Raw genomic sequence first — 72,089 nt, 5'->3', positions numbered from 1 at the left:
AGGCACTCAGCCATACGTTCGGGGGGACCGAGTGGTCGCCCCTTTCCATATGGCCGAGATACCCGCCACCCCCTCTCAACACAATCCCCAAAAGGAGGGAAACCGGAAACAGTTCTTAAAGTTTTTGGATGTGGGATGGAGTGACCATCCCGGCCGTATTTATTAAAACAAAAAATTAAAACATTAAACGTTTCATATTATGTACAATTTCATTATCACATTACGATGTTTGGCTAACCTTAACATAATCTCTAATACAGAGGTTCTCCTAGCCGAACTAGCATCCTACAAACATTCTCTAAGAACACTGAAATTGTACATCCTAACGTTTAAGGGCCAACGGCAAGGTCATAACCGGTGTCAAGATCCCTAACCAGACTTACCCCTCCCACTTGGGAAGGGCGACAGCACAGAGGCTTACCTCAAGTGCAACTACTAACAATTTCCCTTGTCTTGACGGGGGCACTTAAGACTCGACGCCATTTAAAGGTCGTTCGAACACTTGTGTGGGGTATCTAGAAGGTATCGTTGACCTCTCCCCACCCCACACAACTTACCGCATCTGCCGTCGCAGATGACACTGGCCCCGGGAAATTCCCCAGGAGGGGGCTGTAACCCCTCCTACAAAGGAAGGGGCCTTGACCGCCTTTCCTTTACTTCCGGCGACCCGCCCTTAGACGGGACCGCCTCCCCACCGAGGGGCCAATGGCCACCTCTCCCGAGCGCTCCCATCCGTGTTGGGTGACGCCCACTCATAGGGATCTACCAATTAGTGCTCACCGATCATGACCTTACCGCCACAGGTCCGGATAGTTGACCGGCTATCCGGACCCCCCACAAAACTCCTACCTAAAGGTCATGTTTTAAAGATTTTAACCAGGCTAAGAAGTCTCCTATGAGTAACTCATTCCCCGCCCTCGACAAATGCACACCATCCCCCAAATACATACTGTCATCATTAATACAATTATGCGAGATCGAATGCAATGTCTTGGAACGGAACAACCTACTCACTTTGTTATTCAATTTTTTAACAGAATGATTCAAAGCAGGGATCGAGATAGCCCCCCGCCACACTTTTCGTGGGATCATATGAGACCACGCAATTAGGCACCCCGGAACTCTCCTCGCTAACCAACTTACCGTGGAAAGCATAGCCTCCAGGAGAAGTCGTCTACCGGTGGTGACCATATCATTGCCCCCCAAATGCACTATGACTATGGACGGCGGTGACCTCATCCGCTCTAACAGACCCTCAAAAAATTCCTGAAACTGGTCAATACAGAGACCGCCCCTTCCGTAGAAGGACACTCTGTACCCGTATTCCCCAGGTACGTGAATCATGTCACCTGCTTTGAATACGTCTGCGGCCCGTCTCACGTATGAGTGGCCCACGACCCACACCTCCTTCCTCACAGCCGGTGACGTGCGACCGCTGGCCTGGTGTTGGGTCGACTGCACAGTCTGCCCTGCCGCGTAGGCTCGCGCAACTGCAAACAAACAAAAGACAAGAGGCGTGAGTACATGGTTACAGCTTCACAACATATGCAATCGCACGTACCTCTTATAACAATTGGAGGACCAGCGCCCCACACGTTTTACTTGCTCTACATTAAGACCCCTGGCTGTAGCTTCAGTGGCAGCCCCTATCCGAAAGGAGTGGGTCCCAAATTCGCCCGGGTCCAAGCCCGCTGCGGCAACGGCCATTGCAAGCACCCGTTGAAACTGAAACCTCGTCAGCGGGGTGGCGTCGGCATGCCTCAACAATGTCCCCCCCCATGATGCCGCTCTTTGTGCTAGGTAATCTTCTAAGCACTGTACCGGACACATGGATGACTCGGGGTTCCTGCGAATGATCGTGCAGTCCCCTCTCCCATCTTGGTCAGTCTTAGACCTGAGAAAGGAGACAATCATCGCATCCCCCCTGATCTGGACATGTTCCCTGCACAAGCCCCCCGTCACATCCTGTTTGTTCCTTGCAACCAGCTCACTAACTCTCATAGCCCCGTGAAACGCCAGCGTAAATGCAGTCCGGAACAAACAGGACTCAAAAGGGGACGAGCATGTGTTAGGGAGTGTGGCCAGTAACTGGGACAACCTGTCTAGACCTATCGGTCGTCTTACGTCTACTCTGCGACCCTCTAGGCGTTGCCACCCACGCAGCGCTTTCTGTACTGTGAAAGACGCTGTTGGGTCCAGGATGCCATGGGCCCTGGCAACAAAGGAAATGGCGGCACGATGCCTTTGGGCCGTAGCCACCGATTTCCCAGCCCTACGTAAAGACATCAGAAAAAGTACTACCCACTCTTCCTGACCCCAAAGACCCCCTCTCTCTGCCCCCAAAAAGGCTAAATAGGCCTGGAACGCCCCTTCATATGCCTTCCTTGTCCTGGGTGCTAGACTCTCTCCCACGAGGTGACGAAGTTCGGGGCACCGAGAGACCAGAGAGCTTCGGGGAAGGGTGCCGGCTCCGGGTCCGCTGAGGGAAGGAAACCCGAGAAAGCCTGCATGTGAAAACGAGACAGTGCGTCAGCAGCCTGATTCATCACCCCTGGGACATGTTTTGCTCTGAATACCACGTTCAGTTGCATACATAGTAGGACAATTTCTTTGAGCAGCCTCAAAATCATTTTACAATGGGCTGACTGACTATTGATGCATTCTACCACGGTCATATTGTCGGACCAAAAAACGACAGAATGATCTCTGAAACCTTCTGGCCAGGTTCTCAGGGCCACGAGAATGGGAAATAATTCAAGGAAAGCAATATTACTCGTTAGCCCCTTCTCGTGCCACCATAGGGGCCATCTTTGAGCAGACCAGTTCGTGCCGAAGATGGCGCCAAAACCTATGCTACCTGCTGAATCTGTCCATAGCCCAAGCTCTTCCGAGGATACGGCTGGCTTGTTCCAGACGACTCGGCCATTGAAGTCCGCCAAGAATGCTAACCATATCCGCATGTCCTGGCGGACCTCAGCCGATAACCTCGTGTGATGATGACCCTCCTTCAGGCCAACCATCGCTTGGGCAATTGAGCGGGAAAAGGGGCGAGCCATTGGGATGACCCTCAAGGCAAAGTTCAACTTTCCCACTAATTGTTGCAACTGATGCAGTGTAACCTTAGGTGTATTCAAACATACTTGGAGGGCTGTTCTGAATTTCAACACTTTGCCAGCTGGTAAACGGAAACACCCCTCCCTTGAGTCCAACTCGATCCCCAAAAACTCGAGGCAAGTCGTGGGACCCATAGTTTTACCCGGTGCCAACGGCACGCCAAAATGACCCATCAACACACAGAATTCAGCTAAGGCCTGAGCACAATCAGGATTTCCGGCGGGACCAAGGAACAAAAAAAATCGTCAAGGTAGTGCATTACATTTCGAAAACCCGATTTCTTAGTGAATACCCATTGCAGGAAAGTACTGAATTGCTCAAAATAAGCACATGATATAGAGCATCCCATTGGCATACACCTATCCATGTAAAATGACCCCTGGAACCCGAATCCCAAAAGACGCTGATCGTCTGGGTGTACCGGGAGCAACCGGAACGCTGATTCGATATCCGATTTCGCCATCAACGTCCCGGGCCCCAGGCGATTCAAGATGGCTACTGCCTCATCAAACGATGCGTATCGCACCGAACAAACTTCTGGATCAATTGCGTCATTCACCGAAAGGCCGTGTGGAGCAGACAGATTATGGATCAAACGAAACTCACCTGGGTCCTTCTTGGGAACCACCCCTAACGGAGAACAAACAAAATCCGGTACCGGGGGTACACTAAACGGGCCGGCGACCCGTCCCCGGCTAACCTCTTTCTGAATTTTCTCTTGCACCACAGATGTATGTTGCAAAACGGAAAGTTGGTTCTTGCAAATCCCTACACCCTGAAAGTCCCCCACCGGGATGCGGAAACCATGTGTAAAACCGTTCCGCAGCACCCCGGCAGAAGTACGATCCGGGTATTCGCTGAGCCAGGGGATCATTGCCAAGGTATCAATCGGGGTTGGTAAAGGCGCCCCTCGGACTAGATTAGACCTGTTTGGCGCCTCCCTTACCCCCATTCTCACCCGTTTTGGCTCTGCACGATGACTCAGGATGGGACGACCCACACGTACTACACTCATGTTTGAACTTACATAATCCCGGAGGCCTGGTACATTTCCCTTTGTTGAAGTTAAAACAGAAACCCTTTCTCCCTGTATTGCCTGCGGGCCTCGACTGATCGTCAGTGCTCGTACTTGGTCGAAAGGGCGTCCCCCCATTTTGGCGGGAGTAATCAACAACAGTGCTCCCAACCAATGGCATTCTTAACATCCCCGATTCTTTCATTTTATCCCATGTTACCGAATCGTAACAATCCCAAGTCAAACTCTTGTTATGCTCCTTTTCTTTCCTGAACAGATTATCATAACAAAACCAATGGTTACCTTGATATGCTGTCGAGTAACCCATTATACGTGATTGATAAATGGGAAACTCTGGAAGCAACTCGGGCCTACGTTCCCCCAAAATCGATGTAAAAATTCCCCACGCATTGCCCCAGTTACCAATATTCTCATTTATCTTAAAGGCGGCCATTTTAGCGCGCCAAACACTCGGATGCATTAGGTCTTTCTGACTTTTAACATGCTCCACCTCATAATGATCAACAAGCAAGGAGAAAATATTCACGTATTCCCCCGCCCAGATCTTTTCCTTTATAGCTAAAGGCACATGTTGTCCCAATCTCTCTCTACGAGAGGGTGCTGATTCGTCCCTTGCAATCGGCAATAGCCGCTTACCTGAACCGGACGCAGCATCTGCCGCTTGCGGCTTGTCTACTCCCGCCAACGGCGCGGTCACTTTAGCTGCATCTCTCTTCTCACGCAGTCCTTTTATCAGTGCCTGTGCCTCGGCAGCCGTGGCACCATCACTACTATCCCCCAACCATGCCGCTAGCTGTGCTGCCAGCTCGGGGGGCATGTCTTCCTTAGAAGTCGGGGTGACGACAACGGGGATTGGATTCCCCTCTATCGGCACTGGGGTCGGCGCCTCGAGCGGGGCGGAGGGAACCGGGACGTCTCCACCGGCTGGAACCTTTCTCGGCCTCTTAGGTCTCCCTTCAGCCGGCGCAGGGCCCGAACCCTCCTCCCCATCTCGCTCCGCCAACCGTTTCTTTATCTCGGACATCTCCTTGCAGAGGATCCGCACCATCTGGTCGGTCGTCATCTTCTTTGCGCCTTTCTTAGGCATATCTCCGAGGAAGTATCTAAAAGACAAAGAAAAAGATCAAAACGCTCAAAATTGGCTCTTCGTTCCGTCCCGAGCTCACGTGTAGCGAGGAGGTGCAGCTTCGGAGCACAAGAACAAGAGGACGTCTTCCGGTCTTGCGCCTTCTTTTATCCGTCTTCAGGGCGGGCGAAAACCCGCCCCTGCCCGCCCCGAGGGCGTGGCTGGCTGCGTCGGTGTCTAGGCCAGCCCACTCTAGGGCGGGAAAAGGCGCGCCCCGGCTACGCCGCTTCGGGCATACCAGCCGTGACGCGCCTCCCGCCCAAAAATGGCTTCCCGGGGGGATCGAGGCACTCAGCCATACGTTCGGGGGGACCGAGTGGTCGCCCCTTTCCATTAGACGCATTACGCGATAACGTGATATGTCGCGCTTCCGCGACGCGTCACTGTTCCGCTAACGTAACGTTGACCGGTTCGCGGACTAGATCGCGGCATCAAGATGAGCTAACGGAAAGCTTCCCGGTTCGCGAACTAGAAGCGAAGAAAAAAATATTTTAAAAAAATTATCAATAAATATCTATATATATTTTGGGATTTAAAGAATAATACATTTTACAGCTACAGATGTTAGCTTTTAAAAAACCAATGAAATTCACTGAAAAAACCATAGGTTATAGACCATATATAGTTAGAAATTTACATTTAAAAAACCATTGAAATTCAATGAAAAAACCATAGGTTATAGACCATATATAGTTAGGAATTCGCATTTACAAAACCTTATTTTACTCGCACAAAACCATTGAAATTCCATATATAGTTAGTTGCACTAACTATATATCGCGCACCCGCAATCCACTGCTGATGATGTCACATATTACATCATTCATGACATGGTCAGTGACATCACTGATGACATCACTGATGACATCTCAAATGACATGACTGATGACAACATCCAGTGACTGTATGTTTCTGTAAAGTTAAAATATCTCTTACATATTGAAGAATGAGTGGATGTATAAGTGTCTGGATGAAGGATTTAGTAGGTGCATGTCTGACTGTATGAGTGAGCTATTAAATGTGTCTCACTGAGTGCATGGGTTAGTGACTAAACTGTCTTAATTTGTGCATCATTATGTCTGTTGTTCTGTAAACTGTTGCATGTGTTGATAAGTAGCTAAATGAGTAACTATATGGGTTATTGATTGGTTGCCCAAGTATTTGTATGGGAGACTGTGTGTGTTTGTGGGTGGCTGGGAGGTGTATGACTCTGTGCATAGATGTGTGAGCAGTTGATTCACTAGATGTATGGTTTCAAAAGTGCATGTGGAAACAACTGTATGGGCGGTTGACTGTGTGCATGAGTGTATTGGTGAGTGAATGGATATCTCAGTGCTACATGTCAAAGTAAGTACATATGTAAAGCACAGTACATGTGAGAGTTGACATATATAAATAACTGTGCATAAGAGCCAGTGAATGTGTGAGTGGCTGTATGGATTATTGTGAACTTGTATCAGGGATTGTATAAGAGAGTAAATATGTGTTAGTATATGTTTGAATAAGTAAAGTTTGTCTAACTGTATAGTTCAGGAAATGGAGGTGTGATTGATTCTTTGCATGACTGACTAGGTGTGTGAGTAACTCCATGGATGAGTGACAGTCTATGAGTGTCTGTTTACACTGATTGTATCTAAGGTTATATTAGAGTCTGAAGAGGTTCATCGTATTATCACATGAATGATATCATCAGTGATATGATCAGTAATGTTAAATGAGATGTCATCAGTGATGTTATCAGTGATGTCATTTGAGATGTCATCAGTGATGTCATCAGTGATGTCACTGACCATGTCATGAATGATGTAATATGTGACATCATCAGCAGTGGATTGCGGGTGCGCGATATATAGTTAGTGCAACTAACTATATATGGAATTTCAATGGTTTTGTGCGAGTAAAATAAGGTTTTGTAAATGCGAATTCCTAACTATATATGGTCTATAACCTATGGTTTTTTCATTGAATATATATATATATATATATATATGTATGTATATATATATATATATATATATATATATATATATATATATATATATATATATATATATATGTATGTATATATATATATATATATGTATATATATATATATATATATATATATATATATATATATATATATATATATATATATATATGTAAAAGCTAAATTAGGTGCAAGTAGGTACCATCTAGGAATATGTAATCTACCTAAGGGTCATACAAGAGCTTCATAGATATGTTGTTGCCTGCTGTTTGTTGTGCCTTGTTAAATGGACCCTGCAAATTAAGAAATTTATAATTGGCAATGATAAAGTACAAATGGCAGCTATTTGTAATGCACTTTTGTGAACCACTGTTGAGTACTAAAATGCAGCAATAATCAGGGTTCAGTGGGCTCCCAGTTCTCTGGGTTTGGTGTCATTGATCCTGCTGAACCATTGATAACTTAATCTTTGATTGTTACACATAAGCAGATGGCTGGCTGAAATTTATAGCTATGTTTGAGTGAAATAGGATGTGATATTTCATAAGACGGTGGGAAATTGACATAAGTGATAGTTGGGGAGGGCAGGCAGTCTTCTTTTTTTAGAGAGAAGTTGGGGCAGCTGAGGGGTGCATGGGTTGCCATGCTAAGTGTCTTCATGATAGCCTCAATTGACCTGTTTAAACTTGTAGAAATAAACAGGAAGGCTTGGTGCTGCTGTGTAGCGTTGTTCTGCCCACTCTCTATCTATAGATGTAGATTGAGTACAATGTTTCATGGAGAAAATAGAGGCAGTGGTCCAAGCTGTGCGTTCCTCATCAGGAGTGCAGGCCAAAACAATCTGCTTGTGCTGTAGAGTTGCAGTCTCTCAACAAGGTGGCTGACCTCTGCAGGGAATGGTCTCCATTTTGTTTTGGTCATCTCACCGGATGAGGATAAACAAAGCAAGAATAACCTGGGGAATCAATCCCTTCAAGAATTGGGGGAGAAATGAGGGACAGAAAAAGAAGGTAGAAGGATAACACAATGGGAGGAAAAAGGTATCAGGAGGTGGATAATGAATGGGGAAAGGCACAGAGCATGGATAGCAAAAAGTGAGAAAAAAGGAGGAGGGATAACCAAGTGGCGCAAGTATAGGAGAGGGAAAAGCGTGAGAGAAAATGGGTGGGGACAGTGGGTACAAGACACAAAAAAGGCCACAGGTCCAAAGGAGCGGTTTGTAATGCAACAATGTTTGTTCAACGATATAAGTGAGAGGATCCCTTTAAGGACGGTTTCCCTCACACACCAGAGGTGTCATGCTTCATCATAGGGGTGCCTCCTCACGTAAAATACCTAGGCTCTATGCAGGCTACAACCCCCGCGCTGCGAGGGAGGAGCACAGGGATATTTTAGTTATAGATGAAGTGGGTCAGACTAAAACCCAATGTGAGCATGGTGTGCTTGGTGAGAAGTGCAGTGCCAAAGTGAACATGGTTAAAACTGGCTACAAGGTTAGCTATGTAAAAACTTTAATCGGCTACCTTGTGACAGAATAAAAAACAAATAGCTTATAACACAGCTACCATCATAAGAGGCTTCTATATTAGTGAGTGACCAATATGTTTCGGCTTAAGTGTTGCAAAATATATATGTATATCCATATAAAATCATGTGTGTGCACTTCAAAAGATATCATGCTTAGATATATCACAGTAACATGAGGCCTTATGCTCTAAAGGGCTTCCTATCTGACCTTGCCTGGACAAGCTTTAACTATATTTTCACAGAACAAGGGAAAACCCAAAAGGAATAACACTAGGGTCCTTGGGCAGTAGTATATTTTACAGAACAGGGGACCCTAGTAATTTAGGGATCAACGGAATGATAGACATATACTAGATAGTATATATGACTACTGTCCAGCCGGACAGAGTTTTTTATTTTTCAATTCTTCAGTTTAAGAGTGTAAATATAATATTTATACAAAAGTGGGCACAGCCTGTGACCCACAAAGGACAAGACAAAACATATGACAAAACACTTATGTAAAAGCGCACAAAAGCGGTCTGTACTGTTAATCTGTTTTACAGACTAAGATTAAATCGTAGCAACCCATTGTTTTACACAGTTGGTGAATTCCAGCAAACATATGGTGCAATAAGGTCGACGGCGTTTCGATGCAATTACCAAATACATGCATCATCATCAGGACAAAAACTTTTGTGTCAAGTTTGTCTTGAGAGTTTTCAATATCATTACCCCTTAAGAAGGCATAATAGCCATCCTGGGGGGTACTGTAATAGCGGAGAGCCGGGGGCTGTCTGTCAGTTTATGCCGAGGTGTGAGAGATTATGGTAATGTCTGCTCACATCGACTTCGCCGGTAATGTTATTAAAAATTGGGGAATTGGAGCGGTGCTCGTATTCTCGGCGAGTCTTTAATCCATAATAGGATTTGGTTCAGGCTAAGCTTGATAGCAGGACAGATGGATTCTGGCGGGGATCTCTTCCTCATGTCATGAGTGATGTCACTGACCATGTCATGAGTGATGTAATATGTGACGTCATCAGCAGTGCATTGCAGGCGCGCAAGTTATAGTGAGTCCAACTAACTATAACGTGGGAATTTCAATGGTTTTATATCAGTAAAATTTCCAGCTAACTATAACTGGTGTGAAACCTATGGTTTTTTCAGTGAATTTAATAGGTTTTTTAAATGCTAATTCCTAACTATAACTGGTGTGAAACCTATGGTTTTTTCAGTGAATTTCATAGGTTTTTTAAATGCTAATTCCTAACTATTACTGGTGTGAAACCTATGGTTTTTTCAGTGAATTTCATAGTTTTTTAAATGCTAATTCCTTTGTATATCGAGTTTCTAACCTTTTTTTTTTTTTCAATTTGCTGTTTTTTTTTAAGTATTCATTTTTTTTATATTTTTTTTCTTTTGCGCTCTGGGTGCGCGCTCCGGGAAGCTTTCAGCTAAGCTCTCCTGTAAGCTTCTCCGAGAGCTCATCTGAAAGCGCACCCAGAGCGCAACTGTCGTTCGTGAAAAAAAAATATGAATGAAAAGTTAATAATAATGCAAAACATTTCGTACCATACAAATAAAATTTGTTTTTTTTAATATGGAAAATGATTATGCATTTCTATAAAAGATTGATGACGTCACTTTGGCGCGCAACGTAAGTGCCCTCGGAAGCGCATATGTGCGCGGCGCATAAACGCACGGAAAAGCGCCTACGATCGCGCCACGTTTGCGACCCGGAAGCGCCTACGATCGCGCTGCGTAAACGCACCCGGAAGTGCTCCGGAGCGCGCAGCGTAAACGCGTCGGGTCATGTGACCCTAAAATAACACTTTTCATTGGTTGCTAACAGTTTTTTTTTACAATGAATGAAATCCCCACCCATTTCCTTCACTTCTTCTTTCACTTTTGTGACTGAAAGACCTGCCTTTTTTGCTGCTCCATATTCCTGGATTCATCATGGCTGCCAGACCATCCAGCAGTGAAGATGATTTCATTGATGAAGAGCCTCCTACCCCAAAGGTGAAGGAACATTTCATCTGGAAATTTTTTAAGTTTCCAGAAGGCCAGAAGAAGGTGAATGCACCAAAAGTAGAGTGCAGGATCTGCAAACAGGTCCTGTCACGGGGTAACCCCCCAAAAAAATACTCTTTTGGCAACTTCACCATGATTCGCCATGTGGAGAGGAGGCACCCCCAGAATTTTGCCCGGGAAAGTGTCAGGGCTCTGGCACAGGAGGTTCCCAGAGATGGGGCCTCTACATCAACAGGAGGAGCAACTTCTTCTGGAAGAGAACAATCTCAGGGGCAGGTAGCAAACATTCAACCTGCATTCAACCATGGGGTCGTCAGATGCAGATACTGCAATCAACTCCTCACCTATGGGGAGCAAAGTGTCCTGCTCATGGTTCGGGCATTGGAGAACCATCACTGCCCTTCCCACCCCTAATTTTTTTCTTTTCTTTTTGCTCCTGTTGAGCAGTTTCTATTCCCTGTTTTTGTTCCTCTTCAGTTAAAAGAAGAAAACCAAAAGTTCTTTTCAGAACTACCTCCAATTCTCATCAAAGAGCTATAATCTTAAAAAATGAAGAGTAAGTGAAATATAGTGCATTGATAATTGAAAGGAGAATGAGTAAGAAAGAACAGAAAGGTATGAGAGGTGAAAGGAAGTGAAGTAGGAGGACTGAAAGAAGGTGAGTGTTAGAAAAGAAAGTTATGACACAGTGAATAAACTGGAGGCCTCATTTCTGAAAAGTGACGCATCGCTACGTGAAAATAGCGATGCGTCACTTTTCTGGACGCACTCCTTATGACATTCCAGATATGTCATATTTAATATATGACTAATCAATTCGCAAGGAGTTACAGATATGTCAGTATTTCTGACATATCTGTAAACACAAAAGTAACGCATTGCAGGAGTGCGTCACAAAAGTGACGCAACTCCAATAATGTGTCCTTTCACATGGAAAAAGCACCATGTGAAAGGTTTGCTGTGAAGCAGGCGCAAGATTTTGGCGCAACTGCATCCTAAAAGTGACGCACTGCGTCATTATTACCAAGCTTTTTGCAAGGAACACCCCCTCTGCATGCATTATACCTGACACTATTTTTTAAAAAGTGACGCATCTAGGTACATGGGTCACTTTTTAAAACTCTGCGCCATATTGTATCTGCATCAGGTATAATGTATGCAGAGGGGGCAATCCCTCGCAAAAAGCTTGGTAATAACAACGTACTGAAATCTATGAGATTTCCCTGCGTCACTTTTAGGATGCTATTGCGTCAAAATTTTGCGCCGGCCTCGCATCACTTTTATGTTTACACATATGTCAGAAATACTGACGTATCTGTAACTCCTTGCAACATGATTCGTCATACATTAAATATGACACATCTGGAATGTCATAAGGACTGTGGACAGAAAAGTGACGCATCACACCAGCAGTGTAATAAAATGTGCCTCGTTGCACTATATTTAAAGGATGCAACAGCATCCTAAAAGTGACGCAGTGAAATCTCAAACATTTCACTGCGTCGCTATTACAAAGCTTTTAGTGGGAGAACACCCCCTCTGCATGCATTATACCTCACGCAGATATAATGTGGCGCTTGATTTTAAAAAGTGACCCATCTACCTAGATACCTCACTTTTTAAATATAACGCAACGCAACACATTTTTTTACACTACTGGTGCAATGCGTCACTTTTCTGTGCGCACTCCTTATGACATTCCAAGTAACGCATTGCTGGAGTGCGTCACAAAAGTGACGCAACTCCAGTAATGTGTCCTTTCAAATGGGGAAAGCAGCATATGAAAGGTCTTGCCTCAGTCTAACACCTGCTGTAAAGCAGGCACAAGATTTTGACGCAACAGCATCCTAAAACTGACGCAGTGAAATCTCAAAGATTTCACTGCGTCGCTATTACAAAGCTTTTTGCGGGAGAACACCCCCTCTGCATGCATTATACCTGACGCTATTTTTAAAAAGTGACGCATCTAGGTACATGGGTCACTTTTTAAAACTCTGCGCCATATTGTATCTGCAACATGATTCGTCATACATTAAATATGACACATCTGGAATGTCATAAGGAGTGCGCACAGAAAAGTGACGCATAACACCAGCAGTGTAATAAAATGTACCTCGTTGCACTATATTTAAAAAGTGACGCATCTAGATAGATGCGTCACTTTTTAAATATTGCATAACAATGCGCATTTTTTTACACCGCTGGTGCGTCACAAAAATTGACGCACAGGAAGCGCAAAACTAACAGCGCAAGGCCTTCATAAATATGGTCCTGGATTTTCCCCGTGCTTCGCCGGTGCGCGTACCATGCGCTTCCCCCGCGCAAAACGAAAAAAAATTTTTAATGCCCTGCAGGACCCTATTTTAGTCCCTACATCAAACCTAGGGGGTCAGAGGGGGTCTACTCTTCCCCCTTATGGTCATTTGCCCCTTTTTTTTTCAAACCCCTTGTGTCTCGATTTTACCGAGACACAAGATGGCGGCCGCTCCGCACTGTTTAGAATGTTTACAGACAACTGAGATCCAATCAGCTTCCTGCGCGCAAGTCGCGTGTCGCGCCTGGAGCGCACTCCGGTGCGCGCACGGGAGAGCGCCTATAGATATATATATTTTTTTGAACCTAAATTACTCAAAATCCACTGGAGCACATATCTTGAGACATAGCAAAGGCACATCGGGCTACCAGTCCCTACAATTTTGCCAAGTTTGGTGGAAATCCATTCAGCCGTTCGGGCTAAAAGTGAAATCGACCGCCCTATGGAAATTAACATGGGGAAAACGCGTTTTGGGACCCCCCTTTTATCTCGGCCCCCGCTTGACGAATCCCCCCCAAACTTTCAGGGAAGGACCGGACCGCCATGAGACCATTTTCCTGAAAATTTCAGGCAGATTCGTCAACCGGCGCCAAAGTTATTCAAAATAGAATGTTGAGATTTAACATTGAAAATTATCCTAACTATAACTACCTACTGGCGACCGCCAGTAGGTAATACTGGCGGTCGCCAGTAGGTAGTTATAGTTAGGATAATTTTCAATGTTAAATCTCAACATTCTATTTTGAATAACTTTGGCGCCGGTTGACGAATCTGCCTGAAATTTTCAGGAAAATGGTCTCATGGCGGTCCGGTCCTTCCCTGAAAGTTTGGGGGGGATTCGTCAAGCGGGGGCCGAGATAAAAGGGGGGTCCCAAAACGCGTTTTCCCCATGTTAATTTCCATAGGGCGGTCGATTTCACTTTTAGCCCGAACGGCTGAATGGATTTCCACCAAACTTGGCAAAATTGTAGGGACTGGTAGCCCGATGTGCCTTTGCTATGTCTCAAGATATGTGCTCCAGTGGATTTTGAGTAATTTAGGTTCAAAAAAATATATATATCTATAGGCGCTCTCCCGTGCGCGCACCGGAGTGCGCTCCAGGCGCGACACGCGACTTGCGCGCAGGAAGCTGATTGGATCTCAGTTGTCTGTAAACATTCTAAACAGTGCGGAGCGGCCGCCATCTTGTGTCTCGGTAAAATCGAGACACAAGGGGTTTGAAAAAAAAAGGGGCAAATGACCATAAGGGGGAAGAGTAGACCCCCTCTGACCCCCTAGGTTTGATGTAGGGACTAAAATAGGGTCCTGCAGGGCATTAAAAAATTTTTTTCGTTTTGCGCGGGGGAAGCGCATGGTACGCGCACCGGCGAAGCACGGGGAAAATCCAGGACCATATTTATGAAGGCCTTGCGCTGTTAGTTTTGCGCTTCCTGTGCGTCAATTTTTGTGACGCACCAGCGGTGTAAAAAAATGCGCATTGTTATGCAATATTTAAAAAGTGACGCATCTATCTAGATGCGTCACTTTTTAAATATAGTGCAACGAGGTACATTTTATTACACTGCTGGTGTTATGCGTCACTTTTCTGTGCGCACTCCTTATGACATTCCAGATGTGTCATATTTAATGTATGACGAATCATGTTGCAGATACAATATGGCGCAGAGTTTTAAAAAGTGACCCATGTACCTAGATGCGTCACTTTTTAAAAATAGCGTCAGGTATAATGCATGCAGAGGGGGTGTTCTCCCGCAAAAAGCTTTGTAATAGCGACGCAGTGAAATCTTTGAGATTTCACTGCGTCAGTTTTAGGATGCTGTTGCGTCAAAATCTTGTGCCTGCTTTACAGCAGGTGTTAGACTGAGGCAAGACCTTTCATATGCTGCTTTCCCCATTTGAAAGGACACATTACTGGAGTTGCGTCACTTTTGTGACGCACTCCAGCAATGCGTTACTTGGAATGTCATAAGGAGTGCGCACAGAAAAGTGATGCATTGCACCAGTAGTGTAAAAAAATGTGTTGCGTTGCGTTATATTTAAAAAGTGAGGTATCTAGGTAGATGGGTCACTTTTTAAAATCAAGCGCCACATTATATCTGCGTGAGGTATAATGCATGCAGAGGGGGTGTTCTCCCACTAAAAGCTTTGTAATAGCGACGCAGTGAAATGTTTGATATTTCACTGCGTCACTTTTAGGATGCTGTTGCATCCTTTAAATATAGTGCAACGAGGCACATTTTATTACACTGCTGGTGTGATGCGTCACTTTTCTGTCCACAGTCCTTATGACATTCCAGATGTGTCATATTTAATGTATGACGAATCATGTTGCAAGGAGTTACAGATACGTCAGTATTTCTGACATATGTGTAAACATAAAAGTGATGCGAGGCCGGCGCAAAATTTTGACGCAATAGCATCCTAAAAGTGACGCAGGGAAATCTCATAGATTTCAGTACGTTGTTATTACCAAGCTTTTTGCGAGGGATTGCCCCCTCTGCATACATTATACCTGATGCAGATACAATATGGCGCAGAGTTTTAAAAAGTGACCCATGTACCTAGATGCGTCACTTTTTAAAAAATAGTGTCAGGTATAATGCATGCAGAGGGGGTGTTCCTTGCAAAAAGCTTGGTAATAATGACGCAGTGCGTCACTTTTAGGATGCAGTTGCGCCAAAATCTTGCGCCTGCTTCACAGCAAACCTTTCACATGGTGCTTTTTCCATGTGAAAGGACACATTATTGGAGTTGCGTCACTTTTGTGACGCACTCCTGCAATGCGTTACTTTTGTGTTTACAGATATGTCAGAAATACTGACATATCTGTAACTCCTTGCGAATTGATTAGTCATATATTAAATATGACATATCTGGAATGTCATAAGGAGTGCGTCCAGAAAAGTGACGCATCGCTATTTTCACGTAGCGATGCGTCACTTTTCAGAAATGAGGCCTCCAGTTTATTCACTGTGTCATAACTTTCTTTTCTAACACTCACCTTCTTTCAGTCCTCCTACTTCACTTCCTTTCACCTCTCATACCTTTCTGTTCTTTCTTACTCATTCTCCTTTCAATTATCAATGCACTATATTTCACTTACTCTTCATTTTTTAAGATTATAGCTCTTTGATGAGAATTGGAGGTAGTTCTGAAAAGAACTTTTGGTTTTCTTCTTTTAACTGAAGAGGAACAAAAACAGGGAATAGAAACTGCTCAACAGGAGCAAAAAGAAAAGAAAAAAATTAGGGGTGGGAAGGGCAGTGATGGTTCTCCAATGCCCGAACCATGAGCAGGACACTTTGCTCCCCATAGGTGAGGAGTTGATTGCAGTATCTGCATCTGACGACCCCATGGTTGAATGCAGGTTGAATGTTTGCTACCTGCCCCTGAGATTGTTCTCTTCCAGAAGAAGTTGCTCCTCCTGTTGATGTAGAGGCCCCATCTCTGGGAACCTCCTGTGCCAGAGCCCTGACACTTTCCCGGGCAAAATTCTGGGGGTGCCTCCTCTCCACATGGCGAATCATGGTGAAGTTGCCAAAAGAGTATTTTTTTGGGGGGTTACCCCGTGACAGGACCTGTTTGCAGATCCTGCACTCTACTTTTGGTGCATTCACCTTCTTCTGGCCTTCTGGAAACTTAAAAAATTTCCAGATGAAATGTTCCTTCACCTTTGGGGTAGGAGGCTCTTCATCAATGAAATCATCTTCACTGCTGGATGGTCTGGCAGCCATGATGAATCCAGGAATATGGAGCAGCAAAAAAGGCAGGTCTTTCAGTCACAAAAGTGAAAGAAGAAGTGAAGGAAATGGGTGGGGATTTCATTCATTGTAAAAAAAAACTGTTAGCAACCAATGAAAAGTGTTATTTTAGGGTCACATGACCCGACGCGTTTACGCTGCGCGCTCCGGAGCACTTCCGGGTGCGTTTACGCAGCGCGATCGTAGGCGCTTCCGGGTCGCAAACGTGGCGCGATCGTAGGCGCTTTTCCGTGCGTTTATGCGCCGCGCACGTATGCGCTTCCGAGGGCACTTACGTTGCGCGCCAAAGTGACGTCATCAATCTTTTATAGAAATGCATAATCATTTTCCATATTAAAAAAAAAAAATTTTATTTGTATGGTACGAAATGTTTTGCATTATTATTAACTTTTCATTCATATTTTTTTTTCACGAACGACAGTTGCGCTCTGGGTGCGCTTTCAGATGAGCTCTCGGAGAAGCTTACAGGAGAGCTTAGCTGAAAGCTTCCCGGAGCGCGCACCCAGAGCGCAAAAGAAAAAAAATATAAAAAAAATGAATACTTAAAAAAAAACAGCAAATTGAAAAAAAAAAAAAGGTTAGAAACTCGATATACAAAGGAATTAGCATTTAAAAAACTATGAAATTCACTGAAAAAACCATAGGTTTCACACCAGTAATAGTTAGGAATTAGCATTTAAAAAACCTATGAAATTCACTGAAAAAACCATAGGTTTCACACCAGTTATAGTTAGGAATTAGCATTTAAAAAACCTATTAAATTCACTGAAAAAACCATAGGTTTCACACCAGTTATAGTTAGCTGGAAATTTTACTGATATAAAACCATTGAAATTCCCACGTTATAGTTAGTTGGACTCACTATAACTTGCGCGCCTGCAATGCACTGCTGATGACGTCACATATTACATCACTCATGACATGGTCAGTGACATCACTCATGACATCACTGATGACACCATCCCTGTGACAGAGTGACTGACCTCCTTTCAGTGTAATGTAACCCCTGAAACACATATTCAAAAATAGAAACTAACATTTACAAAAAAGTGGCGATACCTATACCAGTTACAACAACCAATTCAGTAATTCAACCATTTATATACACATTTACTCATTCACCAACAGTTCTATATAGTCATTCATACATATACTCACTTATCATATGTAGTGAAACACCTTTACATCCGTTAACACACCGACAGTCTTCCAAAAGTTACTCACACATATACTCACACATGCAAAAAAACTATTGAACATCCATTTATTTGCATATACAGCTATACACACACTACCACCTTATTCCTAAGGAAACTTACACATACTTACTCTCTTAAACAATCACTTATAGAATCACATACTTATTTAAACAGGAACTCTTACAATCTCTCACTCTCACATTTACTCACTTATATAAATCAATACTCCATATACTAGAATAAAACATATGTATACACACTCATATATAAAACATATTTATTTTTTCAGAAAGACACACATTCACTGGATGGTGTCATCAGTGATGTCATGAGTGATGTCACTGACCATGTCATGAGTGATGTAATATGTGACGTCATCAGCAGTGCATTGCAGGCGCGCAAGTTATAGTGAGTCCAACTAACTATAACGTGGGAATTTCAATGGTTTTATATCAGTAAAATTTCCAGCTAACTATAACTGGTGTGAAACCTATGGTTTTTTCAGTGAATATATATATATATCCAACACAGTTGCCTGTAAAGATGAAGGGAGCCTCCCACGAAGATAAACTGTATACCACATTTATTCAGTGCAGACAGCAGCGCGTGAAAACCTGAACTCGCAGCAAAATGAAGTCCTTGCCTGACGCGTTTCCTGCTCAAGAGCACTTCCTCAGAGGCATTGGACAATGTTCAGTATAGCACGGCAATTTTCCAGTGCCACATTTAACTTCGTGAAGTCACGCCCCTAGGAGGCTTCGTGAGACTACAAACCGAGCACGTGGGAGATCTTTCTCTTGGTCCATACTAGACCTCCACCTAAGAGACATAGAGAGAGAACTGGTCTATGGGACAATTCTCCAATAACAGGACATTTCCTATGTGGCACGTGCACGGTTTGTAGTCTCACAAAGCCAACAAAAGAAATACAACTACTTCCTGACTTAAAGTGGACAATAAGGAGACACACCAACTGTCAAACTAGTCATGTGATCTATATGATCACGTGCCCGTGCTATATGCGTTACATCGGCATGACTTGTAGAAAAGCAAAACAACGAATTTGCGAACACCGAAGCAATATCAACTGCAAAAAAAGCACAACAAAAATGTCCACACATTTCCTGGAAGCAGGCCACACTGTCACCGACCTGCAATGGGTCATTTTGGAGACAATTGACACAAAAGACAGGAACGCAGCGAAGATTCTTTTTGAAAAAGAACAACGATGGATACACAGATTGAAAACTGACTCCATGGGCCTGAACGATAATATTCCATGGTTGAGGCTTAATAAATAATTCCTTATTCCAAGACATGAAGTTCTGTTTAATTAACATGCAGCCTTTAAGACAAACAACCTCTGACTTATATCTTATGCTCCAACGATGCCATCCCCTTAACTCAAGTGAACTATGAGGATAACTATGAACCAATAATACCTCATTCACCTTCCTCTGTCACATACCAGACACTGCTCGAATACCTACGTTTTCAACCCAAAACGTATATCATGGGTAATGCTAATTAACAGTCAAGCCTAACCAACGCGGCAGTATTTTCTCTATTTTCACTGACAGACACCACTTCAATGCCCCAGTAACTTGTATATTTCTAAACAGTTTCTCCCTGAGGAACAATGCTATTTAGCAGCTTATCAAAACCCCCGTGGCATTTTTTGAACTCAATGTCAGTGCAAAACCCCTAACACGCGGTAGTATTTTTTCCATTTTCCATTGACAGCCATATCTAACCCGGGAAACCTCTACTACCGTTTCCGGGTTAGAAGAGGCAGCGATAGCACTAGCTACGCAGGAAAAGTGAAGCCACAGGTATCGCTAAGAACGATGTTTACCGAGTAACAGTGAGTGAATACTGGCAGCATATTTACCAATCGCTTTCTTTTGGCAGTAAGGCACCCCTTCCCTGCCCCCGACCCGAAGAAGTGCGCACCCGCATTTCACCAGGTATGTGCCGGTAATTTAGGTGTTTATTCCAATCCTGCCCTGCACTGACAAGCTCGCACCACCTGCACCCTTGAGTCATTACCCGAAACTCCACTGCGCCTTTTTTCAAGTTTGAAATAACCGCGTAGTTGCCCTAACGCCTGCATTGCTTAAGATCAGTATATTCCCACAACATGACTGAGCACGCATCAATTTACCTCCTAGGCACCCCCAAGTACCTTGAGCACCGCGTTTCGAACCTGCTAGATTATCAGCACTTACACGTGAGGAACGTTTATACGCATGGGCCGTTCTCAACATCGGGCAATTCTCAACATCGGGCATTTTATAAATTAATACTAACTTAGAAACACCACTTACCCTACACCACCAATAATGTAGAGCTACCAATACTACACAGATAAGGCTCGACTTATATGTAGTTCACCTCACTTCACCTCACAGGAGTTATAAGACTGGATGACTTCTCCGCATGCCACTATTTCCACCAGGCATGAGTATGAACGAGTTGACACCTTTCTAGAGAGCGTTTCTGTGCTAAAGTATTGCCATTTTAAAGCTGTTTAAAATTCGACAGTTTTTAACTTGTTGTCTATTTGTACATCCATGTTGTGTCCGTTTACCCTTATTTGTTGTGTACGTCAAAACTTTCTCCAACAGGTACAATGTTACTGTGGATTGCCTAAATCAGGTTAAACTTTTCATTTACTTTCACTTCACCCTCACCTATTGCACTGGTCTTGAAGAAAGCCTACCGACCTATATAGGCACTAAGGCTGAAACATATCAACCACCTTTTAAAACTCACTCTGCAGTGCGCTTGAATTCCTTATTATTCCAGAGCGGCACACCCCTTTGCTGCCTTGAGCTACCCGAATCCCGATTTAATAAAATTACCTTTCTGGCTGTACGGGTATTTTAATCCCCCATCACTTCACTTATCCACGATCACTACTGTCTTAACCAAGGGTAAATCCTCCAGGTGGAGGTTGCATAAAAACTGACCCAAGGATTATGCACACACGTGTTTAAAAGCGGGGAGACAACATATACCGCTACGAAGACAAAAAACACGTGCATGAGGGTCTTTTAATTTTGTGAGACACAACGAACCAACCTGCATACCCTGGTTATGCAGGACCAGTGATCCTTCCCCATGATATCTTGACTATCCAAAGGAGACTGAACGGATCAGTACTCTACCTCCCCCCACTTGATTTTTTGTTTTTTCACAAAGCCCCTCAGACGGGAAAAGGTCAACTAAATGCAGTTTAAAGATTTTGGAAAAATCTGAGGGGCAGATGTATCATCCGTTTTTTTTGTCGCAAACGCAGCGATTCGGAAAATAGCAGCGTGTGCGACAAAAAAAACCGGGATTTGGAATGTATCAAGCAAAAAGCCTCGCAATATTAAGGAATCGCAAATTTAGCGATTCCTTAATATTGCGAGGCTTTTAAGAAATGGCAAATTGCGATAACTTATTTGAAATGTATTAAGCATTTCAGTGTTGCGATTTTTGACTAAGAATTCGCAAATTACCATCAACTTGTAGTTGGTGGTATTTGGCGAATTCTTTTCTAAAAGCACTTTTTTAAAATTCTAAAGGTGCCACATGACGCTCATACATGCCCTTAGGGCATGTATGTGCGCCATATGCATACACATGTCCAATTCAGGGGTGCAGCAGGGTGTCCTTAAGACACCCTTGCACCCTTGAAATTATTCTCAATTTGCGATTAGCAAATTGCTAATCGCAAATTGAGAATAATTTCACATTCATTCCTATGGGCCTCCTGGCCCATAGAAATGAATGGGAAATTATTCCTTAATTGCGATTAGCTATTTGCTAATCGCAATTAAGGAATTTTAAGAAATCGCTAATAAATAGCGAAATTCTACATACATACCATTTTGCACTTCTCAAATAGCGATTCCTTAACAATCGCTATTTGAGAAGTGCAAAATGGTATCTTGATACATCTGCCCCATAATTGCTTTCATCCACTGGTGTCCAGGGACTAAGGTTTTGAAATATTCTGAATCAAAGCTGATGTAGGAATCAGACTGCTTGGTCCTCAGAAAGAATTTAAAAACTAAACACACCTGGCTGGCGTAATTACTTTAAATATGGTTAGTGGAGAGTTTCGCATTTCAGGGAGGAGTATAGAGATATCACATGAATTTAACAAAGTGTGAGGAATCAAAGTACCTCATTTTGTTTTACTTGACAAATGACTAAGCAAAATAGATATACATTAATAGCTGCTTCGAAACAGAAAATAATCTATCTTTAAGATGCCCTTCAGCCTAGGCAAAACCTTTAGTTTAACTATGCCCAACTCAGATTAGTTGAAAGTTTTTTTTTACTATAGCAGAGCTTATAATACTGCTGCATATCAGATTTGGTGTAATTGTGTTCCCACAGTATGATATCTGTGTATTTCAATACATTATTCTACATTTCATGTTTTGGGCACGTTGTTATGCTAGTTTCATTTCACCACAGTAGATCATTTCACCTTCGTTTTATATTTAAGTGGAACAGATCTGATGTATTTATTTCTCTGCTTGAAACAAAAAAGGCTTTTTAATGTGAATTATTTGGATTACATCTATTTGTTTTTAGCATGTATAGTGAGAAATAATACAAGATCTTACAAACCCATTTTTTCTCAGCCAAAAGCAAATGTATTCTGCCAGTATGTAAGGGTAATGTGAGTTTCAAAATGAAAAAATGAAATACAGCTATTTCCTTTCCCTAATGAGGTCTCATTTTAGCTATCGTACTGATAATTTTCAGTGACATGGAAAACTGGTTACCAAGGTAATCTCTAAAAAGCTTAAATGCTGAACTGTATTCTAGCTGGAAAATGATGTTTTGATAAGGAAACAGACACTTGTATCGAAATGCCAGTTATCATGTCCTTTACAACATAGCGGGTACTTGTCCTTAACATCCTCAACATCATAGCAACTGCCTAAAATGGATTTATTAGTCCATGGTAGATAAAAAAATGACACATTGTTAGCAACTAAATATTGAACTGCTCTTGAGATTTTAGGATTTTAGCTTAGCTTGAAAGAAGCAGTCACGGGTATTTGGATTACAGAACTGAAAACGTAATTTATTGTTAAAAAAAAAAAGACAGACAGCATGAATTATTTTTAGAGGGTTCGCACTATAACGGTTCTTGCACTATTGTTATAATTTTACCAAACTGTCCTTTCTTTGTTGATAGAACAATATCACAGCTTCCCGTGTTGATGTCTACCATACTTTTGTCTTAATAGATTATTATTTTATTTTATTTCTTTTTTGTAAAAATTTAAAAATAAAAACAAAGAGTGTTTTTTTTTGTTTTATACCTTTCACAAATACAAACATGTACGTGTACATATATTATTTTATGTAATCAATTTCTTTTTTCAAAAGAGTTTCAGAGAGACCAAGCGTCCTATGTAAAAGATGCACTCACTTATTTATTCATAACTCTTGTGTCCTGTACAAAAGTACCATTCATTCAGGAAACCTTTTACTCAAGAACTCTTAATTTTTATACAGTAACCCATTGCTTAGGGCCTGATTACGAGTCTGTCGGAAAAGCACTGTGTTGCTTTTTCGGCAGTCTTCCCACCCACTGCCTGGCGGTCAGACCACTCAATTACAATCCTGGAGGGAACGAGGCTAAAAGGCTACCTCTGGACCACCACCACTGCTAATATTACTGCTAATGTGTAGATGGCGGGAAACCAGAGGCAGAACTTGGAGGCAGTCCCACCAAGGTTCCGGCCATCCGGATTACAATCTACCTTTCCATCGATCTTTTCCTGGCGGGACACTGCCATGTGCAAGTCATCAGAAAAATGCCAAGTTGTGCACACATAGATTATGAGTGCATCCCTGATTCAGGGCACACCTTAGGTTCTTTGTTCAAGACTCCTCTTCAGAATGAATGAATAATGTCGTTTATTTATATTTATTTATATTTTCAAATGTTCTCATTGATATTTTACATCATATCATATGAACTTATTTTTTCGAAGCATTGCAATCAATCCATAACATTTCATAAACGCTCCAATGCATTTCAGGCTCCCTAGCCCTTTTTCCAGGAGCACTACAATTCAAAGGAAAAGATATAGCCAGTAACTATGGGGTTCAAGTAAATATGTCAGCCATATACACAATAAAATAATCGACTAATAACAGGGTGTGTTCATGCAGACTAGACGCGTGCAAAAGTGAGGCCGGAGTGAAAAAATGTGAACAATGTGCTCAGGTGACGTGCTGTGGTGATAGCGGGGATACCGCACTTACGTGGCTTGATATCAACAAACTCGCCAGTAGCTAAAACAGAAAAAAGTGTGCGAATGTTAGTTCAACGAGGAATGCAAAATGCGGTCTCGTAGAGGTGGGACCAACAGTGGCATGGCGGGTAATTAACCTACTTACGTTATGTAGAGAGTGGCTTCTAACGGATGATAGCGGGACCTCGCATCAGAGCCTTACGCCCGACCGGGTTAGAGACTGCATATTTGGGTGTCAGTAACAAACACTAGAATCAGGAGTATAACAATGCTGAAGGGTCGTGATAGGCTCGCAAAGAGTCACATGAATATTGGGCATAAAAAATGGACTACGCCCAACTGGCGGTCATCATAGGTGCGGAAAAGTGCACACGTGTAAGGTGAATAATAAAGTTGTAACTAAACACAATATTCTTGTATAAAAAAACATAAAAGCAACATATATACATATTCAGGCAGCAACAAAAGACATTAGAGTCAGAAAATCACCAGAAATGGTGGTTAAATTCAGTCCGATCATTCAGCCCGAAGGGCTTCATCGCTTGAAGGCGATATCTCCCGTTGTAGTAGGGTTTTGTTATTGTCTTTACCCTCTCGTTTTTCAATTATTTCTAATATCAGGAATTTCAATTGTGAGATGTTATGTTTTTGTTCCAGGAAGTGTACAGCTATATTGGATTTCTCGTTTTTTGTCTGAATATTCGATTTATGTTCGTTTAATCGTATTTTAATTTTTATTTCAGTTTTTCCGATATAGATCTTTCTGCAAGGACATTTCAATATGTATATCAGGTTTGAAGAATCACATGTGGCGTTGACATTGAGTTTGATGTTGTGGCCTTTCATAGGATGGGAGATGGAATTACCTTTGATCACATTATTACAGTTATTGCAGTTCATACAAGGGCGAATGCCTCTTGATTCTCAGCGTTTAGGGGGTTCCTTAGATAGTATTTCCTTTATGTTGTTGTTGCGTGTATAAGCAAAGATAGGAGGAAATTTGAATAAATCGTTGAATTCAGGTTCTGCAGTGAGAATAGGCCAGTGTTTCATGATGATTTTCTTGTAAGTAGCACTTAGGGCCTGATTAGGATCGCAGTTTTCCCGCATCCTCCGGGCCGGCGAAAGCCACTGCCGGCCCGGAGGATGCGGGAAAACCGCTGCAGAGGCACAGAAGACCCACCACCAAATTAGGATGGCGGTGGGTCTCAAAATCCGTCCGCTGCTTTTCCGCCGCTGTCGCTTGGTGTTTAGCTCTGGCAACGCTGTTAGTAAATGTTATTTGGTATCCTTCCAGATAAAGAATAAATCGTCGATGTATCTGACGTATAATTTCAGGTTGTCGGACCAGGTCTGGTTGCCATAAATATATGTTTCTTCGAACTCTTTCATGTAAATATTCGCATATGTGGGCGCTGCTCAATTTCCCATGGACATTCCGGATAGTTGCATATACCATACTTTCTCATATTCGAAATAACTATGATATAAAGTGAACATCATAAGTTCCATCAGGAATTGTTGCATTTGTGTGTCAATTTCACTGTTCAAAATGGTCTTCTCCATGGCTTCAATTCCCCCCTCATGGGGGCTAGACGTATATAAAGATTTCACGCCTGCTGTGCACAAAATGAGGCTTTCTCCTTCTTGTGGGATAACTTGAGCAAGTTTGACTAGAAACTCAGTGGTGTCCTTCACGTAGCTTTTCATATGTTTGACCAATGGCTTAAGGTACCTGTCAAGGAATTTCCCCACAGGTTCATGTAGGGAACCCCTGGTGGATACAATTGGTCTGAATGGGGGGTCTTCTATGCTTTTATGAGTTTTAGGAGTCATATGTATTGATGGGCTTTTGGGGTGTTCCAACAATAAATATTTCTGAGTCCTTTCATCAATGATTCCGGATGTGTGAGCTTTTGTTAGTATTTCATTCAGTGTAGCTTTGAATTGGATAGTAGGATTAGCGTCCAATTTAATGTATGTTTCCGTATCAGAGATGTGTTCACACATCTTTCTTTGGTACATATGAGTATTTAAAATCACCAGCGCTCTGCCTTTATCAGCTTTAATACACTTGATGTCTTTGTTGTTGGCGATCTTTTTTAATGTGTCTTGATCTTTCTGGGTGATGTTATTAGTTATTTTCTTGTTGTAATTCAGTTTTATTACATCTTGTTTAACCAGAGTCTCAAATGTATTGATGCATTTGTGGCTGCAGGGAGCTTGATATGAGCTAGGGGGCTGTAAGCCCATCAGATGATCAGGTTTTATGTCTGTTTTAGGAGGTAAGACATTATTGAAGAAGTGGCGTAGTCGTAGTTTTCGTGTAAACCTAAACGTGCTGACTTCCAGTTCAAGTAGATTTGTTTTGGGGGTAGGAATAAATGATGTCCCTTTTTTTAGCAATGTCATTTCGTGAGGTGTTAATGTGGTATCCGAAATATTAATGACTAGCAGCCAGATTCATGAAGCCAAATTGCGATCGCAATAGCTGCGAAATAGCAATTGCGATCGCAAATTGAGTAAAAGCAATTCATGATAGTGAAAATAGCAATATAGCAAAATTGCTAAATACAAATAGCGATTTCGCTAATAAAATCGCAGAATCCTGGAACCAGCCCATTTGCGATTTAGAAATAGCGAGAAACCATGGATTCTGCGAAATCAATTGCAAACTCGCTAAATAATTGCAATCGCCATTCAAGAAAAATCGCAGATTGCGAAAAACACGATAATCGCTATTTGCGAGGCGCAATTTAAGGAGAACCCAAACCAGGTGGTAACCACCAAAGAAAAAAAAAAGTTGAATAAAGTTAACTACAAACAGGTGCAGGCCTGACCAAACACACTAAAGGACATGCAGCTGGAGACTGAGGACTCTTACAATGCCAGGACTCTACATGGTGGTCAGGCGGCGTAGGCTACAGCGAGCAGCACGGATCAGGTGTAGGATCCAGGAGCGGATATTCCGTCAGTGGGTCACCCTTCTGGGCCAAACCAGGGAGCAAATCTATGTTAAGTACCGCCTAAATGGGCCAATGATCATTAAGCTGATCCAGGACCTAGACCCCCTGCTGCAGCATCCAACAAGGAGGACCAATGCCGTTCCCACCCATGTGCAGGTATTGTGCAGCCTGCACCTACTGGCCTCCGGAAGCTTCCAGGGGATAGTTGCTGTCGCAAGGGGGATATCCCAGCCCACCATGTCCCGCTGCCTAAGGAGTTTCCTGGATGCAATTCTGACCCGGCTACACCACTACATATCATTCCCCACCACCCAACAGGACATAAATGACACCAAGCTGAAATTCTACAACATTGCACATTTCCCGCATGTAATTGGATGCATTGACTGTACCCATATCCACATCTGCCCACCAGCACAAACGGAATACATGTACCGCAACCGCAAGTCCTACCACTCCCTCAATATCCAGATGGTATGCAACGCAAAGAATTAGATCACGGACATAGTGGCACAATATCGGGGCAGCACGCATGACTCCTTCATCTTCCGGCACAGCAGCATTCACACACGACTGGCCAGGGGAGACTTTGGCGAAGGTCACCTACTAGGTAAGTACACATGTCCCCAAATAGAACACTGTGAGCATGTATCTGCGCAGAATAGGCACTCACCCTGTGCTTATTACCCTCAGGTGACAGCGCCTACGGTCTACGTGAGTACCTCCTCACCCCATACCTCAACCCTGCCACACCACAGCAACGGCGTTACAATGCTGCACACATACGAACAAGAAATTGCATTGAGAGGACATTTGGCCTATTGAAGAGCCGTTTCCGCATACTGCACAAGACTGGTGGGGCCATCAAATACACACCTGAGGTCTGCTGCCGCATCGTGGCTGTGTGTGCAATACTCCATAACATTGCTACCAAGCGCAGGATACCAGTGGAGATATCTGGCAGTGAGTCTGAAGGGGACAACCGGCTGCCTCCACATGTGCGTCATGCACGCGGAGAAAATCCTGCTGAAGGACACAGGCGCCGCAACCACATCACTATTAACTGTTTCTAGTGCACCCATTTCCCTCACAACACACTGCACTCATGCATGACAAATGTAATAATGACATGAGTGTGAATCAAGTTAGACCATTCATCTTTATTGTTCATGCGCAATAAATTGGCCTTTAGTAATTCTGGTGTCTCATGAAGAGAGTATTACTTCATACCTACCGATGCTGGGGTATTGGGTTTGCAGGGGTGTACTGCATGGCCTCCCTCAGAGTGTCTGAGTCCTCACTGTTGGTTACGATGAGACGCCCCAAGTCGTCTCTCTGTGTCCTGAGGGACGGTGTTGGCCCTAGTTGCTGCTGTTGGCCTGCTGCTGCGGCGACGTGCAGGATGCACTGCTGTTGGTTGACGCTGCCTCACTCACGTCATCAGGCCCCTCTGCTTCTCCATTGGCAGTGGCCTGGCTGCCGAGCACTGCTGCCGTAAGCAGATCTAGAGACCTGGCCACATCCTAGCAACACTGCACCATCTGGCCCTGCATGGCGAGTGACCTGCGTGTCAGCTGTGATGTTGCATTCCCAACTACATGGTTAGATCTAGTGTAGGCCGATAGGCGGGCCAGTAGTTGGCGGTGGCGTCGGCGGGTCATGTCCTGCTGGGATACCAGCAGCTGGCTGTTCTCTCGGACAGCAGCGGTCATCTGAGCAATGTTTTGTCGCCTGCATCTGGGTGAGAATCGCTGCCAGGTGACACGCCTGTGTACGATGCACCACCAGCATGCGGCGTTCGATGGCCAGGCCAGGATCAGGTATTTGAAGTGCCCTGCCGGTGCCTGCTGGGCCCTGACGCTGCTGGCGCCTCAGTGCGCTGGTGTGTGATCTGGCTCCAGCTGTGCGCCTCGTCTGCCTCCTAGGCGCTGGTGGTGGGGCCTGTACCACTGCTGTGGCTGTTTGCTGGGGTGTTGGCTGCACGGCTGTGGCTGCAGGGGTGCCCTGTCCGCATGGGTGGTGGTGGTGGGAGAACTGCTGGTGGCTGTGATGGGCCGGGTCGTTGGGAGGACTGGCCCTCACCCTCAGTGTCCTCCTGGCTCTCGGCGATGTGCAGGGCCTCGCTATCTGTGCTGGCTTGCTCATCTGCACCTGTAATGTGAAAGGGTGCATGATTAATGTTATGTATCTTGCACAAGCAATGTTGATACATGCATGCAGGCTTGCTTTCCCTGACAGGATTTTGGACTTACTTTGCATTTACTGCTCTGGCTGTGTTAGGCTAACTGGGGGTACATGATTTCACTACAACTACCACAATGCAATGGGGATTTTTTGGTGTGCATGGGCTGCATTGTTGGGGATGTCATATTGCTAGCTCAGGAGTCAATGGCATTGTTGGGGGACAGGGTCGCAGTCGCATGGCACTTACCTTCAGATTGTTGGCTGGTTGGAGACGAGTCCAGCTGCATGACCCGCACACAGGCTTCTGGTGCAATGGTGTCCTCTATCAGGTCCTCCAATGGGGTGTTCGGTGTGGCTACAGGTTCCCCTCCACCGGTGGCCAGTCGCTCCCGAAGCCTCTCCGCGATACGCTCCTTAGAACGACCTCTCAGGTCGTACCAGCGCTTTTTAAGGTCATCAATTGACTGCTGGGTCACCCCAACCGAATTGACCTTAGCGCGGATGCGCTGCCAGATCCTGCGCTTATCTGCCTTTGGCACCCTCTGGGAGTCTTTTCCGAAGAGCCGGGCATGATCCTTGCAGACCCCCTCAATTAGATGCTCCAGTTCAATTCAGAAAACTTGATTTTGCGCTTTCTCTCCTGCCCACTGCTCCCTGCTGCATCCTGGGACATCTTGGTGAATTTTTTTCCTGCTGGGGTGCTGCACAGTGTAAGGTTTGGTGCTCTTCAGTATCCTGCTGCCACTCCCTGGCTCTGTGTTCTGTTTGTGGGTGTGGTAAGCCTACTTCCTGGTTGTGATGTCATCTGTGGGCTCAAAATGCGACTTTCCGTTTTTGCGATCTCGCAGTTAGCGAGATCGCAAATTGCGATTCCGCTAATTGCGAGATCGCAATTTCTACTTTGAAAATAGCCGATTCTGCGATCAATATGCGATTGTGGCAAGATCGCAATCGGCAATTGCGATCAATTGCGATTCGCTTTTTTGCATCGCATTTCTACATGAATGCCATTCTGCGATTTTCAAAATGCGATTCGCTATTTTTCGCAATTTGCGAATCGCAGAATGGTACCTTCATGAATCTGGCTGTAGGTATTCCTTTTTTTGTTGTCCTTTTTTTGGATCGTGCTCCTTGTATTGGGATGACCTTTCTCTTTTTCTTTGGCCCTCCGGCGTCTCCTTTTTCGCTTTGGCCCTCCTCTAAAAAAGGCGGCTCGGATGTAGATGGACTGCTATCCCTTGGAGTCGGTTTCTCGCTGGTATCTTTAGATGTTCCGGGTGCAGATGTAAAAGTACCGTTTTTTTGGGTGGACGGCTAGATGATTCACTGCCAGATGACGATGTGTCAGTTTGCTGACTATATGGCTTGTTCCTCTGTCTCTTGGCGTACACTTCCGCCCAGGTGTAGACTTCTCCCAGCTTATAGTCCAGGGTATCTCGCCTGAATTTACGTATTTTTCTTTCATTAATTTCTCTGGTATGTTTGTCTAACTGAGTTTTGATGTCTTCTAAAATACTAGGCCAATCCTCTGATGAAACAGTGTCTTGTAGCTCTCTCTCAATATCTTTAATTTCCTTGTCGAGGTCAATAAGAAAATTCGATAATTCCTCCACAATAAGTAAGATAAGGTCTAAGCTACATTTATTGAGGATTGGATTCCATTTTTCTTGGAATACTTTAGAATTTTTGCATGAGGATGGTTTTAGCCAGTAGGTAGTTATAGTTAGGATTATTTTCAATAGGGAAATCGCAACATTCTGTTGTGAATAACTTTGGCGCCGGTTGAGGAATCTGCCCGAAAATTTCCTCAAATTTGCTTCGCGGCGCTCCGGTCCTTCCCTGAAAGTTTGGGGGGGATTTGTCAAGCAGGGGCCGAGAAAAAAGGGGGGTCCCAAAACATGGTTTCCCCATGTTAATTTCCATAGGGCGGTCGACCTCACTTTTAACCCGAACGGCTGAATGGATTTCCACGAAACTTGGCAAAATTGTAGGGACTTGCGCGCGGAAAGCTGATCTCGGATGTCTGTAAACATTCGAAACAGTCCGGAGCGGCCGCCATCTTGTGTCTTGATAAGATCGAGACACAAGAGGAGGCAAAAACAAAGGGGGAAATGACCATAAGGGGTCAGAGTAGACCCCCCCTGATCCCCTAGGTTTGCTGTGGGGGCCATAAAAAAGCCCCGCGGGGCAAAACATTTTTTTTTCCGATTTGCGCGGGGGGAGCGCCCGGTACGCGCACCGGGGAGCGTACCGGGGAGCGTACTAGGGGAAAACCCAGTGAAATAGTAAAATAATAATTTAAAGTGCTTAGAGGTAGGGTAGCTCTGCATAGAGTTGTTGTGTTGTGTGGGTGATATAAGTACCAGCATGTAGGTACCAATGCCGAGTCTTAAATTCAATGTAGACTGTCTCCTCTGTAGATAATTTGCATGTTGTTACAGAAGGTATTGTGGTATATGGAATCTATACTATAGTCTGTCAGGAAAGCAGAAACAACATGGAGGCAGGAGATGAAAAAGTGATGTAAAATACACATTGGAGATAATATAGTGGGAGAAAGGAAGTAACTATGAGAAAAATTACTATGTAACACAAAAAAGTTGCACAGTATACTATAAGTCTCACTTTATATTATATTCATTTTGGTACTATTTCATGATTTACATATAAAAAAGAATAATGTCTCGAACAAGTTTTAATTATTAAAAAAACATTTTTTGCTGTGATTTTTCAAAATGTAAAAGAATTCCCAACATTATATCGTCAGGTATGTCCTCATTTGGATTCGATGATTCCATTTCGTCCACACAATTAAGTAACTCTTGGTCCAGAGACTGATCCAAAAAGTCTAAATCATCAACCTCTTCCTTAGGATTGTTCTCCAGATCAATTTCGAATGAAATAATAAATTTGTTTTGTTCTCCTTCCATTTTCTTGCTGTAAATTGCATAATAAATAAAAATATCAGTAGAGATAGGGCACTGTTGGGTTTAAATTCAGACAGGTACTTGTGAGTTTTTAACAGTGAAGTTATCTTTAGGCAGTGTATGGTATGAGGCAGGAAGTAGAAATATAAAAAAGTGTATGTGAAGAAGCCTAAGAAAATTCATAATTATACCAGAGAAGCCTAACTCAATCTATAACTATAACAGAGAAGCCTATCTCAATCTGTAACTATAACAGAGGGACAGTAAATAACTGTCAGAAAAAGTTTTTAGAAATGAACTTAAAGTGCCCCTTACAAATTAACAACTTACCTTATAGAAAGGTGATGAAGATAAATGAGAAAATCCTTTAAAGATGTATCTCAGGTAGTCAAAATGGCCGTGATTCCCTCTCATTTTTCTTTATATTCATGTACATAACCAATCAAATGTCAGGAAAAAAAAGTAGGAAATGAAAGTAACATTTTATTTGGTTGTAAATTGTAACACTTCATATGTGTTTTTGTCATGTAATTTACCTCAGGATATTTAGACAGGGCTACAGCCCAAATGGCTCAATGGAATTCCACCAAATTTGGGAAAATGGTAGGGACTGCTATGTAGTAGGGCCTATTCTATATTTGGTCTAAGTGTCTGCAGTGGTTTTTATGTAAATGAACTTCCCACATTTTTTGGGAGAGCTTACCAGTGCGTGTACCGGAGCGCGCACCGGGAGCGCTACGGGAGTCCGCCATCTTGTGTTTCGGTACAATTGAGACACAAGATGGAGGACAAACAACGTTGGGAATGGGTAGAAGGGGGCACGGTAGACAGCCCCAGACCCCTAGGTTTTCTAAGGGGAGTTTCGGAGGCCCATATAGGCCAAAAAAAAATAATAATTACATTTCGCGGGGGGAGCGCCCGGTACGCGCACCGGGGAGCATACCTGGGAGCGTACTTTGGTGAAAAATAGTAAAATAATCATTTTGAGTGACCAGAGGTAGGGTAGCCCTGAAAAGAGCTTTTGGGTTCTGTGTGTGATTTAGGTACCTACAAGTAGGTTCCAATGCACAGTCTTAAATTCAGGAGGAATATTCTATTCCCCTCATCTGGGAAGTGCACACCATCTCCTCTGTAGATATCTTTTATGTTGTAATGCAAGTTATTGTTGTATATTGAACCCATTCCATAGTCTCTCATGTAAGCAGAAACAGATTTATTCACATGTTTCCGTGCTTTCTCAAATTGTAGACAAAATTGGTTGGACCAGTTCCATTTCTGTCTTTGACATATATTGGAATATGAAAACACATACAAGGGGTGCTAAGGTCTGTAGTGGCCTCAAATGTCTACCGTGTACTCAAAAGGTAAAAGTATAGACTGTAAGTGTGAGAGAGCAAAGCAAAAGTGAACCCATCAGCCCACCCATTGGCGGAACTTCATCATCTGGGTTTTAGAAACACCAGCCTGGTATCCACTAGGTGTCTCACCTTGAGAGGAATGTGAGTACAACAGCTAGTGTATGGTACACCAGTGATGGAAATCTGGGTAGTAGTGTATAAAGGGCTGTGGGAAGTAAAGAAAGTTGCAGTGTACAAAGCATATGTGCTATTGAGAAAGTGGTGAGATAAAATTGACTAGCATGGTGCCTAATAAACCTTTATTCAGACGGTCACCATGGTGCCAAAATTGAAAGCAGAGTGTGAATGGATGTAAGCATATATTACCATTCGTAGGTGAATCAATCGGTCGACATGTTTCAGCCTAAAAAGGCTTTCTTCAGGACCTAATACGACACTACTGCAACTGTGGTGGTAAAGAAATATCTGAATGTCCAAATATAAGGGTACATACCATGCCAGTGACAATAACGTACCAGCCTTGTGTGGGTAAATTGGTAGGAGATGAAGTCATGGTATATTGAAACCAACTGCTCCTGAAACACAAAAACAGTGTATACAAACAAACAGGTACACGTGTTGTGAATACTAACAAAGAATTTATGTGAACGATGAGACATAAAGGACCACAGAGACATTGCTCTATTACTATGAATTGATTAGTTAATTAATCACTCACCCGCAATTTTGCTAGGAGATGGCCTCACCTCGCCTGGCGCTCGCTCAGGACAATGAGGCCCCGCTCAAGTCAGAAATAAAGAAAGGAAAAACACCAACATAATAACTGATTATGCTGAAAACCTATATATTTCTTAGACCACTTAGTGTTTAAAAAGGCAAACGTGGCAGAACAATAGTATTCGCTGGCCAAATTTAGTCGATGTTGAGATGTTAATGGAAATGAAAATTTCAAAAGTATCTGGTGGCAGCTTACATGTAAGCTGTTGATATGAAATAGTTCAGTGCATTGACTCACCATTCGTATCGTAATGAGCAGGCAAGAGCAGACAAAATATTGAATCCACTCATGTCTAGTAAGTAGGTTCATGAAGCTTAAATAGATTCACAATGTATAGCTTAAGAACACGAACAAATGGAGAAATAGCAAGCATGCCAATAAAGTCACTCGTGGGATGCAACAGCAAGCTAACAGTCAAGAGCTATTGAGCACTCACCTGTGTGGGCTGAAAGATGCAGCACTGAGGTCTCTCCTGATAACAGGTGAGTGAATCAGAATTCGCAGTTCGGCTGATTTTAAGGAATTTTTTCAACTTCAAAAACTCCACACTTAGAATTTTTTTTAAGTGAAACCAATCAATGTTAGCCTATGAAAGGAAATTCAAGTTACTGTAACTACAATTGGAATTACTTTTCAGGATCAGTAGTTGGCTGAAAGATGCAGCACTGAGGTCTCTCCTGATAACAGGTGAGTAAATCAGAATTCGTAGTTTGGCTGATTTTTGAGGGATTTTTTAAACTTCCAAAATTCCACACTTAAAAAAAATTCCAAGTGAAACCAGTTGATGTTAGCGTGTGTAAGGAAATTCAAGTTACTGTAACTACAATTAGAATTACTTTTCAGGATCAGTAGTGGGCTGAAAGATGCAGCACTGAGGTCTCTCCTGATAACAGGTGAGTGAATCAGAATTCGCAGTTCGGCTGATTTTTAAGGAATTTTATAAACTTCAAAATCTCCACACTTAGAATTTTTTTTTAAGTGAAACCAATCAATGTTAGCCTATGAAAGGAAATTCAAATTACTGTAACTACGATTAGAATTACTTTTCAGGTTCAGTAGTGGGCTGAAAGATGCAGCACTGAGGTCATTCCTGATAACAGGTGAGTAAATCAGAATTCGTAGTTCGGCTAATTTTTAAGGATTTTTTTAAAATTCCAAAACTCCACACTTAGAAAAATTTCCAAGTGAAACCAGTCCATGTTAGCCTATCGAAGGAAATTCAAGTTACTGTAACTATGATTAGAATTAATTTTCAGGATCAGTAGTGGGCTGAAAGATGCAGCACTGATGTCTCTCCTGATAACAGGTGAGTAAATCAGAATTAGTAGTTCGGCTGATTTTTGAGGAATTTTTTAATTTTCCAAAACTCCACACTTAAAAAAAATTCCAAGAGAAACCAGTCAATGTTAGCCTAAGGAAGGTTACTGTAACTACGATTAGAATTACTTTTCAGGATCAGTAGTGGGCTGAACGATGCAGCACTGTGGTCACTCCTGATAAGAGGTGAGTAAATCAGAATTCGTAGTTCGGCTGATTTTTGAGGAATTTTTTAAACTTTCAAAACTCCACACTTAGAAAAATTTCCAAGTGAAACCAGTCAATGTTAGCCTATGTAAGGAAATTCAAGTTACTGTAACTACAATTGGAATTACTTTTCAGGATCAGTAGTGGGCTGAAAGATGCAGCACTGAGGTCTCTCCGGATAACAGGTGAGTAAATCAGAATTCGTAGTTTGGCTGATTTTTGAGGAATTTTTTAAACTTCCAAAATTCCACACTTAAAAAAATTTCCAAGTGAAACCAGTCAATGTTAGCCTATGTAAGGAAATTCAAGTTACTGTAACTACAATTGGAATTACTTTTCAGGATCAGTAGTGGGCTGAAAGATGCAGCACTGAGGTCTCTCCTGTAACAGGTGAGTAAATCAGAATTCGTAGTTTGGCTGATTTTTGAGGAATTTTTTAAACTTCCAAAATTCCACACTTAAAAAAATTTCCAAGTGAAACCAGTTAATGTTAGCCTATGTAAAGAAATTCAAGTTACTGTAACTACAATTAGAATTACTTTTCAGGATCAGTAGTGGGCTAAAAGATGCAGCACTGAGGTCTCTCCTGATAACAGGTGAGTGAATTAGAATTCGCAGTCCGGCTGAATTTTAAGGAATTTTTTAAACTTCAAAAACTCCACACTTAGAATTTTTTTAAAGTGAAACCAATCAATGTTAGCCTATGGAAGGAAATTCAAGTTACTGTAACTATGATTAGAATTACGTTTCATGATCAGTAGTGGGCTGAAAGATTCAGCACTGAGGTCTCTCCTGTTAACAGGTGAGTAAATCAGAATTCGTAGTTCAGCTGATTTTTGAGGAATTTTTTAAACTTCCAAAACTCCACACTTAGAAAAATTTCCAAGTGAAACTAGGTATTGTTAGCCTATGTAAGGAAATTCAAGTTACTGTAACTACAATTAGAATTACTTTTCAGGATCAGTAGTGGGCTGAAAGATGCAGCACTGAGGTCTCTCCTGATAACAGGTGAGTGAATCAGAATTCGCAGTTCGGCTGATTTTTAAGGAATTTTATAAACTTCAAAATCTCCACACTTAGAATTTTTTTTTAAGTGAAACCAATCAATGTTAGCCTATGAAAGGAAATTCAAATTACTGTAACTACGATTAGAATTACTTTTCAGGTTCAGTAGTGGGCTGAAAGATGCAGCACTGAGGTCATTCCTGATAACAGGTGAGTAAATCAGAATTCGTAGTTCGGCTAATTTTTAAGGATTTTTTTAAAATTCCAAAACTCCACACTTAGAAAAATTTCCAAGTGAAACCAGTCCATGTTAGCCTATCGAAGGAAATTCAAGTTACTGTAACTATGATTAGAATTAATTTTCAGGATCAGTAGTGGGCTGAAAGATGCAGCACTGATGTCTCTCCTGATAACAGGTGAGTAAATCAGAATTAGTAGTTCGGCTGATTTTTGAGGAATTTTTTAATTTTCCAAAACTCCACACTTAAAAAAAATTCCAAGAGAAACCAGTCAATGTTAGCCTAAGGAAGGTTACTGTAACTACGATTAGAATTACTTTTCAGGATCAGTAGTGGGCTGAACGATGCAGCACTGTGGTCACTCCTGATAAGAGGTGAGTAAATCAGAATTCGTAGTTCGGCTGATTTTTGAGGAATTTTTTAAACTTTCAAAACTCCACACTTAGAAAAATTTCCAAGTGAAACCAGTCAATGTTAGCCTATGTAAGGAAATTCAAGTTACTGTAACTACAATTGGAATTACTTTTCAGGATCAGTAGTGGGCTGAAAGATGCAGCACTGAGGTCTCTCCGGATAACAGGTGAGTAAATCAGAATTCGTAGTTTGGCTGATTTTTGAGGAATTTTTTAAACTTCCAAAATTCCACACTTAAAAAAATTTCCAAGTGAAACCAGTCAATGTTAGCCTATGTAAGGAAATTCAAGTTACTGTAACTACAATTGGAATTACTTTTCAGGATCAGTAGTGGGCTGAAAGATGCAGCACTGAGGTCTCTCCTGTAACAGGTGAGTAAATCAGAATTCGTAGTTTGGCTGATTTTTGAGGAATTTTTTAAACTTCCAAAATTCCACACTTAAAAAAATTTCCAAGTGAAACCAGTTAATGTTAGCCTATGTAAAGAAATTCAAGTTACTGTAACTACAATTAGAATTACTTTTCAGGATCAGTAGTGGGCTAAAAGATGCAGCACTGAGGTCTCTCCTGATAACAGGTGAGTGAATTAGAATTCGCAGTCCGGCTGAATTTTAAGGAATTTTTTAAACTTCAAAAACTCCACACTTAGAATTTTTTTAAAGTGAAACCAATCAATGTTAGCCTATGGAAGGAAATTCAAGTTACTGTAACTATGATTAGAATTACGTTTCATGATCAGTAGTGGGCTGAAAGATTCAGCACTGAGGTCTCTCCTGTTAACAGGTGAGTAAATCAGAATTCGTAGTTCAGCTGATTTTTGAGGAATTTTTTAAACTTCCAAAACTCCACACTTAGAAAAATTTCCAAGTGAAACTAGGTATTGTTAGCCTATGTAAGGAAATTCAAGTTACTGTAACTACAATTAGAATTACTTTTCAGGATCAGTAGTGGGCTGAAAAATGCAGTGCTGAGATATCTCCTGATAACGGGTGAATAAATTGGGATTCGTAGTTCAGCTGATTTTTGAGGAATTTTTGAAACTTCAAAAACTCCACACTTAGAATTTCTTTTAAGTGAAACCAATCAATGTTAGCCTATAGAAGGAAATTCAAGTTACTGTAACTACGATTAAAATTACTTTTCAGGATCAGTAGTGGGCTGAAAGATGCAGCACTGAGGTCTCTCCTGATAACAGGTGAGTAAATCAGAATTCGTAGTTCGGCTGATTTTTGAGGAATTTTTTAAACTTCCAAAATTCCACACTTAAAAAAAATCCCAAGAGAAACCAGTCAATATTAGCCTAAGGAAGGTTACTGTAACTACGATTAGAATTACTTTTCAGGATCAGTAGTGGGCTGAACGATGCAGCACTGAGGTCTCTCCTGATAAGAGGTAAGTAAATCAGAATTCGTAGTTCGGCTGATTTTTGAGGAATTTTTTAAACTTTCAAAACTCCACACTTAGAAAAATTTCCAAGTGAAACCAGTCAATGTTAGCCTATGTAAGGAAATTCAAGTTACTGTAACTACAATTGGAATTACTTTTCAGGATCAGTAGTGGGCTGAAAGATGCAGCACTGAGGCCTCTCCTGATAACAGATGAGTAAATCAGAATTCGTAGTTTGGCTGATTTTAGAGGAATTTTTTAAAGTTCCAAAACTACACACTTAGAAGAATTTCCAAGTAAAACATGTCAATGTTAGCCTATGGAAGGAAATTAAAGTTAAAGTAACTATGATCAGCATTACTTTTCAGGATCAGTAGTGGGCTGAAAGATGCAGCACTGAGGTCTCTCTTGATAACAGGTGAGTACATGAGAATTCGTAGTTCGGCTGATTTTAGAGGACTTTTTTAAAGTTCCAAAACTACACACTCGGTGGCACAGAATAAATGGGTGAAACTGACGTCAGCACGCCGACGAGGTCCTCTTATGGCTCCGATGACATCATACAGTGTCACGAGCAGAGACATGCTATTAAGATGTCCTCATCGACATGGGAGAGCTAGGAAAGAATTTCCGTGGAATGCTGGTGCAGGGGATATTCTCCTAAGTTTTCAGGCTAGTCCTTTGGGAGCAACTGTTTATGTTGCCACTCCAGAAACCGAAACCAGTGATCCGAGGGCAGAGGCCCTGCAGATGGCACATGAGGTGGGGTGCCCAGTCGTGTGCACCGGCGGGGCAGTGAAGTGACAAGCACCACAACTCACAAAACAGGTAACGAGGGCACTGAATAACACAGGATCTTCTCTTTCCATCTGGCAGGAACTATAAAGTTAAAATGCCCTAATACCAAAATGTAGAATTACTGCTACAATGGTCTCTAAGAGGACCTGCGATGCCGCTTCTGCCTCCCGTACCCTGGAGGCGGCACATGGGTCACGCGGTACGGTCATACTGCGATGGGACGCACACTTGTTGACCTCTCATGGCACTGCTGCACACTTCAGGGAGGACGCTTTCCATTAGCTATGTTTTATGATGACGTGTCGCGCCGGCCCCGTCCAACAACAGAACTCCTTTAGATCCAAACAGACTCTTCCACTTTCTCACCGGAAGTGAAACCAGGCCACACGGACACACGGACACTTTTCGGAAGAAAAACACATTCCTTCCTCCTCCTAATTAATCAAATAAACGTCTCACTGAAGAACAGGGGCCAGCTTCGATAGGTAAACAGCCGTTACAACAACTTTTTTACTTCGCGATACCATTACAACGCATGCGTTGTACATTGCAAAGTCATTTTTTTTTTAACGCATGGCCATTTTACCACGTATGCCTTTATAACAAAATTTGTTGTAAAGGTATTGATGGTAAATGACCATGCGTTCTAAACAACATGTAGATGTTCCACATTGTTGTAAGGAAACAGAGGGTGTTCCGTTTCCTCACAACGACGTGCACTGCCCCGCAGAGACGACGTGAAGCAGGAACCACGAGGAGAGAGAAACCACAAGGAGTGAGAGGTAAAGGGGACTGGGCATGGGGTGTTTTTTTTCTAGGGTTTAGGGTAGTGCAGTGATGTTTGGGTTGTGTAGTGGGTTGTGCTGGGGGTAGTGTTTTAGAGTTTAAGGTAGTGCAGTGGTGTTTGAGTAGTGTAGGGGATCATGCTGGTGGTAGTGTTTTTGGGTTTTGGGTAGTGCAATGCTGTTTGTGTAGTGTGGGGGTCGTGCTGGGGGTAGGGTTTTATGGTTTAGGGTAGTGCAGTGTTGTTTGAGTAGTGTAGGAAGCCGTGCTGAGGTAGATTTAGGGTTTAGGGAAGTGCAATAGTATTTGGGTAGTGTAGGGAGTCATGCTGGGGTAGTGTTTTAGGGTTTAGGTAGTGCACAGGGGTTTGTATAGTGTAGAGGGTAGTGCTGGGGGTAGAGTTTTAAAGTTCAGGGTAGTGCAGTGGTGTTTGTGTAGTGTAGGGGGTCATGTTTTAGGGTTTAGGGTCATACAGTGGTGTTTGGGAAGTGATGTGGGTCGTGAGGGGGGTAGTGTTTTAGGGTATAGGGTAGTGCAGTTGTGTTAGGTAGTGAAGGGGGTCATGCTGGTGGTATTGTTTTAGGGTTTAGGGTAGTGCAGTGGTGTTTGTGTAGTGTAGGGAGTCGTGCTAGGGTAGTGTTTTAGGGTTTAAGGCAGTGCAGTGGTGCTTGTGTAGAAAATGGGGGAAGTGCTGTGGTAGTGTTTTAGGGATTAGGGTATTGCAGTGGTGTTTGTGTAGTGTAGGGGGTTGTGCTGGGGTAGATTTAGGGTTTAGGGTAGTGCAGTGGTGTTTGGGTCATATAGGGAGTCATGCTGGTGGTAGTGTTTTAGAGTTCAGTGTAGTGCAGTTATGTTTGGGTAGTGTAGGGTGTCGTGCTGGGGATAGTGTTTTAGGGTTTAGGGTAGTGCAGTGGTGTTTGGGTAGTGGAGGGGTAGTGTTTTAGGGTTTAGGGTAGTGCGCCCAACCATCCACAATATCCATGGACAAAGGGGATCCTGACTCTTTTGAATGCTCTGCCAATTGAATAATTTGGGTCAAGGGCCCTACCACGTCCAATACCTCAAATCCTTTCTTGGGATCCCTCATATACTTGGAGAAAAGGGTACATAGTTTCTCATCAATTTCAGGCGTGTGTGCCACCTTCCCCTTCAGTGAGGGCCTGGGGCATTCTCCTCTCATCCTATTCCCGGCCTCCCTTTCAAGGAGTTGATGGATTTTCCCCACCACATACTCGGCCACTTTGGTGTCAGGGGTCCACTCCGCCGACCTGGCATCCAGAGTCCCACTCCTCTCAGTCCCGGGTTGGGGATGGGGTCCATTCGAACATGTTCAAACCTACCCAAATTAACTATCATAGGTCGGGCTTTCCCCGAAGCTATTATGAGAATAGACTGAGGCTCAATGCCAATTACCACCACCAGATGGAGTTGGTCACTAACGTGGCCGTTTGGGGAAATCACAGCATAGCGGTGTCAAAATTAGGCAGCGTTGGTTGGGAATCAAGCGGAAACTAAAGGAGTGACCGGATTCCCAAAAACGAGTAAAGACCAACTGGAGTGCTCGCAGAGCTGCCTCGCTCGGACCAGATGCGCCTGACAGGATTTCACTGCGCGCAGAGCGCACAGCGGGAGAAACTGCGAGGGGTAGAACGCTCTTGGGCAAGAGCCTGCTGCACAGGGAATATCAAACAATACCAAGGCAATAATGCTAATAACGTGCACAAGAAACCGCTATACAAACAGCAACAACGTCAAATTAAGTAAAAAAATTTAAGAAATGCACTTATCCCATGATCAATGAAGAAAGAGGAAGCGAAAGGGACGTCACGATATTATATACGATGGACTGTGATATGATTGTAACAACAAAAAGAACCGGGGGTCTATAACGGAGCTTCAAGTACTCCGAGCTGCTGCAAAACTCCTACATAAGTGAGTTAGGCGCTAATAGAGCTATATAAGTCTCTATATCAGAATGTGTGCCAGGAAAAACCTGTCGAAGGCCCTACTGAGATTGTTGGTAAGACCCGTACAGAGATGTGTTGGATTCCCATCAAATAGGTATGTAGATCAAGTGTTCTCAATTGGTCATCCAAAAATGGGGTGGTATGTCTCTTAAACAATGAGACCCATCCATCGCCCTTACTCAATTGGGTCGCACCATCAATCACTAAGGTACCCATGTAACTCACACATCTTTTGATTTTTGCACTGCACTCGATCCCATCTTTATCATTTGTTCATGGGTACCTTAGCGATTGATGGTGCGACCCAATTGAGTAAGGGCGATGGATGGGTCTCATTGATGAAGAGACATACCACCCCATTTTTGGATGACCAAATGAGAACCCTTGATCTACATACCTATTTGATGGGAATCCAACACATCTCTGTACGGGTCTTACCAACAATCTCAGTAGGTCCTTCGACAGGTTTGTCCTGGCACACATTCTGATATAGAGACTTATATAGCTCTATTAGCACCTAACTCACTTATGTAGGAGTTTTGCAGCAGCTCGGAGTACTTGAAGCTCCGTTATAGACCCCCGGTTCTTTTTGTTGTTAGGATTATAGTTAGGGGGATACGAACTGGGCAGGTCTTTAAATTTCCCTCAGACCCTTCTTCAATTGTTTGTGTTTTACTGTGATATGATTGGACTATAGTTGCCTTGGAGACTACCCTCCTAAAGGTTCATGGGTTGTGTAGTCTTTTTTTAATGATTGTTGTGTTACTTTTTCTTTGAACTGCTATGTAAATAAAGTGAGGAAAGATATGCATAATTCTCGCCTCCGTCCTGCCATAGAATTCATTAAACTTTATTCGATCTGATTTAGAAACATAGATCATAAAAGTGTACATAAAAACAGTAAATCCTCTTGCCTAATATAATAGTGAACATTAATTAAAACCAGTAGGTAAAAACGGATTTTAGAAAGCCCGGTTCAGAGCAACTTCAGGTTAACAGAATTGTAAAGTTCAATGTTTCGCAAGATCAATCTCATGTACTTCATGCAAAAATACGCAATAAGGGGTCCAAGTAAGATGTAAAGCTCCAAAACCTGACCAGTCTGCACAATATAAAACTGCGGAAAAACTAAAAATGAAAAGTGTTTTGCACACTTCTATCATTGGGCTATATGTGGGCTATATCTGGGTGATATTTGTGCTACATTTTGGACTCTTTTTGTCTCTGGTGGCCATCTTGGGAGACTTATTTGTTATGAAGTTTCCTAATTTCCTCATTTACTGCAGTTTCCTCAGATTTGCTAAGCGGGGGCTGAGAAAAAAGGGGGTCCCAAAACGTGTTTTCTCCATGTTATTTTCCATAGGAAACTTTATACACGGCTACAGCTCGAACTGCTAAACGGAATTACACCACATTTGGCATAAAGGTAGCCCTTGTTTAAGAAAGAACACTTTTTGTTAAATGGTGTAAATCTGTTCAGTAGTTCCTGAGAAATCTAAAAAAAAGAGGTCAGAAAATCTATTTCCCATGGGAAACTTTAGACATGGCTACAGCTCGAACCGCTGAACGGAATTACACCACATTTGGCAAAAAGGTAGCCCTTGTTTCAGAAAGAACTATTTTTCTTCAATTGTGTAAATCCGTTCAGTAGTTGTTGAGAAAATAAAAAAATTAAAGTTTCGATATATAGAGGCGCGGTGGATCCACAAACCCTCCCGACCACTAGCTTTATTCTAATTGGCTTTCAACACTCCAAACCAGGAAGTGTTAGCAGCCGTCTTGTGGATCGGTAGAACCGAGTCACAAGACAACAGAAAAACAAACACGTAAAACAAGAAAAGGGGGCAGGGTAGAAACACCCTGACCCCGTAGGCCTGCTTAGGGGGTCCCCAAAAATTATTTTTTGTTTAAAAATTTGTCAAAAGTCACGGAGAATCTATGGATCCTGCTGTGAAAATAAAGAAAACGAAGCACGGGCTCCCGTACTTCATTATTATTTAGCCCCCTGGTGGGGCAAATCCCAGGGGCATGGAATATTGTGATTGTGGGGGCCCAGGGGGTCCCAACAGCCTCGGGGACCACCACCCCGGGGCTTTCCTTACATATTTGCGGGGGGCACATGGCCCCCCTACATCCCCGGAGACCGCCACACCCGATGCTTGTTTTTTTGCTTAAAGAACCGGTGTGGGGGGCTCGGGCTCCCCCCACATGCCCTAGGGACCGCCACCTCTCTGGGACACTAACTATGTAAATTCAGGGGTCCATTACCAACCCCGAGCCCCGGGGACCACCAATCTCCCAGGGGCTTTGCCATTGTTGGGAGAGGGGACGCGTGCCCCCTCTCCAGGAGCCCTTGATGGCCCTGGAGGCTGCTTTGCTTCATTGAAGCGAGAGCAGGGAAACCTACTCTCGCTTCAATGAGGCAAAGCAGATTGCTTTTCCACACAGGGAGCTGCATGTCAGCAGCCCCCATGTGAAAAAGCAATGCCGGCTCCTGCAGGACCGGGGGAGATGGCGGGACGGTGGGGGCTTTCTGGTTCCCCCCATGGGCCCCAATGGATAGGACCTGCCCCGGGGATGGGGTCCCAGGGGGTAGAAGTGGCCTGGCAGGGGGGCCATATGCCCCCTTTCTAGCCCAGGAGGGGGCCACGCAGCCCCCTCCCCATAATAAAAAAATAAAAAAATAAATAAATAAAGGCCAGCCCTGGGGGATGGGGTCCCCGGGGCCAATAGAGGCCTCAGGAGGGGGCCACGCAGTCCCCTCCATAAAAAAACACAAAGAAAATGTGGCCATGCCCTGGGGGATAGGGTCCCCGGGGCTAGAATTGGCCATGGGAGGGGGGATCCACACAGCCCACTTCCCGGGGCCCTCAGGGCCCTTTTTTGGGCCCTGGGGATGGGATGCCCAGCGCCCAGGAAAAGGTAAAAGAAGGGGGCCACACATCCCCCCTTCTAAAAAAAAAGAACATGTTTGTGTCAGAAGCCCCGCCCCTGCCATTAATTGAGTAATTAATTCCCCTACAATACTTGGGGTCCTGGAGGCCAACTAGCCCACTAGCCCACCAGGTACCTCCAGTAAGCGCCACAGGCCTGTGTTGTGTTTACACCTCTCTGCAACGCAGCTCTGTGGTGCTTACTGGAGGTACTTCGTGGGCTAGTTGACCCCAGGGACCCTCAGGATTCAATGGGACTTTATCCCCCCAAATTAAAACGCGCAATAGGCGTGTTTGCAGAGTGGTAGAGAAAGGGGGCATGGCCTTTGCCTACCTCTCACCAATCCCACTGTGTGGGGCTTACTGGAGGTAAAAGGTAGGCTAGTTGGCCCCTAATGGACCCCCAGCAGCGAAGAGGACTTCAATCCCGATCCAAGATAGTCCCAGGGAGCGTGTTTGTAAAGTGGAGAGGAAAGTGGGCGTGGCCTGGTATGAGTACTTACCAATGCTGCTGTGTGTGATCGACTGAAGGTAATAGTTTGGGAAGTTGGCCCCCAAGGATGCTGAGACGTCTTCGGAGGCCATGGTCCTCTTTCTCTACCTCTCTGCAAACGTGACTCTTGGCAGACTGCGGGATGGGGATGAAGTCCAATTACTCCTGAGGGAGTTTGGGGTCCAAGAATCCCTCCTGGTACCTCCTGTAAGTCCGATGCAGCGGAATTCCTGAGTATTGGTTGGACGCCCAGCACACTTTCTCCACCACTCTACAAACGCGACTACTAGTCAAAGTAGCATATTTCTGCACCTCTGACTTAGAGGTAGTTTGCTTCTTTCTGTGCATTTTGTCTTCTTTCTTCACATGTCCTACCTCTGTAGGCATAGTTAGAAACTAATGTTTAAAAAACCATAGAAATTCACTTATGAAACCATAGCTTTCAAGGCACGTTATAATTAGAAATTAGCATTTAAAAAACCTTTGAAATTCACTGAAAAAAACATGTGTTTCAGTGATGTTATAGTTAGAAATTAGCATTTAAAAAACCATTGTAATTCACTGAAAAAAACCATAGGTTTCGGACCCATTATAGTTAGAAATTAGCATTTAAAAGACCTTAGAAATTCACTAAAAAAAAACATAGGTTTCAGGGATGTTATAGTTAGTTGGACATTTCACTCGTACAAAACCATAAAATTCCCCCGGTTTCGCACCCCCGCCATGCACTGCTGATAATGTAATCCACGGGAAAATCTGATGCATCTCCTCATCCCCTAATATTATCTTTGAAACACCCACTCTAAAATAAAGACTACCAATTTTAAAACCATCACCACACCAACACCAGTTACTACATACTTACTCACTAAATCCTAGGTCTACACACATATATACTCATTCACCCATACATTCACTCACACATGCAGTCACTCATCAATACAATACTAACATATTCACTTATACACTTATACCGACACTAACACACCGCAACTCATCCATGGAGTTTCTATCACACCTCGTCAGTCATGCAAAGAAACAATCACACTTGTATTTATTCACCTATACAGGTATACACATACTGCCTCACTTATTCAATCAGATACTAATGCATACTTACTCTCTTATAGAATCACTGATACAAGTACACACTCATCCATACAACTACTCTCACAATCACTCACTCTCACATATAGTTATATAAATCATCAGTCACATATACTGCTTTTTACATATAAAGTTACTTGCACATATACCACTGAGACAGCCAATCTCTCACCAACACACCTATGCATACACTCACCCATCCATACAGCTGTTTCCACATGCACTCTTGAACCCATACACCCAGTGAATCAGCCACTCACACATCTATGCACGGACTCATGCACCTCCTAACCACACACACACTCAGTGTGCCATAGAAATACTCAGGCAATCAATCAATAACCCATACAGACACACATATAGCTACTGACCAACACAGGCAGCAGCTTACACAACAACAGACATACTAATACAGACATTCAGATAGTTTGGTCACTAACACATGCATTCAGTAAGACAAATGTAATCACTCACTTATACAGTCAGTCACGCACCTACTAAATCCTCCATCCAGACACTTATTCACCCCCTCATTCTTCAATACACATTGGCATATATATATATAAAACATATTTAAACTTTACAGAAACACACAGTCACTGGATGATGTCATCAGTGATGTCATCAGTGATGTCATTTGAGATGTCATCAGTGATGTCACTGAGCATGTCATGAGTGAAGTAATATGTGACATCTTCAGTAGTGCATTGCAGGAGCACAAGTTATAGTTAGGTTTACTAACTATAACGGACAAATTTCTATGGTTTTGTATGAGTGAAATCTCCAACTAACTATAACGCCATAGACTATGTATTAGTCTGTTAGTTGGTGTGTAAGCGGCTGCATGGCTTGGTGAGTAGCTACATGAGTGTCTATATGGGTTATTTATTGGTTGTCTGAGTATCTGTATGGGTGCCTGAGTGTCTTTGTGGGTGGGTGGGGGTTGTGTGACTCTGTGCATTGATATATGAGTGGTTATTTCACTGGCTTTATGGGTTCAAGAGTGCATATAGAAACAGCTGTATGGGTGGGTGAGTGTGTGTTTGGATGTGTTGGTGAGTGAATGGATGTCTTAGTGGTGCATGTGTGAGTAACGACATATGTTTTAAAGCAGTATATGTGAGTGTTGGAATATATCATTGACTATATGTGAGAGTGAGTGATTGCAAGAGTTTGTATGAGTGTGTGTTTCTATGAGTGATTGTTTAAGAGAGTAAGTATGTGTTAGTAGCTGTATAAATAAGTGCAGTGGTGTGTGTATGACTGTATAAGCAAGGACATGGGTGTGTGATAATTTCTTTGCATGACTGACCAGGTGTATGAGTAACTCTTTGGGTGAGTGGCAGTGTGTGAGTGACTATATGGATTAATGAGTGGATATATCAGTGGTATAGATGAATGACTGTCTGTATGAGTGACTGTATGGGTTAGTGGGTCGATGTGTGTATAGACGTATGAATCACTGAGCAGGTATGTACTAACTGCTATTGGTCTGTCTGTAGTTTCGATATTGGTGGTCTGTATTTTAGAGTGGTCCTATGAAAGATTTTATTAGGGTATGAGGAGGTTCATCAGATGATCATGTGGATGATGTCATCAGTGATGTCATCAGTGATGTCATTTTAGATGTCATCAGTGATGTTATCAGTGATGTCACTGAGCATGTCATGAGTGATGTAATATGTGAAGTCATCAGCCGGGCATTGTGGGGGCGCGAGTTATAGTTCTGAAAATTGCAAATATTAAAATAAATAATTTTTGGAAACTGTAATATTCTATATTTCTTTTTTCTTTTTTTCTTTTAACATAATTATGTAATGTCCTCGTCTTTTAAAATATATATTTTTTTCCCAACATTTTTGGGAGTCGCGCACCCATCGCACACCTAGCATGGCGGGTGTGCGTGTTCCAGCCGCCATATTGGAAAAGTCGTGAAGGATCCACAAGCAGGCTGCGACGGGTGCGTTGCTTCTTGTTACATCATATACGTATAACATCACGTCATGTGCGCGATTGGTATGCGACAGGTGCACGACTCCTGCTCCCGCATATACACGTCATGTGCGCATTACGGTACGCGACGTCTGCGTGGTGGTGGTACCCACGTGATGTCATATACATGCTGGTGTGCGCTGGGTGTGCGACTCCCGTAAAAGTTTTTAGATTGTAAAACTATGTGTATGTAACTTTAATGTACATATCAGGGCAAGAGTTACCTAAACTATTTATAAAAATAATATATTTCTGCTTGTAATAAACTTATATTATTGTTAAATATGGGTGCGCGACTCCCATGTGACCTTAATAAAAGGATTTGATTGGTTCATAACATTTCCCACTGTAACAGTTGAAGGACCCCACCCATTTTAATCATTCTGTTTGGAGCAGATTTTGAGAAACATCTCTTCTACCAGAACTTCTTTCATTTTTTTTTGTGTTGCTTAAAAACTTTACAGCAGAAATGGCATCTGGGCAGCAGCAAGTTCATCTTTCTTAGATGAAGAAGTCTTGGATGAGGCACCATCAAAGCAGAGACTTGAATCTATTGTCTGAAAATGTTTTACTTTTCCTGCTGGAGAAAAGAAGGTGAATGCTAGGAAAGTCACATCCTTGCTGTGTGAGAGGGTCCTGTCAAAGACAGCGATTCTTGCAGCACAGCAAGTTTGTAAAAGCATCTCCGTACCATTCATCCCCGGAATCTTGCTCGGGAAGAGCTAAAATGAGCATCACAGAATCCAGCACCAGGTGATCCGCGACCCTTTTTCAGTTTTTAAAAAAACACCAACAAAAATTCAAAATTGTTCAAAAAACACAAAAAATATAAAAGAAAAAAGAAGGAAAAAAAAGTTCTTCTCAGAACTACCTTACCTGGTTAAAAAAAGAAAAATAATTCCATGGTAATATCTGAAAGTTTCCTTGAGTATATCTGAAGAGCATGATTGACTGAAAGAATGCATTAGTAGTGTATGGTGATTATATGAATGCATCACTAGCGCCTGCATGATTGCACAAGTGCATTTCTAATGCATGAGAAGAATATTAGATTGGAGGTGCTTAGAGGACTGCATACATGAAGGACATTTGATTGTAGCACTGCATGTCTTAGTGTTTGAGTGATTGTACAAATACATGGATAGCGACTGGTTGCTTACAGTGCTGCAAGTTGAGAGCAAGGTGAGTTTCTAAGTGTTTGTGTTTTGTCACAGTGTTTAGATAAGGACATGGTTCTGTCAGGATGATTGAAGGAATGGAAGAAGAGTGACAGTGCGATTGCTGGACTGCATGGCTAGTACTTGGGTAATTGCATAAGTAAATCAGTAGTGTGGAGGGGGTTAGGGGACTGCATAGATTGTGCACATTTGACTGTAGCACTGCGTGTCTTAATGCCTGAGTCATTGTACAAGTGCATGGACAGTGACTGGATAGTGAGAGTGCTGGTATCTGACAGCAGAGTGAGTTTATAAGTGCTTGTGTTTCGGTATAGTGATGAGATAAGGACATGGTTCTGTCCAGATAATTGCAGGTGTGGACAGAGAGTGAAAGTGTGATTGCTGAACTGCATGGCAACTACCTGGATTTTTGCAGGAGTGAATCAGTAGTCTGCAGGGGGTTAGGGTACCACATACATTGTGTACCTTTGACTGTAGGACTGCGTGTCTTAATGCCTGAGTATTTGTACGAGTGCATGGACAGTGTCTGGATAGTTAGAGTGCTGGTAGTTGACAGCAGTGTGAGTTTATAAGTGCTTGTGTTTCAGAACAGTGATTAGATAAGGACATGGTTCTGTCAGGATGATTACAGGAGTGGACAGAGAAGGGACAATGTGATTGCTAAACTGCATAGCTACTACCTGGGTTTTGCAGGAGTGAATCAGTAGTCTGCAGGGAGTTAGGGGACCGCATATATTGTACACATTTGACTGTAGCACTGAGTGTCTTAATACCTGAGTCATTGTAAAAGTGCATGGACAGTGACTGGATAGTTAGAGTGCTGGTAGTTGACAGCAGGGTGAGTTTATAAGTGCTTTTGTTTCTCCACAGTGATTAAATAAGGACATGGTTCTGTCAGGATAATTGAAGGTGTGGACAGAGAGTGACAGTGTGATTGCTGAACTGAATGGCTACTACCTGGATTTTTGAAAGAGTGAATCAGTAGTCTGCACGAGGTTAGGGGACCACATAGATTGTGCACATTTAACTGTAGCACTGCATGTCTTAATGCCTGAGTCATTGTACAATTGCATTGACATTGACTACATACTTAGAGTGCCTTTAGTTGACAGCAGGGTGAGTTTATAAGTGCTTGTGCTTCAGCACAGTGATTAGATAAGGACATGTTTATGTCAGGATGATTGCAGGAGTAGACAGAGAGTGACAGTGCGATTGCTGAACTGCATGGCTACTACCTGTATTTTTGCAGGTCAAAAGTTTACCCCAGACTGTTGCAAATTACAACAGCAAGTATGGTTGCTTTTGCAAAGCATGCCCTTATCCTTTCTTCTGTACCTTTCCAACATTTGTTACTAACCAATAAAAAACATGCTTTCTAAACAGAGTATAATGCACCCTACATTTTAATGTTGAATGTTCTTAAACAGCCAATCAAATCTCTACTTATTTTATAACAGCATCTTGTCCATCATTTTAGATAGAGTTCATTCTACCCCCTGCCTACCTCAGCTACAGACATCTTTTGATTACCTACAGAGATCCCTTCAAGATGCTTTCAGTGTGGATTGTTGGGCACAGTTATGTTTTCTGTTGCAAAAGGTATGCTGAAAGCAGAGGTATTGACAAAGACCTAGCTGTTCAAAATGTAGACATTAAATGGATTGGACAGAGAGGATTAAAGTGGCACCAATTGCTGCCATTGGTTAAAACCTTTTTGCATCTCCAACCCCCTGACCTCATAATTGTGAACTGCGGTGGCAATGACCTAGGCATATTGACTGGGGTAGGTCTGGAAATGCTAATGAAGGACACCTTTGCAGAATTGATGTTACTTTTCCCCCAAACTGCCTTTGTCTACTCTAACATATGCCAAAGACAGAAATAGAAGTGGTCCAATCAATTTTGTTCACAGATTGAAAAAGCTAGGAAAAATGTCAATAAAGCTGTTTCTGTTTATCTCAGAGACCATAGTATGGGGTCCATATACAACAACAATCAGCTTTTTAACATGGAGTGATGGTGTACATTTCACAGATAAGGGAAACAGAGTCCTTCTCAACAACTTTAGACACTGCAACAGCACTTACATGTAGCTACAAAAATCTCTCAATAAACACAAGGGCTCTTTTTAGAGCCACCCATCATCCTAACATATAACCTAGGTTTAAAAAAAAAATCTTAAATATTTTTGCTCGAAGTCGTGCACCCACTGTGACTGGGATTCGCGCAACCCTCGCGTTCACAATAGGGGGGCCATGCTGAGAGCCGCGCACCCCTCATGTTGACATTAGGCTCTTACGTTCACACCGGGGGCCATGCTGGGAGTAGCACACCTCTAGCTTTTACACCAGGGGGGCCCGCTGACATCTGCGCACATCTCATGTTTATACCAGGAGGTCGTGCTGGGAGCCGCGAACTCCTTGCATTCACACCAGGGAGCCCCGCAGGGAACCACACACCTCTCTTGTTCACACCAGGGGGTTGCGCTGAGCGCCACGCTAGGGTCACAACTCCAAATTTTATGGAAAAAAAATGTATCCTCCCATAATTTTCTATTCTTCCCAAGGACCCCATCGCCCGGGGTCAAGCCAATCTGCTGGGGACCGTGGGGGGAGCCCCATTGCCCCCACAGTCCCGCCGGATCCCCGCATCCCACGGGAGCCAGTATTGCTTTTCCACATGGGGAACTGCTGACATGCAGCTCCCCGTGCTCTCTATTCAAAAATCCAAACCAGAGTTTGCTATGCTAGGGCGGGAGACGTGCTCCCAGGGCCATCAAAGGCTGGCGGTCCCCAGGGCCATCGAAGGCTCCAGGAGGGGGGCTGTACAGCCACCTGCCAACTTTTCCAAAGCCCCAGGGAGGTGGTGGTCCCCGGGGCTCGGGAGTCCATAATGAACCTCCGAGTTTAAACAGTTACTGCCCGGGGAGGTGGTGGTCCCTGGGGCATGTGGAGGGGCTCGAGCCCCCCACATAGATACATTTTATTTAAAAAAGAGAGCCCCGGGTAGGTGGCAGTCCCCAGGGCTGAGGGCCCCCACTACACATTTTCTAAATACCCCTGGACCTGGCCCACCGAGGGGATTAAAATTAATGAAGCGCTGAAGCCCTTGCTTTGTTTTGTTTTTTAAAATTTCGTCCGGATCTGCGCACCCAGTGTGCGTTGAACTTTTTATTTTTAAAACAAATTTGTGGGGGGGCTGGGGGTATTTGTGGGACCCCCTGAGCATGCCTAGGGGGTCATGGTGTGTCTACCCTGCCCCCTTTTCTTCTTTCTCACCTTGTAGCCCTGTTTTCTTGCAACTCGGTTCTACCGATTGATATAGATGAGTCAACACCTGTTTTGTGATGTCCCCTGCAGTTTTGTCAGAGCTGTGTGTTGTTACAAACACTTAGAAAGATAGAGAAAAGTGATAGAAAAAATAAAAATCTGATTCAGTTACAGATACTATTAAAATATGAACTTCAGTTACATTCATCTTTCAAAGGTTGTGTGTATAGTTCACTCAAACTAAGTTGTTAAAAAATGCAAATATTAGACAAACCATTTGATAATTTATTAAACACAAAATGTGCCAAGAGGAAGAAAGACAGGCTAGTACAAAGTTAAATCATTAGTATAAAACAAATTGTTTTTTATTTGAAAATATTCATTTAAAATGGCCAGACATGTTATGGTAGGTAATGCTTCTACATATGATAATATGCAATGTTAGAAATGGTAAATTAGATATGATAGGTTAGGTATGAAAGGTGGGAATATAAGGTATGGGTGTTATGGTAGATTATGTATGGTAGATATGATAAATATGGAACCTATTGTTGGTTGCTATGGTAGGTATGGTTTTAGGTATTTTATTCAAGTATCCTACATAGACATGGTTGGTAAGTATGTTACATTAGACCTTGCTGGTTAGGATAAGTTAGGTACATCAATGCAGCCAAAGTGCTGACTAGACATTATTGTTCATGTTGGTCAAGAAGTGTCTCCGAGACGGAGCCATGAGCACAGAGAAAGACAGTTAAGTCAAAAAGCATCCTGAGTATCAGAGTCTTAAAGATTTAACTAGTAGGTAAAGACAGTACCAGACACAAAAGTGTCTTAAAAAGGAATAGCACTGCATCTGAGAGAGCAGGCGTCCAAGGCTTCCAGAAGTAAGAAAAAACCTGGAGAAATTAATAGGGACAGAAATTAGAAACAAGGGGTGATAAACACAATGAAAGTGCTGCATCAACCCCAGGCCACACTCCACTTAAATAAATGGGGGCAGGAGCTAATCTAACAACTAATTAAAGGCTCCATCTTGAGCCTCCCATGGTAGGAAATGTCCTGTATGAGCAGAATTCTGGAAAGAAGTATGTTTTTTAAACTTTTTATTGCATTATTTTGTTTTATTTATAGTATAATTGAAAACATTCAGCCTGGCTTGAGTGCCCTCGTAGGATCATGGTTATACATTCACCTTAAAGTTAGCTACATTTTTCACATCACTTTGATGTTATCTAGTTCAGCTTTTTCCTTTACTGACACCACAACTATTATCAACTTTTAGTCTTAATGTTTTAACAAAACATTACCAATTGAGTGGCCCAGTCATGTTCCTTGACATTTCTTGGCACATAGATAATTGGTTCCCAGAAGCCGCTCCATCCCCATCAATGACTCTATGCCGCTCTCTACCAGCTTTCAACCCTCTCTTAATGTCCCACTCTAGGTGCTTTAATCTACTTATCCTCTAATTGAGCCTATTCTCTTCTTTGGATGATTATATTCAGTATCTCCCTCCATGAATCGGCAACTGGACTCCTGCCTCTGCCTTGTCTTTCTTAATTTCACAGAGCACTGCCCTCTGCAATTGCCTATTTCTCCCCCGCTCTCTTTCACCTTCTGTGGTATGGCCCATCAGGTGTACATCAGTGCATTGCTACAGCTCTGCTAGGCTGTTCCAACACCAGGTCTGGAAATTTGGTGCCCATCCATTCAGCCTTTTGAGCAAAGTAGGCCCAATAAACATGTCTCCATTTTACTGCAGTTGGCCCTGTTTAATGTCCCTTCTAAGTCAGCAATGACTGCTGCTCAAAAACTGGACTTTGAATGGGTGATTCCAGAACATGTGTCTGAAGTCAACATCTGCCACTGCTCATCTAGGGTACCCCTATCCTCTGTGTCAGCAAACACATTCAGCCCTTGGGGTGTGAGATATGTGGTCGGTAAATATTTATACTCGGTACATTTAAATCTGCTGTTCCTAGAGACGCTTTGTGTGTTTTCCAATATTGCATCCCACTTTTTGTTCCCCTGGGCTTTACCAATGTTCTCTTCTTAGCCAGCAAAAATATCTGACAACTTGCTTATCACAATTGAGCTAAGAGTTTTATATATTGAGGAAATCAATTTATTATTATTATTATTATTTTTTTAAATATATATATATTTTTTTTTAATGAGGAAATCAATTTAATAGCACCAACAAATATAAGAAGGACCTGCATCACCTCATGTGTTTGCAGTACCGTGTTGCATACCCCCTTATCTTACCTTAATGCCTGTGCTACTGCTCCATAAACAAACATTGCACCTCCTACACGCAATCCTCTGTTCCATAGAGGCTAGACTCCTGAAAGTTCCATTGTCATAGCAGTCGCCAACAGTCAGAATCCCTGCATCTGCCAAGTAGGTCATCTTACTTTAGGTTAAAAAAATCCTGCCCTCATCTGTTGACTGGGCACGAGTGTTCTGTTTAATTCAGATACTCTGTCCATCACCACCCCCTTTTCTGAATCCTTTTGGCAGGAAGGCCTAGACGGGGCAGCATAAGGGCTTATTTTACCTATTGCTGTGTTATCACATCAACACATCTAAAACTACTGAGGGCTTTTGTCAGTAGGTCAGTTGTCTTTATTAGTTCCAGTGGGGTTCCCATCAGTAGAACTATCATTCAGACCCCATAGGATATTGCAGCATAGATTTGTAACTTTTGAGGAGCCAAAAATTTAAATTTAGCAGCACAAAAATGTACATTTTGATGCATTATAGTAGCACTTTATTTTACTTGCAATCATTCCTTTTCAGCCTTAAATCAATGGAACCTGTTTTAGCAGAGTATTCCACTTTGAAATAGACATGTGTAAAGTTTCTGTAGCTCTACGGAAGCACAGCTCCAATTCTAACCTTATTGGAGGGGACTTATTTCTTCCTAGGATGTTCTAGCATCTATGTATGCACCCCTACTTGGGCTCCACTTTCACCCCTCCCTGGTTTCAGTCACACAGATCCCTTAACTCTCTGGGTTGGGCCTTTTTTACAATGCATGTCTCAGTTCCATATGTGTCTGAGAATGCACAACATATATATATATATATATATTGCCCATCCTTCCTAATAATAAAATGGCTACATTTAAATTTTATAAAAAAGTTCAATAAAAATTTAAACCAGATAAAGAATTGTTTGGCATTTTATACACTTCTAATACTATGGTTATTTCTGGCACCACAAAACAGATCGGAATAACGTTTCTGCAGTGGAATTGCACTGTTTGAAAATTGGGTAACTACCAGCCTCAACATCTTCTGAGCCATGTTCAATAGTAGCTCTGGTCTGCACCACATTATCTCAGAGACAACCTGCCTGGCTCTCCCATTGCTGCTTTCCCTACTGTTGAATTTGCCTAGCTACCTCTAAAGAAAGCATGCAGCTGATGTCGTATGTGGTAACAGATTCAAGTGAAAATTTCTCCGAGGCGTGGGCTCATCCGGTGTCTTCTGAGTTTCATGTTCCTCTCAGAATCCCACTGCCATGCTGATCCTAGGTTGCTGCCTGCTGCCATTTGCAGGTGGTTTGTCTGTTTCAGTGCAGTCACCATTTTGGTTGGCCAGCATTACTTCTCAGTTAGCTGACCTACACAGCTTTGCTCTATGCTCTGATGAATGTGAATTTGGGCTAACACTAAGGGCCTTATTACGATTAACCCTGGCCAAAGGACTTTATTCCGCCCACGGAGTGGGCGTAGTGTTGCCTACTTTGCACTTCGCAAAGTAGGAGTAGTAGGCAACACTACGCCCACTTTGTGACGGCCCGAAGTTGACCGCCACCTGCCTCCCTCCCGCCCTCTTCTACACCCGTATTATTACTATTACGCACAGTAGAATAAAAGAAGAAGGCACTTACCTGAATGCGGTGTCCCGGGGCTCCACTTTTCCTCACAAGAAATGCGCATGCATGGGCGCCCGTGCATGCGCATTCCTCTGAAGAAGTCGGCAAGTCAACAGGAAGAGGTAGCCCCGGGATGCCGCATCCAGGTAAGTGCCTTTTTCTTACTGTGTTTATTAGTAATAATACGGGTGTAGAAGAGGGAAGGAGGGAGGCGGCCGGCGCGTAGTGGGGCTACGCGAAGTGTGTGGGTGGGCGAAGTGCCCACCCCACTTCGCGGAGCTTCGCGTAGCCCTGCTAAGCACACTACGCCCACCATTAATTACGATGTCTGCCAGAGTTTCATCTGACTGACACAGTCGCAGCCCCGGGACCGACCGACCTCCGACTTGGTGTGGTCACATACTCTCATATCGCAATGGGAGCTTGTGCTACAGCTGCAAACTGGCCGTAGCAAAAGTTCCCATAGAGAAATAGGAGATTGTGTTCATCTATGCATGGTGCGGAAGGCACCTTGAGGGGCCTGCCATGTGGTACAGGGATCTACAGGAGGGAAACCTAGGTGCCCCCTCGGCCCCCAACTAGAGGCCGCAAGGAAAAGGAGACCTGCTAGGGGCCCCTAACTCGCTTTGCGACAGGCTTTCCATGTTGGGAAGCCTAGCATGGAACGCCTGTCAGAAACTGAGCATTGTAATCCCAACAGCGGAAACACCATCCATTGGGATTACATGCTGGTCTCCGACTGGCCGACGGGCTCCTTGAGCCTGTTGGGAATCCAGCTGGAATGACCGTCTGATTTCAATTACGACTACCTAGATTGTAATTAGGTGGTCTGAAGTGAAACCGACGATGAGTGTCGGAAAAACTCCAGCCTAAGGTCGGAGGCTTTCCGACACTCATTGTAATTGGCCCATAATTCTGATTAGTGCTGATGCCCCATGCTTATCTAATCATCCCTATAAATGATGCGTGCACAGTGCATCATTTATAGTCTTTACAGAGTTTGCCAGTGAAGAGCTTCTTTCGTTTTCTCGTCTTTCTTTCAACAACTTTGCAACTCGGCAGAGGAAGCAGGCAGCTATTATGGCTAATCAGCGGCATGCATTGACATGTGCGAATACAACCAATAAAATTTAACCATTTTTTGGATCTCTTTTGGAGACCTTTTTTTGTGGGCGAAAAGACAAATTCTGCGATCATCACACTAGTCAGCTAATTTTGTGATTTTTTTCGAGCATCGCAAAATCCTGGGGGGGTCTGAAAAATGCTTTATCCTTTGGTGGTTTACCAACTGTCCACATGTGCTCCAGTCTCACCCCCTCCAGCCACCTAGCCAACCATAGTCCTGAGTAGCCAGGACGTATATTTTATAATCAGAGAATCCCAGTCCATCATCCCATATTGGGTGCTTTAAAAATGTAGGGACACACTCTGCCAACTGCCATCTCAAATCATTTCACTTAGCAGCATGTCCAAAGCTCTAAACCAATGTCAGGAAATCCAAATTGAGAGATTTGTAAAAAAATACTGTAATCTAGGAGGCAGTACCATTTTGGATAAAAATCTTTTTTTAACCCCAAAATCTTAAGGCGGGGGGACCAGACTCTCAAGAGGCAACATCCAGAGCTTTACTAATACCGTTCCCCCTCTACCATTCTTGTGCAGTGCTTCATAGAAGTGCTTTGACTAGGCTAACCCAATGAAGCATTCCTCAACTCCTTCACCCTAGGCCAGAGTGACACTGGAGTCAAGCTATTCTGGCTGAAGACGGCTGATAGCCAGAAACAGGTCCTAGGATGCTTGATTCTAGTCCAGGGAAGACATGGCTTGGCAGTTTGGTCTGGACTGTTCCCATGAGGCACAGGGTCAAGACTGATTTGCCTATGGCCATATCTGAACTGGGGTGGCTTGGTGAGCAAAATAAAGATGGATTAAACCCAGATCTGTGACTGGGGTGAATGTTTTGCCATTGTGCAACATTCCGTCCATCATCTTGTGTGTTTTGCCGTTCACCCTACGTGGGAAGGGTATGCCCAGATGTGGGTCACGTTCTCAATACACCACTGAAGTCAAGCTATCCTGGCTGAAGATGTCTGATAGCCAGAAACCGGCCCTAGGATGCTTGATTCCGGTCCAGGGAAGACATGGCTTGGCAGTTCGGTCTGGACTGTTCCCATGAAACACAGGGTCAAGACTGATTTCTATATGGCCATGTCTGAACTGGGGTGGCTTGGTGAGCAAAATAACAATGGATTAAACCCAGATCTGTGACGGGGGTGAATGTTTTTCCATTGTGCAACATTCAGTCCATCATCTTGTGTGTTTTGCTGTTCACCTTATGTGGGAAGGGTATGCCCAGACGTGGGTCCCGTGCTCACTACGCCACTGGAGTCAAGCTATCCTGGCTGAAGACGGCTGATAGCCAGAAACCGGTCCTAGGATGCTTGATCCCGGTCCAGGAAAAACTAGGCTTGGCAGTTCAGTCTGGACTGTTCCCATGAGGCACAGGGTCAAGACTGATTTGCATATGGCCATGTATGAACTGGGGTGGATTGGTGAGCAAAATAACGATGGATTAAACCCAGATCCGTGACTGGGGGTGAATGTGTTGCCATTGTGCAACATTCCGTCCATCATCTTGTGTATTTTGCTGTTCACCCTATGTGGGAAGGTTATGCCCAGGCGTGGGTTCCGTGCTCACTACGCCACTGGAGTCAAGCTATCCTGGCTGAAGATGGCTGATAGTCAGAAACCGGTCCTAGGATGCTTGATTCCGGTCCAGGGAAGACATGGCTTGGCAGTTCAGTCTGGACTGTTCCCATGAGGCACAGGGTCAAGACTGATTTGCCTATGGCCATATCTGAACTGGGGTGGCTTGGTGAGCAAAATAAAGATGGATTAAACCCAGATCTGTGACTGGGGTGAATGTTTTGCCATTGTGCAACATTCCGTCCATCATCTTGTGTGTTTTGCCGTTCACCCTACGTGGGAAGGGTATGCCCAGATGTGGGTCACGTGCTCAATACACCACTGAAGTCAAGCTATCCTGGCTGAAGATGTCTGATAGCCAGAAACCGGTCCTAGGATGCTTGATTCCGGTCCAGGGAAGACATGGCTTGGCAGTTCGGTCTGGACTGTTCCCATGAAACACAGGGTCAAGACTGATTTCCATATGGCCATGTCTGAACTGGGGTGGCTTGGTGAGCAAAATAACAATGGATTAAACCCAGATCTGTGACGGGGGTGAATGTTTTGCCATTGTGCAACATTCAGTCCATCATCTTGTGTGTTTTGCTGTTCACCCTATGTGAGAAGGGTATGCCCAGACGTGAGTCCCTTGCTCTCTACGCCACTGGAGTCAAGCGATCCTGGCTGAAGACGGCTGATAGCCAGAAACTGGTCCTAGGATGCTTGATTCTGATCCAGGGAAGACATGGCTTGGCAGTTCTGTGTGGACTTTTTCCATGAGGCACAGGTTCAAGACTGATTTGCATATGGCCATGTCTGAACTGGGGTGGCTTGGTGAGCAAAATAACGATGGATTAAACCCAGATCTGTGACTGGGGGTGAATGTTTTGCCATTGTGCAACATTCCGTCCGTCATCTTGTGTGTTTTGCTGTTCACCCTATGTGGGAAGGGTATTCCCAGACGTGGGTCCCGTGCTCACTATGCCAATGGAGTCAAGCTATCCTGACTGAAGACAGCTGATAGCCAGAAACCGTTCCTAGGATGCTTAATTCTAGGATGACTTGGCAGTTCAGTCTGGACTGTTCAGCATAGGGTCAAGACTGATTTGCATATGGCCATGTCTGAACTGGGGTGGCTTGGTGAGCAAAATAACGTTGGATTAAAACCAGATCTGTGACTGGGGGGGAAAATGTTTTGCCAGTGTGCAACATTCCGTCCATCATCTTTTGTGTTTTGCTTTTCAACCCTCCTTCAAAGGCAGTCCTCCTCCTCCCTGGTCAAGCTAGTCACACCTGAGTCCAATGCGGTTTCTCTAGGTGCAAGGAGCTCTCCACTAGTCCCGGTCACCACCTTCCCACAGCTGCTGTGTCTCAGGCCTCCACTCTCCCATTGTCCAAGCCTTTACCAGACACAAGCTGCAGCCTCTATGCGGGGATAGGAAGGAAGCGCCAGTAATCCAGCAGCCCCCTGCTTTAAAGGCACACAATGGCGGTCAGGGGCACTCGCTTCCCAATGATGGCCCCACTGTCCCAGCGCAGGCCCCAACTCATGTGGAGGGCCTTTTCCAAGTCCATCAGCAACAGGGTGCTCAGCTGGGCAAATCCGAATAGGGAGTCCACAGAGAGCCCCGCAACACACTTCAAGCTATGGGGCTAGAAGAACAAGGATCCGCTCCTGCCTCCATCGCCCGTGCCGATGTAGGGGCCAAAGAAGATCCACACAGGCCCCAAATGGCGGGAGGGTGGTGAGTCAGCAAAGCAGGCCCCTCTCCGCATGCAGCAGCATCCTACGGTTGCCCCCAACATCTCATGCACAGTGCACACTGGGGGATTTCCAGCGACCCCCACTCAATCAGGGCCGCCTGTGTAGCTGCTGGTCACCTCTGTTTGGCAGCCGTGGCCCAGCGCAAAAAAATGGCGGGCCACCGCTGCCCTGCGGGAGAAGATGGAGGGAGTGTCTGCATGCAGCCAAGAATCTCCCAGCCCGCGTGGCACCTGCAAGCCGCCTACGGGCCCTTTGCCTCCACTCCTCTCGGCCCCAGGCGGGCCCTCCACAGAAGCAGGGTACGCAGTCAGGCAGCTTGCAATGGCGGCCGGGCACATCAGCTCTCAGCCTGGCCGCGGCCCCCGCTTACCCCTGGCAGCGCTGGTCCCTCGTCTCTGAGACCTCCAGGGGTGGGCAATCCTGGTGACGATGGTGCAGCAGCCCCTTCACTGCCAGTCGTAAGGTCTCCCAAATCCCTCGCTGCCCGATGCTGCCGCTGGTGATCCTCCGCTCTTCCCGGCGTACCTGCAGGGCACCGAAGACACTCTCTTGCAATAGGGGAAGTTAGGCCCCGGTCACTAAGATGGTGACCAGGTCCCGTCAGGGCCGCACACTGGCCCGCTGGCCCAGAGTAGGCACACCACTTCGCAACTCCGGGGGACAATGAGGCTCAATTCCGACTCCCAGAGTCTTCCGCCATGCGGGTGGCCCGGTCGGAGCCCCCCTCGCCGCTATCAAGCTGCTAAAAAATGCTGAAAATGTTGGAGGTGGTCCGGAGCTCCCACGACACGCGTCCTACTCCATTGCTCTAATCATCTTATTTCAAGATATTTTTGATTCTCACGATAATGTCATAATTGCCAAGGACACACCATGAATACTGTGTCTTTTTGACAAAGTGTAAAACACATATAAAGATATATTTTACATAAACTTCAGTGTAGCTGCTCAGTAAGATATTAATTTAATTTTATCTTTGTATTCATTGGACAAAAATGAATTTGAATTTGAATTTAAAAACATTTATAGAGCGCTCGTATACTAAAGCAGTTTCTTGGCGCTGGGAGCTACAGTGGTAAAAACAAACAAACGGGGGACGCGGCTAACCAGTAAATGCTTGCTGGAACAAGAGGGTTTTTAAGGCCCTACGATATTCCATATAGGATGGTAGGAGTCTAATTGAAGGGGGAAGGGCGTTCCAAAAAGTGGGGGCCAGAACTGTGAATTTCTGACCACCGGCTCTTTTCTTTTTAAAACGGGGTACTACTAGCAGGCCCAAAGAAGAGGAACGAAGGGCTCTCGGCGGGCAATAGTTTGTAACGGCAGAGTTGATAAATGCCGGAGCTGTGCCCGCTCGGGCTTGAAATGTAAGGCATCCTAATTTGAACAGAGCCCGTTGCTTGATAGGGAGCCAGTGAAGGTTTTTTAAAAGGGGGGTGGAATGGTGTGATTTAGCCAGGCCATAAACCAGGCGGGCTGCCTGGTTCTGGACCAGCTGTAGACGGTGAAGGGCGTATGCGGGGGCACCATTGAAGACGATGTTCCCATAATCAATTTTTGACAGTACCATGGCCATGACGATCAGTTTAAGTGCTGACACAGAAAAAAAAAACGGGAAATTTTCCTAATAGTCCGTAGGGAAAAGAAACAAGAGGAAACCACTGAACTAATATGTGAATGTAAGGTGAGTTGGTGATTAAGAGTAATGCCCAGCGTTTTAACTGAAGGGGAAGGAATGGGAGGGGTGCCTAAGGATGGGGGCCAAAAAAGAGGTGACCATGGATTTGCGACCCCGCCCGTCAGAACCAGCTCCGTTTTGTCCGGATTTAATTTGAGATGGTTAGTATTCATCCAATCACGGATGAATAGCATCACGGACTGGAAGCTGGTTTGACCTGGCGAGGTCGGGGAAAAATCAAAGATGAGTTGGAGGTCGTCGGCGTAATTGTACACCGCGACCTCCATGTGCTGTAAAGCAAAAATAAGGGGAAAAATATATAAATTAAAAAGTAGAGGGGACAGCGAAGAGCCCTGAGGGACCCCGCACGTGATTTCACGAGAAGGGGCAGCAAATTCTGCCAGATGGACAGACTGGGAGCGACCAGACAGGAAGGACTCCAGCCAAACCAACGGAGGGCCCTCGATGCCCGCCAACCTGACACGGCGTAAGAGGATGGAGTGATCCACCGTGTCAAAGGCGGCGGACAGGTCTAATAAAACGAGGGCCTGAGGTACGCTGGAGTCCAATCCCTCCCTGAGTCGGTCCAGAACTGAAATGACCACCTTCTCTGTGGAGTGGCGGGGACGAAAACCCGCTTGGCAGGGAGCAAGATAATTACTATCCTCGATAAAGGAGCTAAGGACCTGCGTGAGATGGGACTCGGCAATCTTCCCAAGGAAGGGGAGGAGGGAGATTGGACGGTAATTAGCCGGGACACCAGGGTCCGCCCCTGGTTTCTTCAGTATCGGGATGATTGTGGCGGCCTTGAAAGAAGGCGGGACAGTACCCTGTTCAAAGTTCCTTCTTCACAGTAACACCGGAGGTCGAGATGACATCAGTAGTGGCAAATACAATGACAAAGTGTAAAACAGATATATGGACATATTTTACACAAAGTATGAGTCCAGCTGTTTAGCAACAGATTGGTTTAACTTTATATTCACAACACATATATCAAGAACAACAGTTTAAAAAAATAATTTTTTGCATCAGAACTCGTGAATAAAACATGACTACCAAATTAGTAGCTGCCCCAAACAGATTTAGAAAGTGTTGCTGAATTATTCTTTTTTGGGCTATTCCCACAAAAATGGCATCAGAAGAGCCAGAGGAAGGTCTACAACTTGCTGAAGTTGTTGAAGACCCCGAAGGACTTAGCTGAAAAATAAAGTCTTCTGATAAAGAATCCCACAGGGCTCGATTCTGAGCCCGACACTTTTTAACATCTTCATGACCCCGTTGGCGGCGTTGGCAGAGTCGTATGGGGCCCAGATCGTATCCTATGCCGACGACACCCAGCTCCTCTTCTCGTGTAAGAGAGGAGGAGACTTTGACGGGGAGAGTATCCGGGATTGCCTTGGGGCTGTTTTCCAATGGTTCCAACTGAACAGCTTCAAGTGCAATTCCGACAAATCCGAGGTACTCTTCTTTGGGTGTGACACAGAGCCAGATTGGCAGACCTGGTGGCCCATTAATATGTTTCCTCCGTCTTGCTCCTCCCAAATTGCCAAGAACCTGGGGGTCAAGATGGATAAGGGACTAACGATGAAATCCCAGATCCTTGGGGTGTCGGGCACTTGTTTCGGCATCCTTAGGATGCTGTGGAGGTTCCTGCCCCTGCTATCGGAGGAGCATAGGAAACTCACAGTGCAGGCTCTCATCGGGTCCAGGTTAGATTATTCTAACATTCTTTACCTGGGCCTGCCAGAGTATCTGCTGCAGCGGCTCCAAGTGGTGCAGAACGCTGCCGCAAGAGCAATTTTTGGTTTAAATAGACGGGCCAGTACGTCGGGCCTGTTGAAAACCCTGCATTGGCTCCCAATCCGGAAGCGGATTGCCTTTAAGGCTCTGATTTTGGCCTATAAGGCGCTCCACGCTGTGGGAGCAAAGTACCTTCAAAAAAGACTGGCCTTCTATCATCCGACGCGCTCTCTGAGGTCGGAATCCCTGCTCTTGGCGGCTGTCCCACGTGTGAAGAGAGCTCGCCTGGGAGGCCGCTCTTTTGGACTACTGGCACCACAGCTGTGGAATTCTCTGCCGATCACTTTGCGGGGAGCTACTAGTCTACTTGCCTTTAGAAAAGGCCTTAAAACCTGGCTGTTTACCCAGTAGCCCGTTTCTTTTGTGTATTTGCTCGTTCTGCCTTTCTCCTTCTTTTTTTAATGGTGTTATGTTATTGTGTTGCATCCTTTCTTTTCCAAAAAGCGCCGGGACGCTCTTTTTGAGTAGCCGTGCGCTATACAAAAGAATAAATAACATAACATAACATAACATAACCAATGAAGAAACAAAGCACAGTTTAGGATTTTTTCACCATTCTACCTGGTGAATCGAAGACCACTACTAAATGAGTGAGGTGCAGCATATGTGAGAAGACATCTATGGGCACAGCAAAAACATTTGTGCTACAAGAAGTATGTTATACCACTTGAAAACATACCACAACAAGCAACATAAAATTGCACAGAGAAAAAAAGAAAAGGGATCGTCAGCCTCCAAAGCTCCTGGCCTGCTCCTGGTGACAACATTCAGCTGAAGTGGAGAAAAGACGCAGTGAAATGTAACCAGAACTAAAAAGTTTGGCTACCTCCTGCATGCACTGTAACACCATCTTAACAGCTGGAGAGCAATCTCTGCATGTCATTTTTCTGAATGTGATAAACCATACTTGTTAATTATTTTCCCTTTTTATTGTAGCAGTTTAACCATGAATTAGGATTGATTTTGAACATTAGGCAACCAAACCAAGATACAATGGTGAAGTAGTGAAGAGACTTCTTCGATGCAACTTAGCACTGCTGGTATTATAGTACCTACATTTAGTTTATATCTGTCATAGCAGAATGTAATCCTGTAATCTTTTATAAATTCCTTTCCTGCAGTTAGAAATCGTTTTTCATTTCTATCAGCTTGCTGTACACAATACCCCTAGTAAGCCAAATAATGTATCAGAAACACACAATTCATATACATGTTAACACAATTTAACATTTTCTTTTTCTAAATATTTTTTAAACTATAGTTCTACAAATAGAAGATATGAGTTTGGAAACTTATTAAGATAAATGTAATTTCTATGTCATTGCACTCTATCTATCCTCTTTGCCATCTTAACTATATTGTGTAGTTTGTAAAGTTTATATTTACTCCTTCATAAAATATGATTGCTATTGTTGTGAAAGTTCTTTCTGAAATGCAAATGTGTCCAGGTACAAAGTCTGTAATTTTACTTTCTAATTTAGTACCATCCTCTCTGCATCATTGTAGTTTGGCTATGACATATTTACTTTGTAACTTTGTAGTAATAACATAGACCTAAGTTTTGACCTGTAGTTTGGATAGGTCATATCTTGATGGGCATTTTTGCTTACATTTTCAAAGGCCACAGCTTTACAATCTGATAACATCAATTAGAGGAATCGTTTCGATTTGATTTCAGTACTAAAAGTGAATTTACAATGTTTACAATTATGGTTCCATTAATAAGTTAAAGCAAATAATTCATTGATATTCACATCCTCTTGCTCTAATAGTCCTAAAAATACCATTTAATTCTTGAGCAGCCTGCTGAACATTTTGAAAAAGCACTACTAATCAAGTACGCTACTCCACCTTTTAGACATTTCTGAAGCTGTGTTTGTGGTAACATGTCTGGCTTTAGCTGCTTACGGACTATAGCCTGAAATGGATGAATCCTTTGGATAAGAATTGACTAATAAATAGGTAAACCTTGATGTAGTTCTGAAATGTGAACCAGTACTAACTTGTTATTACCATCTTTGGCTGGCATTTTATTATCCTTTAATTTATTGTAACAGTACTTACATATAATTTGCTCTGTGGACAAATCAAAGAATTACTTCACAAACAAGTACACAGCAAACTTTGCCAGTTATCATCATCTTCTTTTTCACTTTTTAAATACAAGTCAACAGTCCGTGATTGAATCTTGTAGTGAGTGTGTCGACAACATATGCAAATATACTCAGGTTTTTCAGAGCACACTGTGTTACATTTTGTAATATTTTCTTCAAAACTATCAATTTGAATAACTGTATCCTGTTCTGCAATTCTTCCTATTATCAACCCTTCATTTTCCGAATAGTCCTGGTCTGGACAAAAGAAACAAAATTGCATATCATCACAATCCGTTTCTACCTTTGTCACAGTTCCATGCAAAGGTGCTCTAATAATTTCTCCTAGCCATAAAGCAGGAGTTTCCACATAGTACAGCCTCCTAACTAAAGTTTGCATTGTTGAGAGATGTACAGCTTACATCCTTACATCATGAAATGATTAAATGTGCTTTGGCACACTTTCTTTAATAAACAAGCTAGTGAGTGTCCCTCAAATTTTGTATGCTTTCTAACCTTGCAAGGGTCCAATCCTTGTAAAGTGTTTATTTTGTGTTTTAAACTTCCCCTGGAAAGATTTGTAGAAGTGTTTAACTATATAAATGGATTCCTGACGAATACTACAAATACTACTACAATTCCATTTGTATACATGGCCTGACTACGCCTTCCCTGCACCACTTCTGTAAAAGCTTATTCTACATTTCCTGACACCATCACCTCTTTTCCGATAAGTGTCATTCTCCATTTCATAAAACCGTCCTCTTTCATTAATAGCATGAACTAATGGATAATCCTGGAAATAGCTTTCTGCATTAAAAAAAAGCTCTGCAGTAGAAGTATGTTTCTATTATTCACTAAAAACTATAAAAATTATAAAAATTACTTCTATTCCCTAATCTTTTCTTCTGGTTTTGTTTCCTCATGTACAACACCATTTTATCAAGAGTCTTCATTCTATTTATATTCACAATGAAAAGCTACCACTTCAAAAGCAAACTCCCTCACTCATTCCTTCTGTTTCAGTGCCTCTTTCCTTCTTCTCTCCTTTTTCATATTTCTCAGTAGATTTACAACCACTCTACTACAAAACATCCAGGCTCTGATTTCCTTAAACTGGTTCTGTCTCCTGGTTGAGGTGTGTCCAACTTTGTTGCATTCTTTCCTGCTCATATAATATAGATTTTGTTCACTCTTATTCTTTCTCATTGTTTGCTTTTTATATTCATAATTTTACAATATTTGCAGATGTCTACATATATTTTAAGAAATTAGTTCATCCTATTACCAGTCGGTTTTTTTTCACCACTTTTTCTGCATTTTGCCCCTTTTGTTCTGCATAGCTACTGTAGTTGCTGCTGTTGCTTTTCCCTCTGAGCTTCTGTCTGCATTCTAACTGTCTGTATTTATCTAGATATTGTTCTGTAATAATAAAATAAGTATATTTTATATTTTACTCTAGCGAACATACCAACTACTTTACTACTGACTTACACATAATACAAAAACTGTTTTTATGTTATGTTGCAGTTTTAAATCTACAGTCGAACTTAGCTATATAACTATATGCACTTACTGCAATATGCCAACCCCAAAGCAAAACACAAAACTTTTATTACTTACCTTTTAACATTATAGCACCCTCTCCTACAACATAGCTGAATCATATATCCATTCTCAGTCATACATGGTAAAAGACCAGTTTATATCTAGAAGTACATACAGTGTCTCAATCCTGTAAATATTAAAGCACAACATGAGAGCTATTTATGTGCCTCTCTACCACTATGTCATTGGTGGATTTAGTATATCAGTACTTTTCTAATTAGATGCATCAGATTTAGATTTTGGGAATAGGTGTATGTACAAATTTGCACAATAATATCTATCAGAGGATAGAACTCACTAATTATTCTGAGGATATGCAAATAGTGTGTGACAGGTTAAATATATAATTCACTAGATGGTTATAAAAGACAACATATTTCTTACTAAAACTTGTAAATGTATGTGTTTGTGGTTGAATACAGCAATACTTCATGGATTATTGAATGAGTGCATAGGTAATTCCCTGGGGAGGTAGTGGGAACTCCGTGGGTTGTTCCATAACTACATAGTTCCTACCTGCGTGCTTGCATGAGTATAACACTACAAACTAGGTGTGTGGATGGGTGCATGAATAGTACCTGAATGATTAGATAATTGCATTACTAATGCCTCAATTATTTTCATGCAAGCATTGATAGTGGTTGAACGATTAAATGAGTGTAAATTTAGTGCCTGGATGATTTCAGGAGTGCCTGCACAGTTTATAGTTGATTTATAGAGTTCATGGATAAAGTATACGTGATTGTTGAAATGCATGCATAGCACCTGGCACATTGGATGAGTGCATGAATAGAGTTTCAGTGATTGGATGAGTACATGGCTGCTGCCCATGTGTTTTTGATTGAGTGAATAGGTAGTGCCTGGGTGATTAGATAAGTACATTGGTAGTGCCTGGAAATTTAAACAAGTTCCTCGATAGTGTCTGGCAGATTAGATTAGTGCATGACTAGTGTCTGAGTGATAGCATGATTCCATTGTTAAAGATTAAGTGATTGGATAATAGCAATGGTACTACTGGGATGATTGTATTAGTGCAACAGTATTGCCTCAGTAATTGAACAGGTGCATAGGTACTGGATGGGGGATAGGTTCACTGCAATAGTACTGCCTGCATAATTTGATGAATGCATGGGTTGTGCCTCAGTATTTTGATGAGTACATGGGTATTAAGTGGATGTCTGGATGATTGCCTGGGTTGTGCTTGGGTGTTTGAATGACTGCATAGGTACAGCCTTAGTGACTGTATATGTGAATGGTTAGTGTCTGGGTGATTGGAGGAATGCATGGGTAGTGCTTGCATAGTTCAATTACTACAAAATGAGTGCCTGTGTGATTGCAAGAGTGCATGTGTAGTGCCTGAATGATTGAATAAGTGCATGGATAGTGTGTGAGGGATTCAATGACTATAAAGTACTATAAGTGCCATTCTCCATTTCATAAAACCGTCCTCTTTCATTAATAGCATGAACTAATGGATAATCCTGGAAATAGCTTTCTGCATTAAAAAAAGGCTCTGTAGTAGAAGTATGTTTCTATTATTCACTAAAAACTATAAAAATTATAAAAATTACTTCTATTCCCTAATCTTTTCTTCTGGTTTTGTTTCCTCATGTACAACACCATTTTATCAAGAGTCTTCATTCTATTTATATTCACAATGAAAAGCTACCACTTCAAAAGCAAACTCCCTCACTCATTCCTTCTGTTTCAGTGCCTCTTTCCTTCTTCTCTCCTTTTTCATATTTCTCAGTAGATTTACAACCACTCTACTACAAAACATCCAGGCTCTGATTTCCTTAAACTGGTTCTGTCTCCTGGTTGAGGTGTGTCCAACTTTGTTGCATTCTTTCCTGCTCATATAATATAGATTTTGTTCACTCTTATTCTTTCTCATTGTTTGCTTTTTATATTCATTATTTTACAATATTTGCAGATGTCTACATATATTTTAAGGAATTAGTTCATCCTCTTACCAGTCGTTTTTTTTTCACCACTTTTTCTGCATTTTGCCCCTTTTGTTCTGCATAGCTACTGTAGTTGCTGCTGTTGCTTTTCCCTCTGAGCTTCTGTCTGCATTCTAACTGTCTGTATTTATCTAGATATTGTTCTGTAATAATAAAATAAGTATATTTTATATTTTCCTCTAGCGAACATACCAACTACTTTACTACTGACTTACACATAATACAAAAACTGTTTTTATGTTATGTTGCAGTTTTAAATCTACAGTCGAACTTAGCTATATAACTATATGCACTTACTGCAATATGCCAACCCCAAAGCAAAACACAAAACTTTTATTAGTTACCTTTTAACATTATAGCACCCTCTCCTACAACATAGCTGAATCATATATCCATTCTCAGTCATACATGGTAAAAGACCAGTTTATATCTAGAAGTACATACAGTGTCTCAATCCTGTAAATACGAAAGCACAAACTTTTACTTTCTTTAAAGCACTTTGCACTTTGAGGGCGCCGTGCAGCGGACCTAGCTCTCACGTGACCCCCTTCTACCGGCTTTTATCTCCGCTGGCCACGCCCACCTGTAGGCCACGCCCCCTTCCCGCCCTTCTTAAGCGCTGAAACGCGAGCGCTCAGTTGGTTCCTGTCTCCTGAGGCGGAAAGCAGGAAGTAGCAGCATTTGAATGTGATTTGATGTGATTTTAAAACTTTTACTTTCTTTAAAGCACTTTGCACTTTGAGGGCGCCGTGCATCGGACCTAGCGCTCACGTGACCCCCTTCTACCGGCTTCCATCGCCGCTGGCCATGCCCACCTGTAGGCCACGCCCCCTTCCCGCCCTTCCTAAGCGCTGAAACGCGAGCTCTCAGTTGGTTCCTGTCTCCTGAGGCGGAAAGCCGGGAGTAGCAGCATTTGAATGTGATTTGATGTGATTTTAAAACTTTTACTTTCTTTAAAGCACTTTGCAC

This window comes from Lissotriton vulgaris, chromosome 3_1 (genome assembly GCF_964263255.1).
Source record: "Lissotriton vulgaris chromosome 3_1, aLisVul1.2, whole genome shotgun sequence".
In the NCBI taxonomy this organism is placed as follows: domain Eukaryota; kingdom Metazoa; phylum Chordata; class Amphibia; order Caudata; family Salamandridae; genus Lissotriton; species Lissotriton vulgaris.
The sequence above is the reverse complement of the archived record's forward strand: the minus strand, read 5'-3'. Positions refer to the sequence as shown.